The sequence below is a fragment of the Pocillopora verrucosa genome, chromosome 11 (genome assembly GCF_036669915.1).
Source record: "Pocillopora verrucosa isolate sample1 chromosome 11, ASM3666991v2, whole genome shotgun sequence".
NCBI classification, from domain to species: Eukaryota; Metazoa; Cnidaria; class Anthozoa; order Scleractinia; family Pocilloporidae; genus Pocillopora; species Pocillopora verrucosa.
The window spans coordinates 16,306,819-16,371,189 of NC_089322.1; the positions used below are offsets into that span (position 1 = coordinate 16,306,819).

At 37.9% G+C, this 64,371-nt stretch overlaps 3 protein-coding genes, 3 long non-coding RNA genes and 1 pseudogene across 7 annotated transcripts; 5 read left to right on the forward strand and 2 right to left on the reverse strand.

Annotated features, from left to right (window-relative positions):
- Positions 1–4,313: 4,313 nt before the first annotated feature.
- Positions 4,314–9,640, forward strand: LOC136284328 (uncharacterized). Of its 2 annotated transcripts, XR_010719163.1 has the most exons (4): positions 4,314–4,686; positions 5,970–6,071; positions 6,857–6,944; positions 7,484–9,640. It is a non-coding gene; the product is annotated as an uncharacterized lncRNA (long non-coding RNA). The 2 variants fall into 2 exon arrangements; XR_010719164.1 differs by lacking the exon at positions 5,970–6,071.
- Positions 9,641–11,938: 2,298 nt separating this feature from the next.
- On the forward strand, positions 11,939–15,517 carry LOC136277077 (E3 ubiquitin-protein ligase TRIM71-like). The gene has a single exon (XM_066158725.1). The coding sequence runs from the start codon at positions 11,951–11,953 to the stop codon at positions 14,153–14,155; it is 2,205 nt and encodes a 734-aa protein (XP_066014822.1). The 5' UTR covers positions 11,939–11,950; the 3' UTR covers positions 14,156–15,517.
- Positions 15,518–16,777: 1,260 nt separating this feature from the next.
- Positions 16,778–24,694, forward strand: LOC136284216 (uncharacterized; annotated as a pseudogene).
- A 3,344-nt stretch (positions 24,695–28,038) lies between these two features.
- On the forward strand, positions 28,039–31,456 carry LOC136277027 (E3 ubiquitin-protein ligase TRIM71-like). Its single transcript, XM_066158634.1, has one exon. It carries the CDS (start codon positions 28,073–28,075, stop codon positions 30,278–30,280), a length of 2,208 nt encoding a protein of 735 aa, XP_066014731.1. The 5' UTR covers positions 28,039–28,072; the 3' UTR covers positions 30,281–31,456.
- An 11,252-nt stretch (positions 31,457–42,708) lies between these two features.
- Positions 42,709–46,294, forward strand: LOC136277058 (E3 ubiquitin-protein ligase TRIM71-like). Its single transcript, XM_066158703.1, has one exon. It carries the CDS (start codon positions 43,754–43,756, stop codon positions 45,956–45,958), a length of 2,205 nt encoding a protein of 734 aa, XP_066014800.1. The 5' UTR covers positions 42,709–43,753; the 3' UTR covers positions 45,959–46,294.
- A 245-nt stretch (positions 46,295–46,539) lies between these two features.
- LOC136277060 (uncharacterized) lies at positions 46,540–52,950 on the reverse strand. The gene is made up of 3 exons (XR_010715767.1): positions 52,713–52,950; positions 49,194–49,294; positions 46,540–46,670 (listed from the first exon to the last, which is right to left on the reverse strand). It is a non-coding gene; the product is annotated as an uncharacterized lncRNA (long non-coding RNA).
- Positions 52,951–53,418: 468 nt separating this feature from the next.
- On the reverse strand, positions 53,419–55,698 carry LOC131794972 (uncharacterized). Its single transcript, XR_009341012.2, has 4 exons — positions 55,529–55,698; positions 55,056–55,126; positions 54,052–54,076; positions 53,419–53,715 (listed from the first exon to the last, which is right to left on the reverse strand). It is a non-coding gene; the product is annotated as an uncharacterized lncRNA (long non-coding RNA).
- Between the last annotated feature and the right edge of the window lie 8,673 nt (positions 55,699–64,371).

Genomic DNA, 64,371 nt, shown 5'->3' on the forward strand with positions numbered 1-64,371 from the left:
CATGACACTGAAGTACATTGTGGGCCAGCTGGATTTGCTTACACAGTCTTTTGTCGTGGAAACGTTTCTGAACAGGGAATTATTTTAGAAACCAAGAACCTTGGGGGTGGGCACGGGGGATACACTCCTGTTAATGACCCCATCACACTGTTCTTTATTGGGGAGAATACTAGGGGTTGAAGGGGCACCCATGTTAGGGAGAAAGAAGCAAAAGGGTGTGGCCTGACGAAAAGTTTACTCATATCAGCTGTTAATCAATATCCATTTTAAAACACCCTTCCTTAAACAAGACACAAGACTTAGAAACGGGGGCCACGGCTTTCCTGTACTCAATTTTTATTAATTCCTTTTTATCAGTATTTAAGAAGCATAGATTTATTTAGCTTGAATCAGGTGCGTGGAGGGGGGGAGGGAAGATGGGAGGGAAAGACTACAGTTGCTCATTCTCTCTCCCCCCTTCCCCTAGAAAAAAGAATACCTGATCGCAAGATGGGTTCATTTCTGAAACAGCAATTAGCTATCAAGTCCATGGCTCCCGTCATGAAAAAGGTCATGAACAGTCATGTGAGTTTTTTGTTGTACAGAGATGAGGCAAAGATTTCGTGCAACATGGAGATGTATTAGCTTACGCTTAAACTCAATGATATTTGACTTTTTTACGACATTTTTTGGTGTTGGGGAGAGATTTTCATATTCATTGAGCCATTTTTTGTCGCAGACGGTTTCAATTTTGGGACAAAGGCTGACGAGGACTGAGAATAAACTACGAGAATGCCTGGATAACCAAAGGAAAATAACTCTCCAGATCAGACCTAACGAGTAGTGCAATACAGCGTCAGTATCTAGAGCCTTATGCATTAGTCGTGTTCAGAATTCTTTTAGGACCAGTCTTCGTATGGTAATATTGTAGACTATAAAAGAAATTTTCAATTGAGTGTCGAAAGTAGTCATGGATATAGTCATGGGCATTGGTTTAGCTTGACTTCAGTCTCTTATTGGTTTAGAGAGCCTATGCCGCCCTCCTGACCAATCAGGTACGAGCCTTATCATGATCGAGTGTTAGAGTTGGGTCATTCGTATATTTCCAGCTCTTCAGGCTTTTTGCCAGCTTTTTTTCTTTGAGTTATCTTTGACATTTTGTTGTATTTCCTTTATTAAATAAAAGCAGTTTCCAACTGAGTATCGAAAGTGATGCTGGATTACTTTGGTTTTGCTTTACTTTGTTGTGTGATTGGTCCAGAAAACCTATGTCACAATCTTAACAAATCAGATGTAAAACTAAAACCAAACACAATTTGGTCGCCCGCGTTTTCCCGCGCTTCAAGAAGGTTGCCAGTTTCTACTCTGAGTCCTCATTGGCTAATGATGATGGTAACCTTTTGTTCTGATTGTCACTTTTAACCACTTTTGTTCAGGTTTTTCTGTACTTAATTAGAAAGTGCTTGATGATCAGCAGTTGTGATCACTTTGGATTTGGTTTTAGGACTCTTAGTTGAATTGTGCTCTTTGAGAATACAGTGTTTTATATCCGTGTGTACATACCATAGAAAGTTACAACGGCAACACAAGAACCGAAATTAGATGAATTAACTAATTTATTAACTATTTATACCGACATTTGCTGTATATTCAAACTTTCAAAATGCTGCACAACGACATTCCTCACTTCCGTTTTCCTTTTCCTTATTCCTGATTTTGCTAAGGAGAAGTTACACCCGAGCTTGTCCGATCTTGTGCAAACGATTTCCGAATATCGTGCTGTACTGTTAAAATGGCCGCCTGGAGAGTACAAGAATGATGTCTGCCAGAATGCTTCTGAAGACGTGGGCTCCCTTGGGGAAGGAACAAGCGATGGAAGCGTGCGAAGGCGAAGCAAACGGAAAAAGCCCGCATCACTAAGTGAAGGAGTGAGGTATGGGTACATAACACTTTGAAGTAGGGGTAGTAATGATGGAGAGTAGGGTCACTTGACCTAGAAAAGGAGTGTAGGGTACTAGACAGAGAGATAAATACTCTGGAAAAAAATTTCAAGGGGGTGATGTGGGTTGAGATCATAGAAATTACAACAACCTCTTGCCTCTTTCGCTTCCTTAGCAGATACTATTTTGTCTGTAACTCTTAAGCGGGATCAAGATCATATCCCAGTTTTTTATTATTATATGATTTTGCATGAAGACTATCATCTTTCTTCCAAGGGTCAAATACACATTTTCCCCAAAGGTGTAGGGGCATCTTCATATCTTAAGTTGGGGGGCCTGTTTCTTGAATTACTGTCCTAGTGACTTAACAGGCCTCAAACCATATTTTAAAGTCAATATTTAAAGCCAATAGAGAAGCAGATTCTAACAACCCTAAGCAGTTCATTTTTAATATTTTGTAGATAGTTGTTTTATATAATTTCATAACTTCTGAAACCCTCATCTTGAATGAAAACAGACAGCTGTACAGGCCTCTTAAGTTACCAGGATCTCCCGAAACAGGTTCCCACTCATTACACCTCCTTAACATAACCATTTTGTTGTATGTGTTCCTAAAATCAAGTTCCAGTCTGCTACAAGTAAGACCAAGTGTCAAGACCTAATCTGAACGTCCTATTGAATGCTGATAGGCCTGTCAAACTTCTAATATTTTTGTAATTTCCAGCTCTCCATGTGAAAAGAAGACTAAAGGCAGCATGGAAGAGAAGCAGGTAGATAAACTTGGGCTTCTGATTTAATGATTATCAAGTGGCAAATTATTATTTTTTTTATATCATTTTAAAGAAAAGGCAAAGAGAAACTGACTTTTAATCCTTAGCATAGTTATACACAAATTTGCCCAATATCTTTATCACTAAAAATAAATCTATAGGGTTATGACCCTAAGGACAGGTTATTTTTAGAGATCTTAAACCCAAACCATGGTTTTACACATTCAGTGGATCCAAGGCTTTCTCTATAACAGGGTTGTTAATTTTATTAAATTGTCATCTCCATCTACTGTTAGCTTTTGGCCCTCTTGACAATGTTCACAAAAACAAATGCTCAGATGAAAGTTCCAGCTAAATTGAAGATTATTTAGGATGAGGTCTTGTGAAATAATGGCTAAACTTTGTTTAAATAATCAGATCAAGAAAGCAGCTTCTATAGATAAGTTTTAGTACTGTGTATTCTAATATTTACTGGGTAGCATATGGACATTATTAAGTTACAGACTAATAATCACTTCTGAAAATCCAAGAGTTAAAAGAGATGAATTTTACATTTTATCAGGATTATCAATTTCTCAGGGTATCATTCAGTGTAGTACACTGTGTTCTTTGGCATGTATCAAAACCATTAATATTATTTTCCAATCCCAGGTTTTTGAAGTTGATCAAAAAGCTGATCCACAGGAAGAAGTAAACATCAGTGAAGGTACATTTAACTCCAAGAAGTGAATTAAACTGAACTTTATCTTATGTAATGTTACAAATGTAGGATGCAACTCTCCACTGAAGGCATCTGTCTATTGAAGGGATGTGAAGAAAAAAGCCCTTAATGCCACTTTTGATAAAAAAAGAGTAAATAAAGTCTGTTTGCAAGCAAAGTGACCCAACTAGTGGGAGATTATTCTGGCTTCCTTAGCATGAAGCAACTAGGAGTTTCACCACTCCCCCCCTAGATGGGATATCAGCTCATCACAAGGTTACCCCCCCCAGCATTTCATCAGGCTTCCCTGAAAATTATCTGTTACCCAGTTATACTCCTCTTACTTCCGATGTAATGCTACATGACTTTGTATATTCTCCATCAAAATTGCAAGTATTCCTCCAACTGAAGTCTGGGAGAAAATTATTATCAATTGCATTAATGGTTACATAGCCAGGGCTCATGTTAAATTTTTACTTCATTTAATAGATGAAAGCAGATCAAAGAAGTGCTTGAAAGATTTAAATGAGGAGCTACTTTGTTGTATCTGTCGTGAACTGATAGTATTGGCGCACACTTTGCCTTGCTCACACACTTTCTGTTTTGGTTGTATCAGGGACTGGCTTTGGTAAGACATATCACAGAGCATTTTTTTAGTTCTAAAGTCATCTTAAACCCGTAACCTTTTAACCCCTAAGGGTGATTAGCATCTAATTTCTCCTTACAATATCACCCTTAAATCACACATTAAAGTTGTGAGAATAAAAGAAACAATCAGCAACTTAAGAAGTCCTTGATTGTGAAACAAATTCTCCTTGTCAGCACCTTTGGGAATGTATAGAGAACAGTATGGAGAATATACATACTGATGTTTGGGTGTAAAGGTTTAAGGTAAATCTGTTTGGTCATGTGAAATAATTTGACTGCACATTATTCAACCACACACAATAGTAGAATGTTTTGATTCAGAAATAACAAAATAGTCATAGGTCAAACAGAGTCATTATTTCATAAAAACTTGTGTAATCTTGAATTGCAAAGGCATAATGTGTGGACTCTATCCTATTGGTTCTTAAATCGAGCTTCTAACCAATAACATTTGAGAATTTTATTTCAGTTTGATTTACTAATGTGATTGTATTGATTGATTAATAATTGAAAGAGTGCTAAGAATAAAATGACATGTTAATGAAGCAAAAAGTATTAAAGTTATTTTTCTCATTTTCTACTTAGTCATTCAAAAGACTGTCCAAACTGTAGAGCAAAGGCTCAACTCAAGTCTGCTGTACCAGTGAAGGTGAGTGAATCCTTTACACCCTAACATCAGTATGCATATTCTCCATACTGTTTGCTCTACATTTCCTAAAGTGCTGACAAGGAGAAATTGTTGAACAATCAAGAGCTTCTTTAGTCAGTGATTATTTCCTGTATTTTCATGACCTTAATGTGTGATTCAGGGATGATATTGTAAGGAGAAATTAGATGCTTGTTACTCTTAGGGTTCTAAGGGTTATCAGTTGAAGGGGTGATTAGAAAAGAGCCTTAAGGTTATTTTTTATGGAACACCAACTTCTTTCTTTTTTGCAACGTAATACAGAACAATGTGGAAGGAGAATCTTGTAGTTCATCACAAGTCATTTAAGGCTTTTTTTTCTCTCCACTTCTTCAATTTTGCTTGTGCAGTTAGTGAAAGTTAAGGTGAATTGTATTCTATAAGACATTCTCATGTTATTTAAGGGTCATGTTTTGTCAGATTGTAGCATCGTAGAATAGGGGTGGATTTTAAACACTGTACTTGAGATGCATTTCCTTGTCTGTCGAGACCAGTCTCTGTCTGGTCTAGATGCATTCTCTGCAAGTTTAACATGCATATTTTGTGGCTCAGTTAATATCCACCAATATTTACCAACACTTTGGTGAATAATTGTTTTGATATATACCATACAGAAACCAAAAAAAATTAGTTCATTTCTGTCAATATGACGAAAAATGGTTGAAATTAATTTTGTCTCTTCACCTGCTTGGCAGTGAATAGTACTTGCTGATCTCTTCTGAACAAAGGAATCAGTGTACATGAAAAGCACTATTCACCTCTGTGATATTTTCTGACAAGTGATGTTTGCATGTGTAAGATTCTTTGTGAACTGCTGTGTACAAAAGATTAAAAAAGCAAAATCAGTATTGCTTTTTCATGTCATTTCACTTTTGTTTATAGAAAATTGCATGTAATATTTTTTTTGTCAATTCTCTGAAACATATCAGATATTTTTGTCTTCAAGATTGTTCTTGTTTGTTTGTTTTTAATTTTTAGCTGCTTAACCCTTTCACTCCCAAGATCTAATTAGTAATTCTCCTTACTATACGCCATACAATTCTTATGATGTTAGTTCAGAGAATTTGGTATTGGATCAACTAATAATCCCATGATTGACATTCTTCTCTATTCTTGTCACTTCCCTGCTTGATATTGTATTGATATTGTAAGGAGAAATTCTGTCTTGGTCACTTGTGGGAGTGAAAGGGTTAAGCCTCCTACATGTGACTGGTAGTGTGTTAAATAGCTTTTTGTGATGCTTTCAGTGCTACTGACTCCCACAGAAAAAGAGCAGCATCCCCATCTGTACCCACACCCCATACTCATGACCCCCTCTAAGGACTGCACCTGAAGAGGCTGCTCCCAAGGTAAGTCTGGACAAGCTGTGAATTCATCAAATAGGAAATTATAAGATTAAATAAGAAGATTAAATATGAGATGGCAGCTTAACCTGTTCTCTTAAGAGTGATTAGCATCTAATTTCTCCTTTCAATATCACCCCTGAATCAAACATTAAGGTCATGAGAAAGTAGGAAATGATCACAAACTAAAAAACCCTCTTGATTGTTAATCAAATTCTCCTTGTCAGCACCTAAGGAAATATGTAGAGAACAGTAGGGAGAATATGTATGCTAATGTCAGGGAGTGAGGGGTAAATGTCTAGAGCTCTGAGTTAAAGACTTGGACATGTTGCTGTGTTCTTGGGTGATACACTTTACTTTCACAGCACCCCTCTCCACCCAGGATTATAAATGGGTACTGCTGTCAAGGAAACCTGACAAAATGTGGGAGGGGGGGGGACTTCCAATGGACTGACATCCAATCTGGGGAGGGGGGGAGGTGTAAAACCAAAACCTAAAAATCTCCTGGACCAACCAGATGAAAAGAAAATAACATGAGCAGCTAATGAGAACTAACAGTGAAAACAAACAAACTGACTGAGGAGTGAGAAAACATGAGTTATCAGGCCACACCTGATTGGAGTTTTGAGTCTGATTGGTCCAGAAAGTGACGTAAATTTTCTTGACCAATCACAGAGTGAAGTGAATTAAAACCAAAACAATCTTGTATCACCTTTACATTCAATTCATTATTGCTTGAAAATGCTGAATATGTTTAAAAAGGTTCTTAATTAATTTGTTTGATTTTACAGGTCAGGGCTGCAGCAGAGCCCAGAAATCTTGCTATTATGAACCCAGAAGTGGTGGAAGTTGGGCCTGGCATGTTTTCAATTCCCTCAGGTACCCTTTTAACACTTGTTCCTCTGGGGCTGGTCATCATTTATTGTGGGGGGAGGGGTTGGGGGTGAGGGCAAAGGGAGGGATGGAGGATTTTGGTTGTGTTACCTGATCTCTCCATAAGGCTTTGCTATATTTTTTGATCCCTCTTCTCATAAGCAGTCAATTGTTCTATAGTCCCCTTAATCATCATCAGCAGTCCATTGCAGGTGATGTTGACTAAGAAACAGTTAAGTGCTGCAGGCACATTGATGCACTGCAAGTCCAGCGTGTGAGCAGCACAATCTACTGCAATGGTTGCATTTAAGACTATCAGTTGTTGGTGTGTGCCTCCTTTCGTGAGCTGCTTGATACTCCATTTGTGACAGCTGATTCCCCTCCACTATATCCAACCCCATCAATAAATAATGACTGTCACCTTGATAAGATTTTTCAATGATTTTTACTTTCCCAAACTTAATCTCACTGGATGCACTGCTTTTATTAGTTTCTGTTTAAGGAGATAATAGTATAGCACCTACCTAACTTAGTTGCTTTTGCAGGAATTGCATTTGAAATGTATTGAGAAACTGTCTTTAGACTGAGGGGTATTTTGAATGCATCAAGTTGGCATTGCTATTGAGGTATTTTATGCATGCAGGAGTTTTCATGAACAAGTTCCTTTAAGTATTATGAAAATGTAAATTGAAAGAATGAATTACTGATATTATAGGATACTTTTCACTGTACTCATGAACTGAGTACAGTTCTCCTTTAGGTTCAGATAGTGTTGACCATTGTTAAAGTGATATCTTGCTGAATGCATTGTGGATGGAGATGCATTAGCTTACGCTTAAACTCAATGATATTTGAATTTTTTCATGACATTTTTTATTGTTAGGGAGAGATTGTCATATTCATTGAGCCCCTTTTTCTTGCAGACAGTTTCAATTTTGGAACAAAGGCTGACGATGACTGAGAATAAACTACGAGAAAGCCTGGATAACCAACAGAAAATAACCCTACAGATCAGACCTGACGAGTGGCGCAATACTGTGTCAGTATAAAGCGACTTAATCATTAGTGAAGACTAGCCCCTGTATGGTAATATTGTAAAATATGAGAGAAATTTTCAACAAGTATCGAAAATAGTCATGGGCATTGGTTTAGCTTGACTATAGTCTGTTATTGGTTTAGAAAGCCTATGCCGCCCTCCCGACCAATCGGGCACGAGCCTAATCAAGATCGAGTGTAGAGTAGGGCCATTCGCATATTTCCAGCTCTTCAGTCTCTTTGCCAGTTTTTTTCTTTGAGTTATCTTTGGCATTTTGTTATATTTCCTTTGTTAGAGCAGTTTCCAATTGAGTATCAAAAGTGATGCTGGATTGCTTTGGTTTTGCTTTACTTTGTTGTGTGATTGGTCCAGAAAACTCGCGTCACAATCTTAACCAATCAAATGTAAAACTAAAACCAATGATTACATGGTCACTCGCGTTTTCCCGCGCTTTAAGGAGGTTGCCTGTTTCTACTCTGTGTTCTCATTGGCTAATAATCACGATAACCTTTTTTTCTGATTGGCAGTTGTCATCACTTTGGATTTGTTTTTTCGATACTCAATTGAAAAGAGCTCGATGATTGGCAGTTGTGATCACTTTGGATTGGGTTGTAGGACACTCAGTTGAAATGCGCTTTTTGAGAATACAGTGGTTTATATCTATGTGTAAATATCATAAAAAGTTACTAAAGCAATATCAGAACTACAAGGAGGTAAATAAACTATTTATACCAACCTTTGCTGTATGTTTGGAATGAAAACTTGTTTTACATTTAGTCAGAGGTTGGAGTAGCTTTTTTGTGAGCTGATTTTATGTGCTGGTGTTCTCTACATTCGATGTTCTTTTGTGTTTTAAATTGTTTTAAGTTCAAATACGTATTCAGTAACTATAGATCTAGACTAAACAGAACATTATATGTCCGCTGGTGGATGCAAGTCAATAATATTTCTCACGAGTGAGAGATATTGTCGACACTCGAGGATAAATTTGTATCAACCCGCGGCTAAATGATACAAAGCGACTGTGATACAAAGAAAGCAGCATTAAAAAGTTTTATTCCACCATTGTCATGCTTCCTTACCAGTTACTGGCTTAATGTAACAAACCTGCCCTCAGTGTAGAAAGGGCTTATCTAGAGTTGTGACGTATAGGTTTTACATCAAACTGAATGATTCTGCAAAGTAAATGATTCTGAATGAGGTGGGTTCCGTTAGGGAAGGAACAAGCGATGAAAGCTAGTATCACCAAGTGAAGTACTAAGGTATGGGTACATGACATAGAGATAAGGGCAGTAAAGATGGAGATAGTGCTATTGGACTCAGAAAAAGGAGTGCAGGGTGCTAGACAGTGAGGTCAGTACTCGGGAAAAATTTTTTAAGGGGGTCGTGTGGGTTTGGATCACATTCTTAGCGGATACTTATTTGGCTCTAAGTCCTAAGCAGGACCAGGAACAAACCCCAGTTTTTCATTACTGATTTTGCATCAAGACTATCATCTTTCTGCCAAGGGTCCAAAAGAAATCTTCGCCAAAGTTGTGGGGCCATCTTCATATATTAAATTCAGGTGCTTGTTTCTTAAAAGTACCGGTAACTTAACGGGCCACAAAACCTGTTTTATAGTTAATATTTAAAGGATAGAGAAGCGGGTTTGGATACCCTGACCAGTCCATTTGTAATGTTTTGCTGATAGCCGGTTAAACTGTATAATTTTCAAACTTCTTTATAGCCCATCTTGATCAAGTACCAGACTGCAACAATCGAGACCGAGTGTCAAAGACTTTATTAAACTTCCTACTGAATGCTGATAGACCTGTCAATCTTGTGATATTTTTCAAATTTTTAGTTCACCCAGAAGTGGTGGAAGTTGCGTCAGTAATGTTTTTATGCCCCCCCCTCCCCATCGATTAATAACAACTGCTCCCTTAGTCAGATTGATTTCCCCTTTCCCAAACTTAACCTCTTTGAATGCGCTGCTTCTGTTACTTTCCGTTTAAGGAGGTAAAAGTGTAGCGTTTACCTTTCAGCCTTCCTTAGTTTGTTATCGGAGCTTAGTTAAGTGGGCGACTCCTCCATCTCTTGTCCCTCTTTTTTGACCCATTATTCCCATTAATTTTTTTCTTCACTGATATTTTTCGACTCGCTGGACGGACTTTGCCGAAAATGAGGGACTGCCCGTAGTCTAGTGCTGTTATCGCCGGTTACACTAAATAAAATGCTGTAGTTTGGTGTGAAATGTTCATAAAGATTTGAACTAGTTTAAGTTCTCTGAACTCAAATATAAAAGAACATAAACCAATGTTAAAAAAAAAAGTTAATCGTTAACACAGTGACCGAACACAAATCAACGTGATATTCGTTGCGTTTTGTTTACCTTTTTCGTCACGAGACAAAATCATTTTCCAGATTTTAGCCATTTAAAATGTTTAGAGTATCAATCGATGTATTCTAAAAGCTCTGTCCTACTATCTTTTTTTTTTAAAATGGTTCAAATCTAAGATTTATAAAGCAACCAGTATAAAACGGTCGGCGTTTGCTCGACAGATAATTTGCACAATTTACTGTCACGCTAGCAAAATCACCAAAAGTTTGAAGTCCCTACGGCGGAGGAAATTAGGAAGGAACATGCAAGATGTTTTTGTATTTCTATGCTTTCGAACCTCTTACTAATGGAATCAGCCGGAGTTTTTAATGGTCTGATCTGCACTTGAGAAATATCACCCAAGTAAGAAAGAGTACCTTTAACCAATTTCAGAAAGCTTTCTAACAGGTGCTTTAAATAAATTATGGCGAACCTCTGAATAAACACCTATCAAAATTGAAATCCTTTCCCAACCCTTTAGATATCACACAAGTTAGGAATACAAACGATTTCTTGCAGCATGCAGTGTGTTACGAGGAGCAAGCTTGTCACCTATTAAAATTTTCGATGTCGCAAGAGGTCAAAAAGAGGAATTCTATAGCATTGAATATTGAGATGTCTCAATTATTTTTTAAGGTATTTCCAGAAACCAATGTGGTTTTATTTACTTACTTAAAAAGATAGTAAATGGGCAAGGTTTGAGGCAAAACTCTTTTCCGATGCAAAATGCCCTGGACCGCTGTTACAGAGACTGCCACTTATTGAAAATAGTGTGGCAGAGGAGAATCGCAACCGAGCGTTTTTTTTTCCCTTAATTCAACTTTCACCTAAATTTACTTGACACAATAACTGCAACTATTGGTTGTCTATATGACCAACTGTGCACCTACCCCTCCCCTTACCCAACATTAACCCCAACTTGTTATTAGTTGAGTGTTTTTGGGTTAGGGGAAGGGTAAGGGCGCAATTCCTTTAACATTGATCTTGGTCCACGAGCCGCACCAAATGCGACACGCAAACGAATCAAAATAGGTTACAACCTTTAGAAAGCTAGTTTCCCTTAATATAGGAAAGCAGATTTTACCTTTTCATTAGTCTCTCGTCACAGCACATGAAAACCAAACATCCGTTAATTGTTTCTCTCACGCTTCCTTAGAAACATTGAAATCCAGAGCTGAAGCTATTAAATGCCGCTCTAGAGAACACAAGATCTCTTCTGAAGAGATCCGATTCGCTTCTTTTCATAGAATCCTGGTTATTTCTCGTGTGGTGTCAAAGACGTTTCTCGGAATCCCGAACTCACTAAACGGTGGTAAATGTAGCGATGATAAAATGAGGTAGATGGTTTATTTCCAAACCTTCGTAGCATGTTGTTTTTCATGATACAGCGGGTAGAGCGACATATTCCGTTACGCTATGAAATCGATTTCACTACGCAGTGGCAGAGAAAGCAGACAATAGGTGGATAAAATTCCAATGTAAAACTGTCAATCTCTGCGCAAAGATCACGCGATCCTACAGAGATCTGATTCGCTGCTTTAAATAGAATGCTAATACAAGTTCAGTTTCTCGGAATCTCAAACAAAACAGGGCTTTTTTTTTTCTCAGCAATTCGTGATGGAGTCGCTTCTAAAAAACCTCAAAGAGCACGTAACATGTTCGATTTGTTTGGATACTTACACCAAACCCAAGACCATTGCTTGTCTTCATACGTTCTGTTGTGAATGCCTGGAGAGACATGCACTAGCGAGACAAAAACAAGGGTTTTATCCATGCCCCGAGTGTCAGGCACAAATTCGCATCCCTGAAGGAAAGCGTTTTGATAATCTGCCGAGCAGTTTTCTGCACAACAGTTTGTTGAGTCTTCTTGCAGTTCGACGCAGTGGCGAAGGAAATGAGATCAGCTGTAGTACATGCCAGAAGAAGAGCGCTGAGATCAACTACTGCTTTGATTGCGAGAAGTTTATGTGCCCTGACTGTGTGAAAGCACACGAAGTGTTTCGAGAAACTATGTTTGAGGGACACAAAGTCACACCAGTGCAACAGTTTCAAGCCTCAGAATACGAGGCCTTGTTGAAAAGGCAGTCATTTTGCTCAGAGAATTACCACAAAAAAGATGTGATTCGTTTTTTTTGCGTTGACTGTCAAAGGTGTGTATGTCAAGTTTGCATCGCCACTGATCACAAAAGCCACGATGTTGTTCCGCTTGAAAAGGCAGCGGACGATGAAAAAGCAAACATTATTGCCCGAGCTGAGCTCGTAAAAGAGAAGAAAGAGGTCTGCCGAGGTGTCATTCGTGAATTTGAGAACACGGAACATGAGTTGGAAACAAATATTACCACAGCTAAACGCCAAGTCTCTCAAGCAACCGAACAGATGATGGGAAAGCTTCGCCAACTGGAGCGTGAAGCCATTACTGTCCTCGAGAAGAGTCGCGTGTCAAGGATTGAGAAATTACATTCTGGAAAAGCATCGGTTGTCTCTTTGGAAAAGCAACTTGACCAAGCATTTGAGTTCAGTAACAACCTGGTTGAAAGTAGCTCAAGTTCAGACATAATGCAAAACAAGAAAAATGTAGAAGAACGAATCAAAGACCTCATCAAGACCACAATGCCAGCACTTCCGGTTAGCTCGTTTGTAGAATTTGTGACGACATGTGAACCAGAGAGTTTGAGTCTGGGGTTTACGAAATTCAGCGACACAGATGTACAAGGATCGACCGTGGAAGGACTGGATCAGAATTTCCAAGCTGGTAGAGAAGCAGAGCTACTAATTTGTCCCAAAACAAGCGAAGGAGAAATCAGAAACACTCAGCACACAGATCGTGTTGAAATACGCATGGACCCTGCGGATCAGGTGACGAGTTTGGAGACGAGTGAAAGAGAAGATGGAAATTTCCAGGCAAAATTTGTAGCGAAAGTACCAGGTACTTATAAAATGGAAATAAAGATAAATGGACAGAAATTTGCCAAGAGTCCATTTTCTATTCCAGTAAAAGTACGACAGCTAAATGTTGTAGGCAAGTTGGACGTTCAGGGAATGCTGCAAGGTCCAGCCGGCATTGCAGTGAACAGTAAAGGTGTAATTGCTGTGGCTGATTTTGAAGGTCACTGTATCCTGGTATTTGATGAGACAGGAAAGTTTATGCGAAAACTTGGTTCTTATGGAGACAAGGATGGACAATTAAACAAACCAGACGACCTCACGTTCCTAAACGATGACGAGATTCTGGTGGCGGATCAATCTAATCACCGAATACAGCAATTGAATGTACAGACAGGGAACTTTGTGAAAAGCTTTGGCAAAGAGGGAAGTGGAGATGGAGAGTTTGTGTCTCCTGTAGGTGTTTGTATTACAGGTGATGGACGTTTTATCGTTGTAACGGAGTATGCTAACAGCAGAATTCAGGTGTTTACAATGGATGGTGAACCTGTGTTTAAGTTTGGAGACAATGACCCAGAAAGGCTGGATCATCCCACCAGCTGCGTTTGTTACAAGGAAAAGTTCTTTGTAACTGACCTTAATAATAACTGTGTGAAAGTGTTTGATGAGAGAGGAAAATTTTTGTACAAGTTTGGAGAAAAAGGAAACGGTGATGGACAGATGAATAAGCCGTATGGCTTATGTGTTGACAAACATAATAACGTTTTCTTATGTGATGGGACAAATAATCGAGTTCAACAGTTTACATTGGAAGGAACTTTCACTGGAAAGGCAAGTACTAATATTCAATTTGGATGGCCCTGGGGTGTTACCACAATGCTAGATGATCGGATTTTGGTCACAGGCTTCCGCGGGAAAGAAGTTTACATTCTGAAATGAACGTCCATTTCTGAAAGCAAAAATCAATTTTTCAAAAGCAAACCTTTAGCAAATATCTTTGAGTTTGACACGTCATTTGTCGTAAGAGAATTGGAAAGAAAATGGCTAGAATCAGCAACCTGCCTTCTAATTTTCTTTGGAGAGTTCAAAGAACTGTTGATTCATCATTTCAGTTATGTGATTGTTTGTGTCGTATATTGATAATAATAATAGGATTGAGTGGACTCCAATCTGATCTCTAATCGTACTAGTGATTGACAAAATCAGACGGCCGCAAAGTGGGAGTCAGATTTGTCAATCAATAGTTTAGAAAGCAACCACTCATTGGTTATATGTTTTGTATTTCCGATCCCATTGGCCCGAGGGCGCTTGCGATTACTTGTTTATCACATAAAGGGAAAAATTTTTGAGGGAATTGCATTTGCATACAATGTCTACATGATTTAGCCCTTTCAATACTGCTACTAATGTCAAAACAGATGTAACTGACCAATAGATTCAATGAACATTTTATTCTGAAAGTACAGTTACCAACATCACACGGCTTTATTCAGTTAAATTGCAATCAATAACTGGTTGCCACCAACAGCAAAAAGATTCAATCAGCATCAAGTGATTTAAGAAAAAATGCATTCTGTCTTATCCAATCAGTATTCAGTAATTTTGCCTCACTTTTGATAATACAAAAAAATCAACAGAGCATGCATATGATGAGAACTGTTTACTTACATCGGCATGACATGTCAACTGTTCTATTCAATTGTCCAATCGCAAGCATAATGCATACACAGTCCTATTGGTGTTCAAATTGGGCTGGTAATAACCAATCACGTGCAAGAATATAGTTTTGATAAAGCATGAAATCAATTTCAAACGAGAATAAGCTCTATAACCACTTAAAGACATAAGAGTATTTTAAAGGCAAAATAAACATTTATGCAAAGTAACTGTACAGTGGTACTGAGTAGTGTTAATTGTTGCTGATAATTTTTACTTATTTACTTTATGTATTTTCAGCAGGTTTAAGTAGACTCTTCCGTGAGCATATTTTGGGAGACTGATAGTTGAGCTCGATAATATTAATTGACTTGTCAGATGGAGCATGCTTTTACATCCAATTCTTTAATGGCCACTCATGGACAGTGGCTTGCATGATTAAGCTGATTGACAATTTCGTAGTACTTAGTTGCTTTTGGAGGAATTACATTTAAAATGTGATTAGAAATCATCTTAAGACTGAGAAGTGTTTTGAATGTATGAAGGTAGCATTTCTATTTAGGTTTTTCATACATGGAGGAATTTTTAAGAATAAGTTCCTTTAAGTATTATAAAAATGTAAATTGATCGAATGAATTACTGATATTATAGGATATTTTTCACCATATTCAGGAACTGTTCAACTTGCTTATCCTTTAGGTTTGTATAGCGTTGACCACTGTTTAAACAAATATCTTACTGAATGCATTTTGAATAAATTTACTTGTTTGATTTGCAAAAGTGTGTTACTGTGCAACAAGAATGGTCGCATAAGTAATAGGTAAATTATCTTTTTTTGTTGTACTAAAAACTCTCCATTGGATGAAGTAGGCTATTGAGAATTATTATTTGACTTTGCCAGATAGCATCAAATGAAAGCTAAGATTTGAAGTTCACGAGAAACCCTTCCACCTTACTTGGTTTAGTTGAAGAGCAAAGTTAACCAAGATGTTGTCTTGCAAGTTTTCATTCTTCAGAGACAGAGCAAATTAGATGAAGTGACAGGGAGGACTGGGGAGGCTGATGATTTGGGAGGTATTCCAGCTACATAGCCTCCCCTCAACACACCCCTGGAAAGAAGAGATATTCCTCCACAACTGAGCATGACACTAGAGCTCATTGTGGGCTAGCTGGATGTGCTAACACGTTTGGTGTGCAAACATTTCTGAACAGGGAAGTATTTTAGAAAACCAAGCGCCTTGGGGGTGGGGTGGGATGCACTCCTGTTAATGACCCCATCATGCTAACACACATTGAGGATAATACCAGGGGTTGAAGAGGGACCCATGTCAGGGGGAAAGAAGCAAAAGAGTTTGGTCCAATGAAAAGTTTACACATATCAACCACGGATCAATATCCATTTTAAAACATCCTCCCTTCAACAAGACACGAGTCTTAGAAACGGGGGGCATGGCTTTTGGGTACCCAGTTTAAGAATACAGTGTTTTATATATGTGTGTGCATATCATATAAAGTTACTATGGCAATATAAGAACCACAATCAGATTAATTAATTAATTAATTAACTATTATTACCGACCTTTGCTGTATATTCAAACTTTCACGATGCCACACAACGACAGCATCAAGGGGAAAAATTCCCTATTTTGTGCATACACTGTCCAAACAGACTGGGTTTGGAAACATCTAAATTCAATTAAAAGTACAAAACTTTGCATGATGATCAACGCAGTTCGCGTGTTTCGAGCCTACGAGCGATGTGAGCGTGACAGAGATCCGCGAGAAAACAAAACATCACTTTCACATTCATTCCTCATACCCGTTATCCCTATTCCTGATTTTGCTAACGAGAAGTTACACCCGAGCTTGTCCGGTCTTGTCCGAACGATTTCCGAATATCGTGTCGTACTGTTAAAATGGCCGCTTGGAGAGTACTTCAAGAACACAGTCAAGAAGAATCTTGAAGTGGTATGAGAGGCTTTTGCACACTGAAACAGAGGAGAAAAATGCTCCGTCTGCAGAGGGTCGAAGGGAATTGCTATGATCCATCTCTACAACCAGAAAAAATTTTGCCGAAAACCGACTGTCACTCGTCTCGGACGCGGTGATGAATATTCAGATGTTGTTATTGACAGTGTGATATCTCCTTTAATGATCAGTCGTGTTCACGCTGAAATTCATTTCAGCAATGGAAAATTCAGAATTGATTGTAAAGGACTGAACGGGCTGCTAGTCAACAAAACAAAGCGTAGCTCTGCTGTCCTATGCGATGGTGATGTTGTTGTCTTTGGAGGTGCTGGCGTTAAAACGAAAGAAGGACAGAGTTTGTCAGCTTACGATTCGGAGCTTGTGTATGTTTTTAATGAGGTCTGCCAGAATGATTCTGAAGAAGTGGGCTCCCTTGGGGAAGGAACAAGCGATGGAAGCGTGCGAAGGCGAAGCAAACGGAAAAAGCCCGCATCACTAAGTGAAGGAGTGAGGTATGGGTACATGACACTCAGAAGTAGGGGTAGTAATGATGGAGAGTAGGGTCACTTGACCTAGAAAAGGAGTGTAGGGTACTAGACAGAGAAATAAATATTCTGGAAAATAAATTCAAGGGGGTGGTGTGGGTTGAGATCATAGAAATTACAACAACCTCTTGCCTCTTTCGCCTCCTTAGCAGATACTATTTTGTCTGTAACTCTTAAGCAGGATCAAGGTCATACCCCAGTTTTTTATTATTTTGTGATTTTGCATGAAGACTATCATCTAGCAGATACTATTTTGTCTGTAACTCTTAAGCAGGATCAAGGTCATACCCCAGTTTTTTATTATTTTGTGATTTTGCATGAAGACTATCATCTTTCTTCCAAGGGTCAAAGATACATTTTCCCCAAAGGTGTAGGGGCATCTTCATATCTTAAGTTGGGGGGCCTGTTTCTTGAATTACTGTCCCAGTAACTTAACAGGCCCCAAAGCATATTTTAAAGTCAATATTTAAAGCCAATAGAGAAGCAGATTCTAACAACCCTAAGCAGTTCATTTTTAATATTTTGTTGATAGTTGTATTGTATAATTTCATAACTTCTGAAACCCTCATCTTGAATGAAAACAGACAGCTTTACAGGCCTCTTAAGTTACCAGGATCTCCCGAAACAGGTTCCCACTCATTACACCTCCTTAACATAACCATTTTGTTGTATGTGTTCCTAAAATCAAGTTCCAGACTGCTAAAAATAAGACCAAGTGTCAAGACCTAATCTGAACTTCCTATTGAATGCTGATAGGCCTGTCAAACTTCTAATATTTTTGTAATTTTCAGCTCTCCATGTGAAAAGAAGACTAAAGGCAGCATGGACGATAAGCAGGTAGATAAACTTGGGCTTCTGATTTAATGATTATCAAGCGCCAAATTACTATCTTTTTATATCATTTTTAAAGAAAAGGCAAAGAGAAAACAAATTTACCTTATATCTTTACCACTGAAATTAAATTTATGGGGTTATGACCCTAAGGACAGGTTATTTTCAGAGATCTAACCCAAACCATGGTTTTACACATTCAGTGGATCCAAGGCTTTCTCTATAACAGGGTTGTTGATTTTATTAAATTGTCATCTCCAATTCTACTGTTAGCTTTTGGCCCTCTTGACAATGTTCACAAAAGCAAATGCTCAAATGAAAGTTCCAGCTAAATTGAAGATTATTTAGGATGAGGTCTTGTGAAATAATGGCTAAACTTTGTTTAAATAATCAGATCAAGAAAGCAGCTTCTATAGATAAGTTTTAGTACCATGTATTCTAATATTTACCGGGTAGAATATGGACATTATTAAGTTACAGACTTAATCACTTCTGAAAATCCAAGAGTTAAAAGAGATGAATTTTACATTTTATCAGGATAATCAATTTCTCAGGGTATCATTCAGTGTAGTGCACTGTGTTCTGTGGCATGTATCAAAACCATTAATGTTATTTTCCAATCCCAGGTTTTTGAAGTTGATCAAAAAGCTGATCCACAAGAAGAAGTAAACATCACTGAAGGTACATTTAACTCCAAGAAGTGAATTAAACTGGACTTTATCTTATGTAATGTTACAAATGAAGGATGCAACTCTCCGCTGAAGGCATCTGTCTATTGTTGAAGGGATGTGAAGAAAAAAAGCCCTTAATGCCACTTTTGGTAAAAAAGAGTAAATTTATTTCATTTAGTAGATGAAAGCAGATCAAAGAAGTGCTTGAAAGATTTAAATGAGGAGCTACTTTGTTGTATCTGTCGTGAACTGATAGTATTGGCACACACTTTGCCTTGCTCACACACTTTCTGTTTTGGTTGTATCAGGGACTGGCTTTGGTAAGACATATCACAGAGCATTTTCTTAGTTCTAAAGTCATCTTAACTTGTAACCTTTTAACCCCTAAGGGTGATTAGCATCTAATTTCTCCTTACAATATCACCCTTAAATCACACATTAAAGTTGTGAGAATAAAGGAAACAACCAGCAACATAAGAAGTATTTGATTGTGAAACAAATTCTCCTTGTCAGCACCTTTGGGAATGTATAGAGAACAGTATGGAGAATATGCACAGTGATGTTAGGGTGTAAAGGTTTAAGGTAACTCTGTTTGGTCATTTGAAATGATTTGACAGCACATTATTCAACCACACACAATAGTAGAATGTTTTGATTCAGAAACAACAAAATAGTCATAGGTCAAACAGAGTCATTATTTCATAAAAACTTGTGTAATCTTGAATTGCAAAGGCATAATGTGTGGACTCTATCTTATTGGTTCTCAAATTGAACTTCTAACCAATCACATTTGAGAATTTTATTTCATTTTGATTCACTAATGTGATTGTATTGATTTATATAATTGAAAGAGTGCTAAGAATAAAATGGAATGTTAATGGAGCAAAAAGTATTGAAGTTATTTTTCTTGTTTCTACTTAGTCATTCAAAAGACTGTCCAAACTGTAGAGCAAAGGCTCAACTCAAGTCTGCTGTACCAGTGAAGGTGAGTGAATCCTTTACACCCTAACATCAGTTTGCATATTCTCCTTACTGTTTGCTCTACATTTCCTAAGGTGCTGACAAGGAGAAATTGTTGAACAATGAAGAGCTTCTTTAGTCAGTGATTATTTCCTGTATTTTCATGACCTTAATGTGTGATTCAGAGGTGATATTGTAAGGAGAAATTAGATGCTTGTTACTCTTAGGGTTCTAAGGGTTATCAGTTGGAGGGGTGATTAGAAAAGAGCCTTAAGGTTATTTTTTATGGAACACCAACTTCTTTCTTTTTTGTGAGGTAATACAAAACAATGTGGAAGGAGAATCTTGTAGTTCATCACAAGTCATTTAAGGCTTTTTTCCTCTCTCCACTTCTTCAATTTTGCTTGTGCAGTTAGTGAAAGTTAAGGTGAATTGTATTCTATAGGACTTTCTCACATTATTTAAGGGTCATGTTTTGACAGATTGTGACATCCTAGAATAGGGGTGGATTTTAAACACTGTACTTGAGATGTATTTGCTTGTCTGTCAAGACCAGTCTGTGTCAGGTCTAGATGCATTCTCTACAAGTTTAACATGCATATTTTTGTGCTCTTATCAGTGAACTGCTCTATAAACTTTTTCAATGACTCAATTCTTATTCACATGTAAACAATTTTTTTTTTCATTTCTGTGACATGTCCTGTATTTTGCATATCAGAGACAAGGATTTAATTGTAATGATAATGAGTAAGTGCTAAGCTTTCTGTTTGACCTTCCAGGTGCTAGACAATACAATAAACAAAGTAGCAGAAGAAGTTCTTTCTCCAGAGGAACTAGAAGAAAGGCAGCTGAAAATTCAGGTGAGCAGTGATTTGAAAAAAAACCTTCCACTTTTGTTGTTGCAGTTAAGTTTTGTATTTGATCTTTTAATAAACAAATTCTTATGAACTGAACATATCATTCCTATAACATTTTTCTTGTCTTTCTAACATAATTAAAACAAATAATTAACAATTTTATTTCACCTCAGTGGAGGTAAACAATGGTGGATATTTACCTTGCCATTTTGTGGCTCAGTTAATATCCACCAATATTCACCAACACTTTGGTGAATAATTGTTTTGATATATACCATACAGAAACCAAAAAAAATTAGTTCATTTCTGTCAATGTAACAAAAAATGGTTGAAATTAATTTTGTCTCTTCACCTGCTTGGCAGTGAATATTACTTGCTGATCTCTTCTGAACAAAGGAATCAGTGCACATGAAAAGCACTATTCACCTGTGTGATATTTTCTGACAAGTGATGTTTGCATGTGTAAGATTCTTTGTGAACTGCTGTGTACAAAAGATTAAAAAAGCAAAATCAAATTTACCAGTATTGCTTTTTCATGTCATTTCACTTTTGTTTATAGAAAATTGCATGTAATATTTTTTTTGTCAATTCTCTGAAACATATCAGATATTTTTGTCTTCAAGATTGTTCTTGTTTGTTTGTTTTTAATTTTTTAGCTGCTTAACCCTTTCACTCCCAAGATCTAATTAGTAATTCTCCTTACTATACGCCATACAATTCTTATGATGTTAGTTCAGAGAATTTGGTATTGGATCAACTAATAATCCCATGATTGACATTCTTCTCTATTCTCATCACTTCCCTGCTTGATATTGTATTGATATTGTAAGGAGAAATTCTGTCTTGGTCACTTGTGGGAGTGAAAGGGTTAAGCCTCCTACATGTGACTGGTAGTGTGTTAAATAGCTTTTTGTGATGCTTTCAGTGCTACTGACTCCCACAGAAAAAGAGCAGCATCCCCATCTGTACTTACACCCCATACTCATGACCCCCTCTAAGGACTGCACCTGAAGAGGCGGCTCCCAAGGTAAGTCTGGACAAGCTGTGAATTCATCAAATAGGAAATTATAAGATTAAATAAGAAAATGAGATGGCAGCTTAACCTGTTCTCTTAAGAGTGACTAGCATCTAATTTCTCCTTTCAATATCACTCCTGAATCAAACATTAAGGTCATGAGAAAATAGGAAATGATCACAAACTAAAAAACCCTCTTGATTGTTAATCAAATTCTCCTTGTCAGCACCTAAGGAAATGTTTAGAGAACAGTAGGGAGAATATGTATGCTAATGTCAGGGAGTGAGGGGTAAATGTCTAGAGCTCTGAGTTCAAGACTTGGACATGTTGCTGTGTTGTGTTCTTGGGTGAGACACTCTACTTTTACAGGGTTCTCTTCACCCAGGATTATATATGGATACTGCTGTCAAGGAAACCTGATGAAATGCTGGGGGGTAACCTGCAATGGACTGACATCCCATCTGGGAAGGGGGGGGGGGTGTAAAACCAAAACCTAAAAAATCTCATAGACCAACCAGATGAAAAGAAAATAACACGAGCAGGTGATAAGAACTGACAGTGAAAACAAACAAACTGGCTGAGGGGCAAGAAAACGAGAGTGATCAAGATGAGAGCGATATTTTTTTATCCCTCTTCTCATTAGCAGTCAATTTACTATAGTCCACTTTAATCATCATCGGCAGTCCATTGCAGGTGATGTTGACTGAGAAACAGTTAACTGCTTTAGGGGCATTGATGCACTGCAAGTTCAGCATGTGAGCAGCACAGTCTACTGCAATGGTTGCATTTAAGACTGTCAGTTGTTGGTGTGCCTCCTTTTGTGAGCTGCTTGAAACTCTGTTGGCGACAGCTGATTTCCCCCCCCCCCCCTCTATATCCAACCCCATTGATAAATAACGATTGTCACCTTAGTAAGATTTTTCAGTGATTTTTACTTTCCCAAACTTCAATTTCCCTGAATGCACCGCTTTTATTAGTTTCCGTTTAAGGAGATAAAAGTATAGCATCTACCCACCTTATTTGCTTTTGCAGGAATTGCATTTGAGATGTATTTAGAAACCGTCTATAGACTGAGGAGTGTTTTGATTGCATCAAGTTGCAATTGCTATTTAGGTATTCCATGCAGACAGGAGATCTGAAATCTCATCTTTGGCTGAAGTAGGCTATTTAGGATTATTTTTTGACTTTGCCAGATTGCATCAGTTGATAGCTAAGATGTAAAGTTCATGAGAAACCCTTCCAACTTACTTGGTTTAGTTTAAGAGCCAAGTTAACCAAGATGTTGTCTTGCAAATTCTCATTCTTCAGAGACAGAGCAAATTAGACAAAGTAGCAAGGAGGAATGGGGAGACTGATGGTTTGGGAGGCATTCCAGCTACACAGCCTCCCCTCACTACACCCCTGGAAAGAAGAGATATTTCTCCACAGTTGAGCATACTCTGGAGCACATTATTGGCCAACTAGGGGAGAATACCAGGGGTTGAAGAGGGACCCATGTTAGGGGGAAAGGGGCAAAAGGTGTGGCCCGATGAAAAGCTTACTCGTATCAACATTAATCAATATCCATTTTAAAACACCCTTCCTTTAACAAGACACAAGACTTAGAAACGAAGGGCACAGCTTTCATGTACTTAATTTTTGCTAGTTCCTTTTACTAGCCTTCGAGAAGCATAGATTCATTTAGCCTGAATCAGGCAGTCTTCTTCTTTGTTTGGGGAGGGGGGGAGGGAGGGAGGGGGATGGTATGGAAGCACCACAGTTGCTCTTTCTCTCTCCCCCCTCCCCCTGGAAAAAGGAATACCTGATCGCAAGATGGAACTCATTTCTAAAACAGCGACTGGTGATCAAGTACGTGGCCCTCGTCGGGAAAAAGGCCATGAACAGTCTAATATGAGGTTTTTGTTGTACAGAGACGAGGCAAAGATTTCATGCAACATGAAGATGTATTAGCTTATGCTGAAACGCAAGACATTTTTTTAGTGTAAGGGAGAGACTCTTATATTCGTTACGCGACCTTTTGTTGCAGACGGTTTCAATTTTGGAACAAAGGCTGACGATGACTGAGAATAAACTACGAGAATGGCTGGATAAACAACAGAAAATAACTCTACATGTCAGACCTAACAAGTAGCGCAATGCAGCGTCAGTATAAAGAGACTTGATCATTAGACATGTTCGGAATTCTTTTAAAACTAATCTTTGTAAGGTAATATTGTAAACTACGAAAGAAACTTTCAATTGAGTGTCGAAAATAGTCATGGATATAGTCATGGGCATTGGTTTAGCTTGACTGTAGTTTGTTATTGGTTTAGAGAGCCTATGCCGCCCTCTTGACCAATCAGGTACGAGCCTCATCAAGATCGAGTGTGCAGTAGGGCCATTCGCATATTTCCAGCACTTCAGGCTTTTCTTTGAGTTATCTTTTGCATTTTGTTATATTTCCTTTATTGGAGCAGTTTCCAGCTGAGTATCAAAAGTGATGCTGGATAGCTTTGGTTTTGCTTTACTTCGTTATGTGATTGGTCCAGGAAACTCGCGTCACAATCTTAACCAATCAAATGTAAAACTAAAACCAACTACGACTTGGTCACTCGCGTTTTCCCGCGCTTTAAGGAGGTTGCCTGTTTCTACTCTGTGTTCTCATTGGCTAATAATCATGGTAACCTTTTTTCTGATTGGCAGTTGTCATCACTTTGGATTTGGTTTTTTGGTTTTTTTAATTGAAAAGTGCTCGACGATTGGCAATTGTGATAAATTTGGATTTTTTGTAGGACACTCAGTTGAAATTCGCTTTTTAGAATACAGTGTTTTATATATGTGTGTACATATCATATAAAGTTACTAAGGCAATATCAGAACTACAAGTAGGTAAATAAACTATTTATACCTACCTTTGCTGTATGTGTGGAATGAGAATTTGTTTTACATTTAATCGGAGGTTGAAGTAGCTTTTTGGTGACCTGATTTTATGTGCTGGTGTTCTCTGTATTTAATGTTCTTATGTGTTTTATAATTGTTTTTGGCTTAAATACGTATTCAGTAACTATAGATCTAGACCAAACAGAACATTATTTGTCTGCTAGTGGATACGAGTTTCTAATATCTCTCACAAAAGAGAGGTATTGTCGACACTCGAGGATAAATTTGTATTAACCCACGGCCAAGTAATGTCTCCTCAGGGTTGTCAAAAAGATTTTTTGTAGCAGCCGTCAATTCAGTGTTAATTCCACGTTTTATTCGATCCGATCAACTACGCTCAGCACACTGTTCGAATACAATACTGTATGATAAATCATTTCAAACAAGTAAGTGTCCTTTTCCGTAACCTTAAAAAGTGCTACAATATCCGTAATGGTTCCGTAATGTTCTTTTTCTTCGATGTAAGTCTAGTTAAACGATCCTCATCCGAAAATAAAGGCGAAAATAACATGCCATGAAAACACATGTGCGCCGAGGTTTAACGTAGTGTCGAATGGCAAAACCTCGGTAGAGACTGGGCCTAGTGCTCAGGGAACCTACCATTTACATTTAGAGTAACTGAACTGTGATACAAATAAGGCCGCAAAAAATTTTTTATTTACACCATTGTCATGCTTCCATGCCTGTTACCGGCTTTATTTAATAAACCTGCCTTCTATATAGAAAGGGCTTATCTGGAAATGTTAAGTGCCCCCTTAATACTCTGTTGGCGAGAGCTGATTCCCATCACTATATTCCCCCCACCTCCCCCCACCATCGATTAATAACGACCACACCCTTAGTTAGATTTTTCATTGATTTTCCCTTTCCCAAAAATAATTTCCCAGAATGCTCTGCTTCTATTACTTTCCGTTTAAGGAGGTATAAGTATAGCGCCTACCTTTCAAGTAGCCTTCCTAAGTTTGCTATGGGAGGAGATGGTAAGGGGAAGAAATTGCGTATGGGTGGTTTATGTTGCACAAAACCTTGTAGGCTGCAAGAAAAAATCAAATTGTCCATAGAAATAATGGGCTTTCAGATTCTATGCCATTTTCAGACTTTGTATTTTATCTTTAAGCACCGTTCAGAGCGTTGGAAAAGGAAAGAGCCGCGGGGTATTTAAAGAACATGAACTCTAGTCAAACAGCTATGAACAGAGGGCGAGACCACACCAGCTTCACCCTCTGTTAGGCTGTCACCGTCACTCTTGAAAAGAGAAAAGCTTAGTTATTATCCCTTCCCCTTATTCTCTCACTCCGTTCACATTTGTTGAAACCGGAAGGCAGATGTTTGACAGTTGCATGGTGACAAGAATGAAAGTGAAAATAGTGTGGCTGAGGAGAATTGCAGCCGAGCGTTTTTTTTCCTTTTGGGCGAAGTTCGTCGCGCAAGTCGAAAAAAAAAATAGTTAGAGCTGGAAAAAAAAAAGATAAAGATGTTCACGCGCCGCTCTGAGCCCTCGGAGTGAGCACTAACATTAATTTTTTCTTCACTGATGTTTTTCGACTCGCGCGACGGATTTTGCCGAAAAGTGGGGACTGCCCGTAATCTAGTGCTGTATCGCCGGTTACGCTAAATAAAATTCTGTAGTTTGGTTTAAAATGTTCATACAGGTTTGAACTAGTTTGAACTCTGTTAACTCAAATATAAAAGAGCAGAGACCAATTTTTAAAAAAGAGTTAATTATTCACACGTTGACCGAACGCTAACAATGTGATATTCGTTATGTTTTGTTCACCTTTTTCGTCACGAGACAGAATCATTTGCTAGATTTTAGCAGTTTAAACTGTTTAGAGTATCAATCTGTGTATTCTAAAAGTTCTGTCCGACTATCTTTTCTTTTCAAATGGTTAAAATCTAAGATTTTTGACGCTACTAACTGAGAACAGTTGGGGTCAGTCAAGGTCGGAGTTTGCTCAACAGACTAATTTGCATAATCTGCTGTCACGCTAGGAAAACAAAAATTTGAAGTCACTACGGTGAAGGAAATTAGGAAGGAAAGTGCAGGATGTTTTTATATTTCTATCTTTTATATTTTGTTTTTATTGGTCTAGTCTGGAATTGAGAAATATCACCTAAGAAAGAAAGAGTACTACTTCAGAAAGCTTTCTAAAGGCCCGTTTAAACGGTTTCAACATTTGACAAACATTCGTTCAACAAAAGGGCCTTCTGCAGCTTTGAATATTGAGAGCTCTCAATAATCCTCAGTCCTCAATCCTCAATCCTCGAGAACGAGGTATCGAGGTACCGAGGACCTCAGTTTTAGTGTTTACTTATGCTAATCAGAAAATCAGCCACGAAACTGCTGTGTTCAGAGTGTACAGAGAAGGTTTACGAAGAGAGTGGATTGAAAATACCTTTCCACAAGTTCCCAGAAGACAGAGATCTGTTCACAAAATGGATAGTCGCGATACGGAGAGATGTTGGATGAGATGGAAATATCTGCTTCCACGCAGTCCTTCACTCTGAGAGAGAACAAACCCCATGAGCTGCAAGGCCATGACAATCATTGTTTTCAAACCATAAATCCGAAAGATTTCTTACCGTTTGCAAAGTTGCGCTTTTGTGGAGGATCCTTTGCAGTTATCATCTCGACATTGCAGCCAAAACTTCAACTCTGAATTTTTTAATTGACTGGGATCTTAGTTTTTAAGTGAAGACGATATTCTTGGAAGTTCTATAAGTGGAAGAGATTCCAGCAGTTCTGAGGGATGATTTTCTTATTAGCATAACTAAAAACTAAAATCGTGGCCCTCAATGCCTACGCTACCCTCCCTAATCCACGATCCACACCAAATGCGACACACAAACGAATTAAAATAGGTTATAACCATTAAGCTAGGTTCCGTTCTCAGAAGAAAGCAGATTTTACCTTTCCGTGACAGCACATGATAACCAGACATTTGTTTATTGTTACTTTCTCACGCTTTCTTAGAAACATTGAAATCCAAAACTGAAGCTATCAAATGGCGCTCTGGAGACCACGAGATCTCTTCTGAAGAGATCCGATTCGCTGCTTTTAAAAGAATACTGCCTATTACTCGTGTGGTGTCAAACAAGTTTCTCGGAATCCCAAACTCACTAAACGGCGGTAAATGTAGCGACGATAAAATGAGGTTGATGGTTTATTTCCAAGCCATCGTAGCATGTTGTTTTTCGTGATACAGTGGCTACAGCGACGCATTCGGTCACGCTATGAAATCGATTTTACTACGCAGTGATAGAGAAAGTACAGAATAGGTGGATAAAATTACAATGTAAAACTGTCAAACTCCGCGCGAAGATCACGCAATCCCACAGAGATCTGATTCGCTGCTTTAAATAGAATGCTAAGCCAAGTTCAGTTTCTCAGAATCTCAAACAAAACAGAGCTGTGTTACTCTCAACAATTCGTGATGGAGTCGCTTCTAAAAAACCTCAAAGAGCATGTAACATGTTCGATTTGTTTGGATACTTACACTAAACCGAAGACCATCGCTTGCCTTCATACGTTCTGCTGTGAATGCCTGGAGAGACATGCATTGACGAGACAAAAACAAGGGTTGTATCCATGCCCCGAGTGTCAGGCACAAGTTCGCATCCCTGAAGGAAATCGCTTTGATAATCTGCCGAGCAGTTTTTTGCACAACAGTTTGTTGAGTCTTCTTGCTGTTCGACGCAGTGGCGAAGGAAGCGAGATTAGCTGTAGTACATGCCAGAAGAGGAGCGCTGAGATCAACTACTGCTTTGACTGCGAGAAGTTTATGTGCCCAGACTGTGTGAAAGCACACGAAGTCTTTCGAGAAAGTATGTTTGAGGGACACAAAGTCACACCAGTGCAACAGTTTCAAGCCGCAGACTACGAGGCCTTGTTGAAAAGGCAGTCATTTTGCTCAGAGAATTACCACAAAAAAGATGTGATTCGTTTTTTTTGCGTGGACTGTCAAAGTTGTGTATGTCAAGTTTGCATCGCCACAGATCACAAAAGCCACGATATTGTTCTGCTTGAAAAGGCAGCTGACGATGAAAAAGTAAACATCATTGCCAGAGCGCAGCTGGTCAAAGGGAAGAAAGAGGCTTGCCGAGGTGTTATTCGTGAATTTGAGAAGACGGAACTTGAGTTAGAAACGAACATTACTACCGCTAAACGCCAAGTCTCTCAAGCAACCGAACAGATGATGGGAAAGCTTCGCCAACTGGAGCGCGAAGCCATTTCTGCCCTCGAGAAGACTCGCGTGTCAAGGATTGAGAAATTACATTCTGGAAAAGCATCGGTTGTGTCTTTTGAAAAGCAACTTGACCAAGCATTTGAGTTCAGTAACAACCTGGTTAACAGAAGCTCAAGTTCAGACATAATGCAAAACAAGAAAAATGTAGAAGAACGAATCGAAGACCTCATCAAGACCACAATGCCAGCACTTCCGGCTAGCTCGTGTGTAGAATTTGTGACGACATGTAAACCAGAGAGTTTGAGTCTGGGATTTACGAAGTTCAGCAAGACAGATGTGCAAGGATCGACCGTTGAAGGACTGGATCAGAATTTCCAAGCTGGTGTAGAGGCAGAGCTACTAATTTGTCCCAAATCAAGCGAAGGAGAAATCAGAAACACTCAGCACACAGATCGTATTGAAATACACGTAAATCCTGCTGATCAGGTGAGGAGCTTGGTGACGAGTGAAAAAGAAGATGGAAATTTCCAAGCAAAATTTGTAGCGAAAGTACCAGGTACTTATAAAATAGAAGTAAAGATAAATGGACAGAAACTTGCCAAGAGTCCATTTTCTATTCTGGTCAATGCACGAGAGTTAAATGTTGTAGGCAAATTGGACTTACATGGAGAAATGTTCCAAATTCCTGCCGGCATTGCAGTGAACAGTAAAGGTGTTATTGCTGTGGCTGATCGTGACGGTCATTGTATCCTGGTATTTGATGAGACAGGAAAGTTTGTGCGAAAAATTGGTTCTCGTGGAGAGGAGAATGGACAATTAAAGTATCCAGTCGAAGTCACATTCCTCAACGATGACGAGATTCTGGTGGCGGATCAATTTAATCACCGAATACAGCAGTTGAATGTACAGACAGGGAACTTTGTGAAAAGCTTTGGAAAAGAGGGAAGTGGAGATGGAGAGTTTAAGTTTCCTATAAGTGTTTGTACTACAAGTGATGGACGTTTTATCCTTGTAGCGGATTTTAATAACAGCAGAATTCAGGTTTTTACAATGGATGGTGAACCTGTGTTTAAGTTTGGAGACAGTGGCCCAGAAAGGCTGGATCATCCCACCAGCTGCGTTTGTTACGAGGAAAAGTTCATTGTAACTGACAAGAATAATAACTGTGTGAAAGTGTTTGATGAGAGAGGACAGTTTTTGTACAAGTTTGGAGAAAAAGGAAACGGTGATGGACAATTAAATCAGCCGCATGGCTTATGTGTTGACAAACATAATAACGTTTTCTTATGTGATTGGGGAAATAATCGAGTTCAACAGTTTACATTGGAAGGAACTTTCACTGTAAAGACAAGTTCAAATATTCAGTTTGGACGGCCGTGGAGTGTCACCCCAATGCTAGATGATCGGATTGTGGTCACAGACTGCATAAAGAAAGAAGTTTACATTCTGAAATGAATGCCCATTTTTGAAAGTAACTATCAATTCTTCGTAAGCAAACCTTTTGCGAATATCTGTAAGTTTTATTGTTTTATTAATTACGGAAAACTGTGACATGTCACGTGTCACAAGAGAACTTGAAAGAAAATGGCTAGAATCAGCAACTTGCCTTCTAATTTTTCAAGGACAGTTTCAAAGAATTGTTGATTCATCACTTCAGAAATGTGATTGTGTGAGCTTTTATTAAATTATAGTAATAGGACTGAGTGGAGTCCAATTCGGTCTATAATCATACGAGTGATTGACGAAATCGGACGACTACGAACGGGGAGTCCCATTTGTCAATCACTAGTTTAAAAAAGAAACTAGACATCGGTTATACGTTTTCACGAAAAGACAACGGTTCAGTCGCCGAAATGCGCGACAACAGCGCTTGCATATGACACGCATTGTCCATTTACACAGGCATGACATGTCAACTGTTCTATTCAATTGTCCAGTTACAAGCATGACATCTGCACTGTCCAATTGGTGCTCAAATCGAGCTGGTGATAACCAATCACATGCAGGAATTTTGTTATAGTTTTGACAGACCACAAAATCGATTTCAAACGAGATTAAGCTTTGTAACCGCTCAAAGATTTAGGAGTATTATTAGGGCAAAAAAAGAAAACACATTTCTGCAAAATAAATGTACAGTGGCATTGATTAATGTAAATTGTTGATGATATATTTTACTTATCAACTTTGCATTTTTCCAGCATGTAGTAGACTTTTCCCTGAGCATATTTTGGTAGAGTTTTGGTTAAGTTAAATAATAGTAATTCTCTCATCAAATGAAGCATGCCTTTGTATCAAATTTTTAAATTAACACATTGACAGCAGCTTGCATGATTAAGCTGTAAACAATTCAACAATTTCGTAGTGCTTCGTTACTTTTGGAGGAATAACATTTAATTGTTATTAGAAACCGCCTAAAGACTGAGGAGTGTTTTGAATGCATCAAGTTTGCATTTCTATTTAGGTATTTTATGCATGCAGGAGTTTTCATTAATAAGTTCCTTTAAGTATTATAAAAGTGTTGATTGATTGAATGAATTACAGATATTACAGGATATTTTCCACTGTATTCATGAACTGTTCTAAAGTGCTTATCCTTTAAGTTTCTATAGCATTGACCATCGATAAAACAAATATCTTATTGACAGCATTGTGAATAAATTTACTTTTTTGATTTTCAAACGTGTTTTACTGTGCAACAAGAATGGCTGCATGATAAATAGATGAATTATCTTTTTGCTGTCCTAAAAACTCTTCTTTGGATGAAGAAGGGTATTTAGGATTATTTTTGACTTTGCCTGATTGCATCAGTTGAAAGCTAAGATGTAAAGTTCACAAGAACCCCTTCTGCCTTACTAGGTTCAGTTTAAGAGCCAAGTTAACCAAGATGTTGTATTGCACATTTTGATTGTTCAGAGACAGAGAAAATCAGATGAAGTAACAGGGAGGACTGGGGAGGCTGATGGTTTGGGAGGCATTCCAGCTACACAGCCTCCCCTCACCACACCCCTAGAAAGAAGACATATTCCTCTACAACTGAGCATGACACTGGAGTAAATTGTGGGCCAGCTGGGTGTGCTTACACATTCACACAATACCCTTCCTTTAGCCTGGATCAGGTGCCGGGGGTGGGGGGGGGGGGAGGGAAAAGATGGTGGGGAAGCACTATAGTTGCTCTTTCTCTCTTCCCCCTCCCCCTAAAGAAAGGAATACCTGGTCGCGAGATGAGGTTCATTTCTGAAACAGCAATGAGCTATCAAGTCCATGGCTCCCGTCGGGAAAAAGGTCATGAACAGTCTTATATGAGTTTTTTGTTGTACAGAGACGAGTCAAAGATTTCGTGCAACGTGGAGATTTATTAGCTTACGCCTAAACTCAATGATATTTGATTTTTTTACGATATTTTTTGGTGTAGGGGAGAGATTGTCATATTCAATGAGCCACTTTTTTGTTTGGAACAAAGTTTGACTAGGACTGAGAATAAACTACGAGAGTGCCTGGATAACCAACAGAAAATAACTCTACAGATCAGACCTAACGAGTAGTGCAATACAGCATCAGTATCTAGAGACTCAATCATTAGTCATGTTCAGAATTATTTTAAGACTAATTTTTGTATGGTAATATTGTAAACTATGAAAGAAATTTTCAATTGAGTGTCGAAAGTAGTCATGGATATAGTCATGGGTATTAGTTTACCTTGACTGTAGTCTGTTATTGGTTTAGAGAGCCTATGCTGCCCTCTTGACCAATCAAGTACGTGCCTCATCATGATCGAGTGTTGGAATAGGGCCATTCGTATATTTCCAGCGCTTCAGGCTCTTTGCTAGTTTTTCTTTTGAGTTATCTCTGGCCTTTGGCTATATTTCCTTTTTTAGAGCAGTTTCCAACTGAGTATCGAAAGTGATGCTGTATTGCTTTGGTTCTGCTTTACTTCTTTGTGTGGTTGGTCCACAGAAACTCAGAAAGACTCGCGTCACAATCTTAACCAATCATATGTAAAACTAAGACCAAATACGACCTGATCACTCGCGTTTTCCCGCGCTTTAAGGAGGTTGGCTGTTTCTACTCTGAGTTCTCATTGGCTAATAATCATGGAAACCTTTTTTCTGATTGGCAGTTGTGATTACCTTGGTTTTGGTTTTTCGATACTGAATTGAAAAGTGCTCGATGATTGGCAGTTGTAATCACTTTGGATTGGGTTGCAGGACACTCATTTGAAATGCGCTTTTTGAGAGTACAGTGTTTTATATCTGTGAGTAAATATCACATAAAGTTACTAAGTCAATGGCAGAACTACAAGTAGATTAATAAAATATTTTTACCTACCTTTGCTGTATGTTTGGAATGAGAACTTGTTTTACATTTAGTCGGAGGTTGAAGTAGCTTTTCTATTAGCTGATTTTATTTGCTGGCGTTCTCTGTATTCAATGTTCGTATGTGTTTTAAAATTGTTTTTTTTCGTTTAAATACGTATTCAGTAACTTTAGACCTAGACTAAACAGAACGTTATTTGTCCGCTGGTGGATACGAGTTTATAATATCTCTCACAAAAGAGAGATGTTGTCGACACTCGAGGATAAATTTGTATCAACCCACGACCATGTAATGCCTTCTCAGGGTTGTCAAAAAGATTTTGTGTAACAGCCGTCAATTCAGTGTCAATACCACGTTTTATTCGATCCGATCAACTACGCTCTGCACACTGTTCGAATACAATGCTGTATGATAAATCCTTTCAAACAAGTAAGTGTCCTTTTCCGTAACCTTGAAAAGTGCTGCAATATCCGTAATGGTTCCGTAGTGTTCTTTTTCTTCGATGTAAGTCTAGTTAAACGATCCTCATCCGAAAAATAAAAGCGAAAATAACAAGCGATGAAAACACACGTGCGCTGAGATTTAACGTAGTGTCGAATGGCAAAATCTCGGCAGAGACTGGGCCTAGTGCTCAGAGAACCTACCATTTACATTTAGAGTAACTGAACTGTGATACAAAGAAGGCCGCATAAAAAAGTTTTATTTACACCATTGTCATGCTTCCATGCCTGTTACCGGATTAATGTAACAAATCTGCCCTCTATGTAGAAAGGGCTTATCTAGAAATGTTACATATTATCTTTTTCAAACTTTCAAATGCCGAACAACAATCGCATCAGGGGGCAAAATGTCTTGTTTGGTGCATACACTGTCCGAACTGACTGGTTTCCGAAACGCAGAATGATTCCGAATGAATTGGGTTCCTTTGGGGAAGGAACAAGCGATGGGAGCCTGTATCACCGAGTGAAGTACTATAGTATGGGTACATGATAGAGAGGTAGGGGTAGTAAAGATGGAGATAGGGCCACTTGACCCAGAAAAAGGGGTGCAGGGTACTAGACAGAGAGGTAAATACTCTGGGAAAATTTTTAAGGGGGCGGTGTGGGTTTAGATCATAGAAATATGCAGAAATAAACAACAACAACAACACCTGATGCCTCTTTCACCTCATTAGCAGATAATAGTTTGTCTGTAACTCTGAAGTAGGATCAAGATCAAAGCCCAATCTTGTTTAACTGATTTTGCATGAAGATCATCATCCTTCTGCCAAGGGTTAAAAAGAAATTTTCGCCGTAGGGGTAAGGCCATCTTCATAGATTAAGTTCAGGGACCTGTTTCTTGAAAGTACCGGTAACCAGGAGCCCATAAGTAATGAGCTCCGAATACAGCAATTGAATGTACAGACAGGGAACTTTGTGAAAAGCTTCGGCAAAGAGGGAAGTGGAGATGGAGAGTTTGTGTTTTACTTATTTACTTTATATATTTTCAGCAGGTTTAAGTAGACTCTTCCGTGAGTATATTTTGGGAGACTGATAGTTGAGCTCGATAATATTAATTGACTCGTCAGATGGAGCATGCTTTTACATCCAATTCTTTAATGACCACTCATGGACAGTGTCTTGCATGATTAAGCTGTAAACAATTTGACAATTTCGTAGTACTTAGTTGCTTTTGGAGGAATTACATCTAAAATGTGATTAGAATTCATCTTAAGACTGAGAAGTGTTTTGAATGCATCAAGTTAGATATTCCTCCACAACTGAGCATGACACTGGAGCTCATTGTGGGCTAGCTTGATGTGCTAACACATTAGGTGTGCAAACATTTCTGAACAGGGAAGTATTTTAGAAACCAAGCGCCTTGGGGGTGGGGTGGGATGCACTCCTGTTAATGACTCCATCATGCTACCACACATTGAGGAGAATACCAGGGGTTGAAGAGGGACCCATGTCAGGGGGAAAGAAGCAAAAGAGTTTGGCCCAATGAAAAGTTTACACATATCAACCACGGATCATTATCCATTTTAAAACATCCTCCCTTCAACAAAACACGAGTCTTAGAAACGGGGGCCACGGCTTTTGGGTACCCAGTTTAAGAATACAGTGTTTTATATCTGTGTGTACATATCATATAAAGTTACTATGGCAATATAAGAACCGCAATCAGATTAATTAATTAATTAATTAATGAACTATTATTACCGACCTTTGCTGTATATTCAAACTTTCACGACGCCACACAACGACAGCATCAAGGAGCAAAATTCCCTATTTTGTGCATACACCGTCCGAACAGACTGGGTTCGGAAACATCTAAATTCAATTAAAAGTACAAAACTTTGCATGCTGATCAACACAGTTCACGTGTTTCGAGCCTACGAGCGATGTGAGCGTGACAGAGATCCGCGAGAAAACAAAACATCACTTTCACATTCATTCCTCATATCCGTTACCTTTTCCCTATTCCTGATTTTTCTAACGAGAAGTTACACCCGAGCTTGTCCGATCTTGTCCGAACGATTTCCGAATATCGTGTCGTACTGTTAAAATGGCCGCTTGGAGAGTACTTCAAGAACACAGTCAAGAAGAATCTTGAAGTGGTATGAGAGGCTTTTGCACATTGAAACAGAGGAGAAAAATGCTCCGTCTGCAGAGGATCGAAGGGAATTGCTATGATCCATCTCTACAACCAGAAAAAATTTTGCTAAAACCGACTGTCACTCGTCTCGGACGCAGTGATGAATATTCAGATGTTGTTATTGACAGTGTGATATCTCCTTTAATGATCAGTCGTGTTCACGCTGAAATTCATTTCAGCAATGGAAAATTCAGAATTGATTGTAAAGGACTGAACGGGCTGCTAGTCAACAAAACAAAGCGTAGCTCTGCTGTCCTATGCGATGGTGATGTTGTTGTCTTTGGAGGTGCTGGCGTTAAAACGAAAGAGGGACAGAGTTTGTCAGCTTACGATTCGGAGCTTGTGTATGTTTTTAATGAGGTCTGCCAGAATGATTCTGAAGAAGTGGGCTCCCTTGGGGAAGGAACAAGCGACGGAAGCGTGCGAAGGCGAAGCAAACGGAAAAAGCCCGCATCACTAAGTGAAGGAGTGAGGTATGGGTACATGACACTCAGAAGTAGGGGTAGTAATGATGGAGAGTAGGGTCACTTGACCTAGAAAAGGAGTGTAGGGTACTAGACAGAGAAATAAATATTCTGGAAAATAAATTCAAGGGGGTGGTGTGGGTTGAGATCATAGAAACTACAACAACCTCTTGCCTCTTTCGCCTCCTTAGCAGATACTATTTTGTCTGTAACTCTTAAGCGGGATCAAGATCATACCCCAGTTTTTTATTATTTTGTGATTTTGCATGAAGACTATCATCTTTCTTCCAAGGGTCAAATACACATTTCCCCCAAAGGTGTAGGGGCATCTTCATATCTTAAGTTGGGGGGCCTGTTTCTTGAATTACTGTCCCAGTAACTTAATAGGCCCCAAACCATATTTTAAAGTCAATATTTTAAGCCAATAGAGAAGCAGATTCTGACACCCTAAGCAGTTCATTTTTAATATTTTGTTGATAGTTGTATTGTATAATTTTCACAACTTTTGAAACCCTCATCTTGAATGAAAGCAGACAGCTGTTCAGGCCTCTTAAGTTACCAGGATCTTCCAGAAACAGGTCCCCACTCATTACACCTCCTTAACATAACCATTTTGTTGTATGTGTTCATAAAATAAAGTTCCAGTCTGCTAAAAATAAGACCAAGTGTCAAGACCTAATCTGAACTTCCTATTGAATGCTGATAGGCCTGTCAAACTTCTAATATTTTTGTAATTTCCAGCTCTCCGTGTGAAAAGAAGACTAAAGGCAGCATGGACGATAAGCAGGTAGATAAACTTGGGCTTCTCATTTAATGATTATCAAGTGGCAAATTATTATTTTTTTTTATATCATTTTAAAGAAAAGGCAAAGAGGAACTGACTTTTAATCCTTAGCATAGTTACAAAGCATAGTACAAATTTGCCTAATATCTTTATCACTAAAAATAAATTTATAGGGTTATGACCCTAAGGACAGGTTATTTTTAGAGACCTAACCTAAACCATGGTTTTACACATTCAGTGGATCCAAGGCTTTCTCTATAACAGGGTTGTTGATTTTATTAAATTGTCATCTCCATCTACTGTCAGCTTTTGGCCCTCTTGACAATGTTCACAAAAACAAATGCTCAGATGAAAGTTCCAGCTAAATTGAAGATTATTTAGGATGAGGTCTTGTGAAATAATGGCTAAACTTTGTTTAAATAATCAGATCAAGAAAGCAGCTTCTATAGATAAGTTTTAGTACCATGTATTCTAATATTTACTGGGTAGCATATGGACATTATTAAGTTACAGACTTAATCACTTCTGAAAATCCAAGAGTTAAAAGAGATGAATTTTACATTTTATCAGGATTATCAATTTCTCAGGGTATCATTCAGTGTAGTACACTGTGTTCTGTGGCATGTATCAAAACCATTAATATTATTTTCCGATCCCAGGTTTTTGAAGTTGATCAAAAAGCTGATCCACAGGAAGAAGTAAACATCACTGAAGGTATATTTAACTCCAAGAAGTGAATTAAACGAACTTTATCTTATGTAATGTTACAAATGTAGGATGCAACTCTCCACTGAAGGCATCTGTCTATTGTAGGGATGTGAAGAAAAAAGCCCTGAATGCCTCTTTTGATAAAAAAAGAGTAAATAAAGTCTGTTTGCAAGCAAAGTGACCCAACTAGTGGGAGATTATTCTGGCTTCCTTAGCATGAAGCAACTAGGAGTTTCACCACTCCCCCCCCTAGATGGGATATCAGCTCATCACAAGGTTACCCCCCCAGCATTTCATCAGGCTTCCCTGAAGATTGTCTGGTACCCAGTTATACTCCTCTTACTTTCGATTTAATGCTACATGACTTTGTATATTCTCCATCAAAATTGCAAGTATTCCTCCAACTGAAGTCTGGGAGAAAATTATTATCAATTGCATTAATGGTTACATAGCTGGGGCTCATGTTAAATTTTTACTTCATTTAGTAGATGACAGCAGATCAAAGAGATGCCTAAAAGATTTAAATGAGGAGCTTCTTTGCTGTATCTGTCGTGAACTGATAGTGTTGGCGCACACTTTGCCTTGCTCACACACTTTCTGTTTTGGTTGTATCAGGGACTGGCTTTGGTGAGACATATCACAGAGCATTTTTTTAGTTCTAAAGTCATCTTAACCCGTAACCTTTTAACCCCTAAGGGTGATTAGCATCTAATTTCTCCTTACAATATCATCCTTAAATCACACATTAAAGTTGTGAGAATAAAGGAAACAACCAGCAACGTAAGAAGTATTTGATTGTGAAACAAATTCTCCTTGTCAACACCTTTGGGAATGTATAGAGAACAGTATGGAGAATATGCACAGTGATGTAAGGGTGTAAAGGTTTAAGGTAACTGTGTTTGGTCATTTGAAATGATTTGACAGCACATTATTCAACCACACACAATAGTAGAATGTTTTGATTCAGAAATAACAAAATATTCATAGGTCAAACAGAGTCATTATTTCATAAAAACTTATTAGTTCACTTGTTTTTGTGAAGAAAAGAACCTTCATACAATTGATGTGTTATCTTCAATTACAAAGGCATAATGTGTGGACTCTATCCTATTGGTTCTTAAATTGAGCTTCTAACCAATCACATTTGAGAATTTTATTTCAGTTTGATTCACAAATGTGATTGTATTGATTGATATACCGTAATTTCCGGTCGATTACCCGCGGGTAATCTGTTGATTTTGCATTAAATCCGCGCCACTGCGGGTAATAGGGAGGTGCGGGTTATGTGACAATTTTAAATTCTTCTGGAAGTTGAATTGAAAAAATTTCTCACCTACCTGCGTTTCCACCTCTCAAATGAATTTTATTGTATCAAAAGTGCCACAAAGCGGCACGAAAAAATGATGCCAACTCGAGTTTATTTCACGCATAATTAGTTGCGTGACAAACAAATTTTTATCGGCACGCGTGAAAACAAAACCTTGATGGTGACAAAAATAATCCAAGGATATCCGGCGCATCAGTAACAAATTTCCAGTTTTCACTAGCTTGAGCTAAAGAGAATTTTCCCGTTTTAAGGGACTTGTTAGGCCCAGTAGAACAGGAGATATCGACTTTTTTGAGAAATTGCCGACAGTAATTTTAAATCCCAAATGCATCACCAGAATGTTGAAAATAATAGGTGCGAAACTTAACTAATTTCGCGCTGAAAAAGTATTTTAACGACAAATGAACAATGGATATTGCTCATTACGCTCCTACATGCTATAAAAAGGTAACTGACTGAATAAGAATTATAAACCTCGATCATTCGCGATAAGTGTATCCACGAGTCACCAATTAAGTTAAAACGCCCACGTCACAGTTTTACGTTTGATTATAAGCTTAGAGTAATAACTCTTGCCGATGAAATCGGTAATAGAGCAGCAGCAATAATCAATCAATAAAGTATAAGCTAATATTGACACAGAATTGTGCACATGTCTGAATCGAAAGACTGAAATGTATCGCCTTAATGTCACGTTTTCGCCACCGAAAAAGTTGAATAACAACGTGCGGGTTATCCACCGGTGCGGGTAATCCGTTGACTTATTTTTTCGCCGTATGCAATAATCGGCCGGTGCGGGTAATCGGCCGTGCGGGTAATCGACCGGAAATTACGGTAATTGAAAGAGTGCTAAGAATAAAATGACATGTTAATGAAGCAAAAAGTAAATAAGTTATTTTTCTTGTTTCTACTTAGTCATTCAAAAGACTGTCGAGCAAAGGCTCAACTCAAGTCTGCTGTACTAGTTAAGGTGAGTGAATCCTTTACACCCTAACATCAGTATGCATATTCTCCATACTGTTTGCTCTACATTTCCTAAAGTGCTGACAAGGAGAAATTGTTGAACAATCGGAAGGGCTTCTTTAGTCAGTGCCTATTTCCTACAGGTATTCTCATGACCTTAATGTGTGATTCAGGGGTGAAATTAGGAGAAGAAATTAGATGCTTGTCACTCTTAGGGTTGTAAGGGTTAACAGTTGAAGGGGTGATAAGAGAAAAGCCTCAAGGCTATTTTTGGGCGGAACACCAACTTCCCTTTTTTTTGTGAGGTAATACAAAACAATTTGGAAGGAGAATCTTGAAGTTCATCACAAGTCACTTAAGGCTTTTTTTCCCTCCACCTCTTCAATTTTGCTTGTGCAGTTAGTGAAGGTTAAGGTGAATTGTATCCTATAAGACATTCTCACATTATTTTAGGGTAATGTTTGACAGATTGTGACATCCCAGAATAAGGGTGGATTTTTAACACTGTTCAAGACATATTTGCTTGTCTGTCAAGACCAGTCTGTGTCAGGTCTAGATGTGTTCTATACATATTTAACATAGTTACATATTTTGGGGCTCTTATCTGTGAACTGCACCTAAACCTACTCAATGACTCAATTCTTATTCAGTGCCACATGTAAACAATCTTTTTTTAATTTCTGTGACATGTCCTGTATTTTGTGTATCAGAAAGAAGAATTTAATTGTAATGATAGTGGGTAAGTGCTGTTGTTTGTTTTTAATTTTTTAGCTGCTTAAGCCTCCTACATGTGACTGGTGGTGCGTTAAATAGCTTTTTGTGATGCTTTCAGTGCTACACTCCCACAAAAAAAGGGCAGCATCTCCATCTGTACCAACACCCCATACTCATGACCCCCTCCAAGGACTCTGCCTAAAGAAGCTGCACCCGAGGTAAGTCTGGACAAGCTGTGAATTCATCAGATAGGAAATTTTAGGAACAAACAAGAAAGTTAAGTATAAGATGGCTGCTTAACCTGTTGTTCCTTTAAGAGTGACTAGCATGTAATTTCTCCTTTCAATATCACCCCAGAATCAAACATTAAGGCTATGAGAAAAAAAGGAAATTATTATAAACTAAATAACCTCTCTTGATTGTTAATCAAATTCTCCTTGTCAGCTCCTTGGGAAACGTTTAAAGAACAGTTGGGGGAATATGCATACTGATGTTAGGGAGTAAGGGGTTAAAGGTCTAGAGCTCTGCGTTCAAGACCTGGACAAGTCATTGTGTCGTGTTCTAGGGTGAGACAGTTAACTATCAGAGTGCTCCTCTTCACCCGCGATTATAAATGGGTACTGCTGTCAAGGAAACCTGATGAAATGCAAGGATGGTAACCTGCAATGGACTGATATCCCACCAAGGGGGTAGGGTTGTAAAACCAAACCCAAGAAATCTCAAAGACCAACCAGATGAAAAGAAAATAACATGAGCAGCTAATGAAAACTGATAGTGAAAGCAAACAAACTGGCTGAAGCATGGGAAAATGCAAGTAATCAAGTCACACTTGGTTGGAATTTTGAGTCTGATTGGTTCAGAAAGAGACGCAAGTTTTCTTGACCAATCACAGAGCAAAGTGAGTTAAAACCAAAGCAATCTCAGATTACCTTCAACATTCCATTAATAATTGCTTGAAAACAATGAACATGTTGAAAAGGTTGTTAATTAATTTGTTACATTTTACAGGTCAGAGCTGGAGCAGAGCCTGGGAATCTTGCTGTTGGTGACCCAGAAGTGGTTGAAGTGGGGCTTGCTCAGGTACCCTTCTAACACTTTTTCCTCTGGGGCTAGTGATTATTTATCATGGTGGGGGTAGATAGGGTTGGAGGATTTTGGTTGTGTCTCAACGAAATTTACCTGATCCCTCCATAAGGTTTTGCAGTATTTTTATGATCCTCCTTCTCATTCACAGGCAATTTTCTATAGTCCCCTTTAATACTCTGTTGGTGACAGTAGATTTCCCCCACTATAACCCCCCGGCCTCCCCCCTGATATTTTTATGATCCTCCTTCTCATTCACAGTCAATTTTCTATAGTCCCCTTTAATACTCTGTTGGTGACAGTAGATTTCCCCCACTATAACCCCCTGCCTCCCCTCTGTGATATTTTTATGATCCCCCTTCTCATTTGCAGTCAATTTTCTATAGTCCCCTTTAATACTCTGTTGGTGACAGTAGATTTCCCCCACTATAACCCCCTGCCTCCCCTCTGTGATATTTTTATGATCCCCCTTCTCATTTGCAGTCAATTTTCTATAGTCCCCTTTAATACTCTGTTGGTGACAGTAGATTTCCCCCACTATAACCCCTGGCCTCCCCCCATGCAATATTTTTATGATCCCCCTTCTCACTAGTAGTCAATTTTCTATAGTCCCCCTCGATACTCTGTCGGCGAATGCTGATTCCCCCCTCTTTTTCCTCTGGGGCTGGTGATTATTTATCATGGTGGGGGTAGATAGGGTTGGAGGATTTTGGTTGTGTCTCAATGAAATTTACATTTGTTGAACCGGAAGGCTGATGTTTGACAGTTGCATGGTCACAAGAATGAACTGAAAATAGTGTGGCTGCGAATAACTGCAGCCAAGCGGTTTTTTCCCTTTTGGGCGAAGTCCGTTGCGCGAGTTAAAAGAAAAAAAATCAGAGCTGAAAAAAAAAAAGATGTTCACGCGCCGCTCTGAGCCCTGGGAGTGAGCATTAACAATTTTTTCTTCACTGACTTTTTTCGACTCGCGTAACGGACTTTGCCGAAAAGGAGGGACTGCCCGTAGACTTCGCTGGTTACGCTAAATAAAATGCTGTAGTTTGGTTTGAAATGTTCATACAGGTTTGAACTAGTTTAAGGTCTCTAAACTCAAATAAAACAGAGCCGGCGCCAATTTTTTAAAAAGAGTTAATCATTAACACTTTGACCGAACGCTAGTCAATGTGATATTTGTTACGTTTTGTTCACCTTTTTCGTCTCGAGACAGAATCATTTGCCAGATTTTAGCAGTTTAAAAAAGCAAGAATATAAATCAGTGTATTATTAAAACTTTGCCCTACTATCTTTAATTTTTAAAATGGTAGGGAAGCAGTTCCCCTGACATTGATCCTAGTCCACGATCCGCACCAAATGCAATACGGAAGCGATTCAAAATAAGTTACAACCTTTAGAAGCTAGTTTCCGTCCTCATAAGAATGCAGATTTTCCCTGTCCGTTAGTCTCTCGTGACAGCACATGAAAACTAGACAACTGTTTATGGTTACTCTCTCACGCTTCCTCAGAAACACTGAAATCCAAAACTGAAGCTATCAAATACCGCACTAGAGAACACGAGATCTCTTCTTAAGAAGTCCGATTCGCTGCCTTTAATAGAACACTGTTTTATTTTTCTTGTGGAGTAAAACAAGTTTTGCTTAATCCTAAACTCACTAAACGGCGCTAAATGTTGCAATGATAAAATGAGGTAGATGGTTTATTTCCAAACCTTCGTAGCATGTTGTTCTTCGTGATACAGTGGCTAGAGCGACACATTCGGTCTACAGAACGAAGACATTCGGTTAAAAAAATTGCAATGTCACTCCGTCAATCACTGCGCGAAGATCACGCAATCCTACAGAGATCTAATTCGCTGCTTTAAATAGAATTCTAATCCAAGTCAGTTTCTCGGAACCTCAAACAAAACAGGGCTGTGTTTCTCTGTACAATTCGTGATCATGGAGTCACTTCTGAAAAACCTCAAAGAGCATGTAACATGTTCGATTTGTTCGGATACTTACACGAAACCGAAGACCATTGCTTGTCTTCATACGTTCTGTTGTGAATGCCTAGAGAGACATGCACTAGCGAGACAAAACCAAGGTGTTTATCCATGCCCTGTGTGTCAGGCACAAATTCGCATCCCTGAAGGAAATCACTTTGATGATCTGCCAAGCAGTTTTCTGCACAACAGTTTGTTGAGTCTTCTTGCTGTTCGACGCGGTGGCGAAGGAAGCGAGATCAGCTGTAGTACATGCCAGAAGAAGAGCGCTGAGATCAACTACTGTTTTGATTGTGAGAAGTTTATGTGCCCCGACTGTGTGAAAGCACACGAAGTGTTTCGAGAAACTATGTTTGAGGGACACAAAGTCACACCAGTGCAAAAGTTTCAAGCTACAGACTACGAGGCTTTGTTCAAACGGCAGTCATTTTGCTCAGAGAATTACCACAAAAAAGATGTGATTCGTTTTTATTGCGTGGACTGTCAGAGGTGTATATGTCAAGTTTGCATTGTCACAGATCACAAAAGCCACGACGTTGTTCCGCTTGAAAAGGCAGCGGACGATGAAAAAGCAAACATCATTGCCAGAGCAAAGCTGGTCAAAGGGAAGAAAGAGGCTTGCCGAGGTGTTATTCGTGAATTTGAGAAGACGGAACTTGAGTTGGAAACGAACATTACCACAGCTAAACGCCAAGTCTCTCAAGTAACCGAACAGATGATGGGAAAGCTTCGTCAACTGGAGCGTGAAGCCATTTCTGCCCTCGAGAAGACTCGCGTGTCAAGGATGGAGAAATTACATTCTGGAAAAGCATTGGTTGTCTCTTTGGAAAAGCAACTTGACCAAGCATTTGAGTTCAGTAACAACCTGGTTGAAAGAGGCTCAAGTTCAGACATAATGCAAAACAAGAAAAATGTAGAAGAACGAACCGAAGACCTCATCGAGACCACAATGCCTGTACTTCTGGTTAACTCGAGTGTGGAGTTTGTGTCGACATGTGAACCAGAGAGTTTGAGTCTGGGATTTACGAAATTCGGCGAAACAGATGTGCAAGGATCGACCGTTGAAGGACTGGATCAGAATTTTCAAGCTGGTATAGAGGCAGAGCTACTAATTTGTCCCAAAACAAGCGAAGGAGAAATCAGAAACACTCGGCACACAGATCGTGTTGAAATACACTTGGACCCTGCGGATCAGGTGAGGAGTTTGGCGACGAGTGAGAAAGAAGATGGAAATTTCCAAGCAAAATTTGTAGCGAAAGTACCAGGTACTTATAAAATGAAAGTGAAGATAAATGGACAGAAACTTGCCAAGAGTCCATTTTCTATTCTGGTAAAAGTACGAGAGTTAAATGTTGTAGGCAAGTTGGACTTTCAGAGAGAAATGCTCCAAGGTCCTGCTGGCATTGCAGTGAACAGTTATGGTGTTACTGCTGTGGCTGATCTTAAAGGTCACTGTATCCTGGTATTTGATGATACAGGAAAATTTGTGCGAAAACTAGGTTCTTATGGAGACAAGGATGGACAACTAAACACACCAATAGGCGTCACATTCCTAAACGATGATGAGATTCTGGTGGCAGATGAATGTAATCACCGAATACAGCAGTTGAATGTACATACAGGGAACTTTGTGAAAAGCTTTGGAAAAAAGGGAAGTGGAGATGGAGAGTTAAAGAATCCTGCAAGTGTTTGTGTTACAAGTGATGGACGTTTCATCGTTGTAGCGGAGTACGAGAACAGCAGGATTAAGGTTTTTACAATGGACGGTGAACCTGTGTTTAAGTTTGGAGACAGCGGTCCTGAAAGACTAGATCATCCTCTCAGCTGCGTTTGTTATGAGGAAAAGTTCGTTGTAACTGATCTCTATAATAACTGCGTGGAAGTGTTTGATGAGAAAGGACAGTTTTTGTACAAGTTTGGAGAAAAAGGAAACGGTGATGGACAGTTGAATCAGCCGTTTGGCATATGTGTTGACAAACATAACGTTTTCTTATGTGAGAGGGGGAATAATCGCATTCAACAGTTTACGTTGGAAGGAACTTTCATTGGAAAGACAAATACTAATATTCAATTTAAAGCGCCGTGGAGTGTTACCCCAATGCTAGATGATCGGATTTTGGTCACAGACTTCAAAGGGAAAGAAGTTTACATTCTGAATTGAATGCCCAATTTTGAAAGTAAAAATTAATTCTTGACAGGCAAACCTTTTGTGGATATCTTCAAGTTTTATTATTTTGTTAATTCATTTTGTTAATCACAAGTTTAAGAAAGCAACTAATCATCGGTTATACATTATGTGTCTGTAATTGCATGGGCCCAAGGGCTCTTGCAATGACTTGCTTATCACTGAAAAGGCAATATTTTTTAGGAAATTGCAATTTCCCACAATGTCCTAGCATTTAAGCCCTTTCGTTGCTGTCACAAATGTCAAAACAAGCATAACTGACCAAAGGACTCAATGAACATTTTATTCTCAAAATACAGGTAACATTGTTACATGGCTTCATTTAGATAAATTACAATCAATAAATCATTGCAGCAAACAACAAAAAGGCTTAACCCTTTAACTCCCATGACTCACCAAGACAGAATTTCTCCTTACAATATCAATACAAAATCAAGAAGACATGTGATGAGAACCAAGAAAAGTATCAATTAGGCGATCATTAGTTGATCCAATATCAAATTCTCAGAAGTAACATCAGAAGAATTGTATAGCAGACAGTCAGGATAATTACTAATGACATATTGGGAGTTAAAGGGTTAATCAGCATCAAGTAATTGTGCCCTCTTAATTATTAAAAATGCTGTGGTGATTAAGAAAAAATGCCCTCTGTCTCAGCCAGTCAGCATTCAGTAATTTTGCCCCACATCTGATAACATAAAAAAAACATTAACTCTCCAAAATGCACCATAACTGCACATGCATATGATACACACTGTCCACTTTCACAAGCATGATGTGTCTACTCTACTATTCAATAATTTTTATGCAATTACAAGTATGTTGCCTGCACTGTCTTATTGGCACTCAAATAAGCTGGTGATAACCAAACATGTGGGAGAATTTGTTTTAGTTTTGATTAAATTGATTTCAAATGTGATTAAGCTTTTTAATTGTTAAAGACTTTGGAGTGTTGTAAAGGCAAAATATACATTTTTGCAAATAACTGTACAGTGGCACTGATTAGTGTTAATTGGTGTTGATAACTTTTACATGTCAACTTTACATTTTTTTAGCAAGAAGACTTTTTCATGAGCATATTTTGGAAGACTTTTAGTTAAGTTTGATAATAGCAACTTGGTCATCAGATGGATCATGCTTTTATTTAGAATTTTTAAATTATCACTTTTGGATAGTAGCTTGCATGATTACGCTGTAAACAATTAAACAATTTCATAGTGCTCGGTAGCTTTTGGAGGAATTGCATGTGAAATGTGATCAGAAACTGTTTATAGACTGAGGAGTCTTTTGGATGCATCAAGTTATTACTCTTTAGATATTTTATGCATGCAGGAGTTTTCATGAACAAGTTCCTTAAGTATTATGAAAATGTAAATTGATTGAATGAATTACTGATATTATAGGAATTTTTCCACTGTATTCATGAACTGTTCTACAGTGCTTATCCTTTAGGTTCGTATAGCATAGACCATTGTTAAAACAAATATCCTACTAAATACATTGTGAATAGATTTACTTGGTTGTTTTGCAAATGTGTGTTACTGTGCAACAAGAATGCTTGCATGAGTAATAGATCGATTCTTTTTTGTTGTACTAAAAACTCTTCTTTGGATGAAGTAGGCTAGTTAGGACTATTTTTTGACTTTGATTGTATCAGTTGATGGCTAGGATGTAATGTTTGCAAGACCCCCTTCCACCTTACTTGGTTCAGTTTAAATGCCAAGTTAACCAAGGTGTTTTCTTGTAAATTTTTCATTCTTCAGAGAAAGAGAAAATTAGATGAAGTAACAGGGAGGACTGGGGAGGCTGATGGCTTAGGAGGCATTCCGGCTACTCGGCTTCCCCTTACCACACCCCTGGAAAAAAGAGATATTCCTCTACAACTGAGCATGACACTGGAGTACATTGTTGGCCAGCTGGATGTGCTCACACAGGTTTGTTGTGGAAACATTTCTGAACAGGGAAGTATTTTAGAAATCAAGAGCCATGGGGTGGGGATGCACTTCTCCTAATGACCCCATCCACCTGGTAAAAGGAACACCTGATCACAAGATAAGGTTCATTTCTGAAACAGCAGTTTGAAAAAAGGTCATGAACAGTCTCATATGATTTCTTTTTGTTGTACAGTGACAAGGCAAACATTTTGTCCAATGTGGAGATGAATTAACTTGGGCTTGGACACAATAATATTTGATTTTTTAAAGACATTTTTCAGTGTAGGGGAAAGATTGTCATATTTATCGAGCCACTTTTTCTTGCAGACAGCTTCAATTTTGGAACAAAGGCTAATGATGACTGAGAATAAACTGTGAGAATGCTTGGATAACCAACAGAAAATCACTCTTCAGATCAGACCTAATGAGAAGCGCAATACAGCATCAGTATCTAGAGACCATCATTAGTCATGTTCAGAATCTGTTAAGAATATTCCTTGTATGGTAGTGTTGTAAACTGTAAAATAAATTTACAATTGAGTGTCAAAAGTGGTCATGGATTGCATTGGTTTATCTCAACTTTAGTCTGTTATTGGTTTAGAAAGCCTATGCTGCCCTCTTGACCAATTAGGTGGGCCATTTGTGTATTTCCAGCACTTCGGGCTCCGCCAGTTTTTCTTTGAGTTGTCTTTGGCCTTTTGTTATGTTTCTTTTGTTAGAACAGTTTCCAACTGAGTACCAAAAGTGATGCTGGATTGCTTTGGTTTTGCTTTACTTCATTGTGTGATTGGTCCAGAAAACTTGTGTTACAATCTCAACCAAGGAAATTTAAAACTAAAATCAATCATGACCTGGTCATTGGTGTTTTTCCATGTTTTTAAAGGAGGTTGTCTGTTTTTACTCTGAGTTCTCTTTGGCTAATAATTAAGGTAACCTTTTGTTCTGAATGGCAGTTGTGATTACTTTGGTTTGGGTTTTTTGATACTCAATTGAAAAGTGCTCGATGATTGGCAGTTGTGATCACTTTGGATTGGGTTGTAGGACACTCAGTTGAAATGCACCCTTTGAGAATAAAGTGTTTTATATCCAGATGTACATATCATATAAAGTTACTAGGGCAATATCAGAACTAGATGTAGATTAATAAACTACAGTATTTATTCACTTATAAGGTGCACTTGGTTACAAGACGCACCCTTAACTTTCAAAGACAATATTATTGTGACAAGCAAGCAAAATGAAAATTTCACATAAATACGGGAAATTACTGTACTTACTACAATTTTATCGGAATTGATGGTCTGTAAATGGAGAAACCAACAGCATGTCTTGTTCTCCAGCTTTCAAACAAACGGTTCCTTTCAGAGCCACCCTGGTTCTTTTTAGAACCAAAAATCAGTTAAGTCAATGATCAACATTGTTTGTCTTTTTTTTATTCATTTATTGGTATTTATTTACATACTCATTTCAGTTTATTAGGGAAATTTGGAAAAGTTATATTTTGTTACGCGAAAATACTCGGTTGTAAGATGCACCCCAAGTTTTGAGCAGATTTTGATCAAGCAAGCATATTTTCTTGTAAAAAATGGTGTGCCTTATAAGTGAATAAATACAGTATTTTAATTTATACCAACTTTTGCTGTATGTTTGGAATGAGAACTTGCTTTACATTTAGTTGGAGGCTGAAGTAGCTTTTCTGAGAGCTGATTTTATGTGTTGTTCTCTGCATTTGATGTTCTTTTGTGTTTTAAAGTTTTTGTTGGTTTAAATACATATTCAGTAACCATAGATCTAGACTAATCAGAACAATATTTGTCTTCTTGTGGATATGAGTTTATAATATCTCTTGCGAGTGAGATGTTGTTGACACTCAAGGATAAATCTGTATTAACCCATAGTCAATTAAGGCCTTCTCAGAGTTATCAAAAAGATTTATAGTAAGTACAGGTACAAAGGCAGCACTAAAAAGTTTTGTTTCCATCATTGTCATGCTTCCATGCCTGTTACCGCCTTAATGTAACAAACCTGCCTTCTGTGTAGAAAGGGCTTATCTAGAATTATTATGTATTATTTTTTACATCAAACTTTCAAAAGGCCAAACAATGACAGCATTAGGGGGCAAAATGTCTTATTTGGTGTGTACACTGTTTGAACAGACTGGGTTCCGAAACGGAGTGGGCTTAGATCATAGAAAGATGCAGAAATAAACAACAACCTTATGCACTTTTGCCTCCTCTGTGGATACTATTTTGTCTGTAACACTTAGGCAGGATCAAGATCAAACCCTAGTTTTGTATTACTGATTTTGCTTCAAGATTATCATCTTTCTGCCAAGGGTCAAAAAAAAAATTTCGCTTAAGGCGTAAGGCCATCTTTATACATTTAGTTCATGGACCTGTTTCCTGAAAGTACCAGTAACTTAAAGGGCCCCAAACCATATTTTAAAGTTAATATACTAAAATAGTGCCTATTTTATATCTATTTTTTAAACTATTTTTTCCTTATTTTCCAGACTATTTTAAAATTATTTTAAAACTATTTTAAACCTATTATTCTGAAACAAAAAATGGTAAAAAAATAGTCTGGTTGGCAAGGCATAACTACTGTATAGATAACTTTAAAATAGCTTTAAATGGAGAAAAAGGGGAATGCAATTTGATGATAAAATAGGATTAAAATAGCATTAATGAAACATTAGTTAGAAAAGAAAATAGAGAAAAAATACAAAAAATTGGGAAAAATAGGATATAAATACCTACATTTAAAATAGGTTTAACATATACATAAAATAGGAATAAAGGAGGAAAAAATAGGAATATATAAAATAGTTATAAGAGACATAAAATAGACATAAAACAGGGATAAAATAGGAAAAAAACTTGAAAAAATAGGATAAAAATACACTTATAATAGGTTTAAAGTAGAGCCTCATGTATATGCAATTCCAAGGAAAAAATGTAATTCTTAGGAATAGCAGGTGTGAATTTTCATGGTAAATTCAAAAAGGGAATTCCTAGGAATTCCGAACTGTAACAACACTGGTTCTAAAAACCTAGAAATTTCCAGAAATTCCAAGTTAATAGCCAACAGAGCACCAACGACTTTCCCTAAAAGGCTGTAAATCTAAAAACTTGCCAGAAATTCCTAGGAATTTTCAGGAATTTCTAGGAATGTTAAGAATTACTGGGAATTTTAAGCAAAAATTGAGGCAACTAACATGAAATAAATACTAAAAATTTAAAAATCCCAACTAAAAATTCAAGTATTCAATGAAATTTATTTACACACTTCACTTAGGTTTACATGTAAAATATTTTGACTGTATTTTAACATAAACAAGTAGTAATGTTAGGACAGAATTTGATTTCTTTTTCTTTTCTGGAAAACTTCATAAGAATTATCCTCAATTAAAATCTTGTTGTAACTGTAACAATAAATTAGAATGAAGTTATCCTAAGCTGGTGTTTGCCTTTTTTTCCTAGGCTTACAGCTTTCTCTGCAGGCCTTGAATGAGGTTGTCTACAAGAAGCCTTTCCATTTTGTATCTGGATTCCATGGCATAAAAAAAAAAATTATGAGCTCAGACAAAGCCTTAGATAGCTATAAGGAAAAGGGCATTCATTGGAATCCTAATTTAACAAAGTGCACTGGGATTGGAACTTCTACTATATTGAATGACTTTCATCTTGGAGTTAGCACATCTCTTCCATAGATTTTAATTTAAAAAAAAGGGCTGAATATATTATTTTGTTTTTTATCAAGGAGGGCTTCTTTATGTAATCAGGTTTGGTTAATCACAGTTTGTTTTATGAATCTAGAATGTTCCAAAACGTGACTAAAGTATGTAACCTTCAAAGGTTACTAGTGTAGCGGAGAAGACAATCCGAACGCACAATATAATTCACGGTTTAATCAAATGAAGTACGTAATCAAAATTACAAACGAAAATAAGGAGATCGGAGTGAAATCACAGATGAAGAGGGCGAGGTAAGATTGAAGATAGCGTAATTATGATTGATGGTAACGTTGTAGCTGAATTTGTGTGGTTCAAACTAAAAGAAAATGCAGCAGAAACCAAACTAAGAAAATATCCCTGAGAAATGTAACACTAGCCTAATTAACAATGAAGCGATTATAAAGTGAACTGAAAGCGAAAAATAAATCGATGTCCGTATCTAAAGAAAGGGAAATATCTTAAATGTGAAATAAAGAAAACATACTTTGGTCTAGCTCCTAATGATTGTAGATAAAATCGCCGATAGCGGATCGTACGTGAATAGCAGACAAAATGAAATATGAAACACAATATTTGGTACGTGTGCTTAAATGAAACTGATTGAAATAAAAAAAACTTATTAAGTAATAATCATTAACCAACGAAGAAATAATAGACCGGAACTAACATAACAGGAAAGTACACAAGTTACGCGCTTCGAAACTAACAAAGTAATCTTGAAACCTTACTGATAGATTTATGGTAAAATTTTCGCTCGGCCCCATACTACTGTATAAAAAAAAAATCTGTTTTCCCAAAGGCAATCTATTGTTTTTGTAATTGTTTTCTCTATCCAAGAACTGAATGCATAATTTAGTATGGGCTGTGCGAAAATTTTACCAGATTTATTTCATTGTAAAGTGTAAACTTAAGAAACTGTGGCATGCAAGTGACTGTTTCCATTCTCAGAATTATTTGAGTTTCAGTTGCGCTGAGCGTTGTGTAAGCTTAATTCAAGCCGTTATATCTATTTCTTTGGTAAGATTTTGATCACGTAACGAATATCGCAATTTTTACTCACCTCAACTTTCAAATTCGTAGCTTTATAAATGGCCATTCGACCTTTGTTCGTACCAGTCGATATGTCAACTGTTGTCCCTTCTTTTAACACCACGGCGCCAACGACTTCCTTTTCACCTACAAAACTCACGCTCTTCTCGTTTTCTCATTGAACCACGATAAAACCCATCTTTAGAAATGTCATATTAGGTAAAACAGTTAAGTAAAGAAATAACACGAAGCACGAGCTATCAACCGTTGAAAAGTGCATTCAAAGATGAGCGCGAAATGGAGTCTTCTTTGTTTCTGATTTCGGACGTGATCACGTGGATCTTTTGGGAATTGTCATTGGCTAGTAAAGAGAATCCACTGGCTTGCCCGATTGCAGTTTCAAGAGAAGCGCGTAAGTACATGCTGACTTCTACCTTGGATCCATGTTATGACGACGATATAAATAATGTGAACTCACTCTATGTAGCAATAATGGACAAGAATCGATCGTATTACAAATGCACGATTTGTGGCCGAAAGTTGTCGAGGAAATAAAGACTCAAAGCCCACTTCTGAGCAAGCTTGGTTGCTGTGCTGATCGATTTGTTGATCAGTTTCAGTTAAACATGACCCAAGCGACGATCCGGGCAATAAAAAGTGGAGATTCGACGCTAAAGGCAAGCCTTCGCGTTCAACTCTTTGGCAAAGAAAGAAACTTAAACCAACACCAGCAGTTACAAAAAACGCACAAATTTGTCCACATTCAGTTTTTAATTCATATCTCAACAAATATTTACAGGAATAACACCTACAATATGTCATTTTAAAGTGTATAGAATGGGCTTCTCAGGAAAAAAAAAATTCATTATTGAAACCCAGGACTTTCCTAAAAAGTAAAATTTAAAACACAAAATAAGTAAGACATAGTGTAAAACTTGAGGTCAAAAGTCACTTTTCCTCACAGGTATAGGTTACTCAAGATTAATTGACAACAGAAGTTAATTATTGACATGTCAGCAACATTTCCTGAAAATCTGAAAGAAAAAGAATAAATAATGAATTTTTTATGAATTTTTATGTGCACCCATGTCATTCCAAAAAAATTAGCAAAAATTTGTCCACATTCAGTTTTCAATTCATATCTTAACAAATATTTACAGGAATAACACCTACAATATGTCATTTTAAAGTGTATAAAATGGGCTTCTCAGGAAAAAAAAAAATTCATCATTGAAACCCAGGACTTTTCTAAAAAGTAAAATTTAAAACATAAAATAAGTAAGACATAGCATAAAACTTGAGGTCAAAGTCACTTTTCCTCACAGGTATAGGTTACTTAAGATTAATTGATAGCAGAAGTTAATTATTACCTTTTCAGCAACATTTCCTGAAAATCTGAAAGAAAAAGAATAAATAATGAATTTTTTATGAATTTTTATGTGCACCCATGTCATTCCAAAAAATTAGCAGGAAAAAAAAAATTTGTTGGGAAATTCGACTTTATAACAGGAGGATGGGTAGGCCCTGATGTGTTACTGGGTGAATGAATTTGCCTTTTAACATCCCTACTAACTAATGAGAGTCCTCCCTGAGAAAACAAGGACCAAATCACAACTATTCCCACTGACAAAGATAAAAGCAACAAGGTGAAAAAAGTTTTTTTTTTTTTTTCTGATATTTTTGAGAAACACAACATCTGAAAACATTGGAATAAACATCAGCAAAATTTGCCTGTGGTACTTCTTAGAGTGAAACACTGCAAAACAATCCCAATCCTTACTAACATGCATACACTTTTGACATTGAGGGGCATTGCAATAAGATCGAACCCTGAAATCTCTCCTACCCTCTTTATAACATACCACACAGCGTCTCTGAGTATCAGAGAAAACTGGGATATGGACAGTTGTAAATTCCTCTGGGGTGGAAAGGGGTGATTTCAACATGGTATTCTCTGGTGGACTACCATAATCGGGTAAACCACAGAGTTGCCAACAATTTCTTCCCAGAAATCACCCAAAGAATACTGAGAGGGCCTTTTTAGAGCTTCATTGTCAGGAAACTGAGCCTGATGCTCTTTGAAAACGATAAAGCCATTGATTACAGCCATGTCAAATAGGTGGTAAACCATAGTTTTCCACCACTTCATGGACTTACGTAGTACACTATTTGTGGTTAGAATCTGGTAGCAGCAGAAGGAGCAGAGGGGCCACCAACAACACATTCAAACAAAAATATAATTTTCAATGAATAAATCAATTATCCTCAACATTTATAGAATAATATCCTAAACAAATTCAAGTTATTCTATGGTATACGCATTCGGAAATTATACTTGTTGTTAAATTTCGCAGGTTGGAAATATTTCACTCACCAGGAGCCATGGGTTCCTAAGTCGAAGCGCAAGCCTCCTCCGGCCGATCGTCATCTTCAACTTCTCCCTCGCTAAAAATATAAAATGTACACTGCTTATATTCCGTAAAATACTCAAAATTAACCGAATGAACAAGCGATACTAAACTAAATCGCCAAATCGCCAACGAATTCCAAGCATCCGACGCGTTCGAAAAATGCATTTCTCCATAGCAACAACTAGCAGCTGATCGAATTACGCGTCTAATATTTCGCTTGTGCAAATAGTTTGAATCGCATCACATCTCATCGCTAAAAACACACTCTTAGCGTAAATTATTGATTTTCAGAGTCGCAAAAATCAATTTGTAATCAAATTTCAAGAAGTACGCGAGAAATCAATCACAAAAGGGCTATCTGAGGCGAACAACTTCGCATTTCAAGACAACATGTGCGATGGCGACCATTTCGCGATGGCCGATATTGACTTCTCACCTCGATCTGCCGGTCTAAATCACTTTCTTCTCCACTGTCCATCCCATCAGCGGTGTCTTCATCATAAAATATTTTTTTCTAAAGCAATCTCTGCGGAGATAAAGCTCACCCGTGCACGCTTCGACGATGAGGCCATCTTCGACGGTGAAATTTTAGCACTCAAATGAACGTTGTGTAGCACACATTTAACTGTCGCCCTTCAAACTCGCTACATGATTTGTTTAAACGGAAACTTGAAAGCTACAACAAAGCAAATGAAAAACGTCGGCCTGACGTTTTCAATTTTGAACCCGTCTTTATCTTGTTAACACAGAATCAGTGTAACTTTTGAATTTCCATGAGTGTATGTAGTGAAGGTATGATTGGTGCAGGTGCCAAACAGCTGCCTTAAAATTCTATTTTGTAATATAGAACAACAATACATTGTTAGTCAAGCTTGAATTCACAAATAAAATAGGAATAAAATGTGACTGGTTATTGCACTACACGTCTCGGGGCGTGAAATTAATTTTTTTTTCTGATAGCCACTTGGCTCCTTAATTCTTCAAAGTGGTAGCCAAGTGAGAAAAAGTTGATCGCCATTTTCAAAGACAAACAAAACCTTTTTTAAGCTGTCAGCGTTCTAGATAGACCCTCCAAAATTAAGTTTGGGAAAAGATCTTTAGCGTACTACAAGGTGGACACTGGGATAGACGATATACAATATCGGAACTCACCCAACTGCACTCTAAACCGAGTTTTGGGATTCACTGCCAAGGGTTCAAGCATCACTCTAACGTCTGAGGAGGACAATAGGCTCTGCAGGCTTGCTAATGGTGACCCTGATGACGAAGATGGCGGGCCATCTGAAACCTTATAGAATCATTGCTCTGAAGGATTCATAGCCGACGTAATGCGATATGACTTGGCTAACCTTTTAAAGAAAAAAGGAAGTATAGAAAAGAGAATCTGTTATTCTTCAAAAATTACCGTGTAAATGAAGATCTTTCGCGATTTTTCAAAGGTTTAAGTATAGTTAAATTGGTTTAACACCGTTTTATGCGCAATCTCGTCGAACATCATCGCCAATTACATCTAGGAAAAAAAGCTTTTCTGTCCGCGATTTACTAGGAATGTTATTAAAATTATATTCCAGTTTACATTATTTCTTCAATACCACGGTTTTTGTTTAAAAGGAAAGTTTAAAAAGTAATTTGGGATGATAGGGAAATATTTTCGAGCTGTTTTCTTGCAGTTCTACGTCAATTTTATATTTAAAAAATGGCCATCTTTTCCCAGTCGGAACAATGTTATGCTGCACTAGAAAAACATTTTAGTCTAACAGTTATTTACAAATTTAAAATGGTAAGCAAAGATTTGAACTATTAGTTCTTTGTTACTGTTAAATCACTTGAAGAACCTCGAGGAACCTGTACAAAAGAAATGCGGCCTCGCCTCTTCAGAGTTGCTGAAAAGATGTGGAATGAATGGACATTGGACTTAAGTGACGGACAGTCAAAAATTTATCCCTTAATTTGCTGTTATACATTTCTCATAATTATCAAATGTTGTTATGGAAATATGAATAGACAAACATGCATTCACAAACATGTCCTTCAATAGCGAAATCCGCCATTGAAGTCATTCCTAGAAAGCGAAATGCGAAAATTAAGGGCAAATCAGAAACTAAAATCTGGAATCTTTTGTGTTTTGGAATCCGGAATCTGCAGTGGTAGAATCCGGAATCCAGCACCTGGAATCCGGAATCCACAGCGTGGAATCCAGAATCTAATACTGTCCTGGATTACCTTACATGGGGCGAAACATTAGAGCTCACCTAAATCCAAGACGGCGTCTAGTTATCGATCAAGATGCATGTGTTGCGTTTTGGAAACGAACTTAACGAGGAAGTTTGCCGCGGATTTATCTTTGCAAATCTTTTTAATTCACTATATCTCTTGTTAAGGTTATGATGAAACATTCTAGTCTCCAATTTGGCGACTAATTTCCAGGATTTGGTCGCCAAAGTGTAAAATTTAGTCGCATTGGCGCTTGTATTAGGCGCAATTTCACGCCCAGCGTCTAATTGCTGTTTTAAATATTGTGGGTCTGGGATACTTTGTAGAAAATAGAATTAAAATAGGCTATTTAATACATATTTTGCAGTGGAATAGAATCCACCTCAAAAAATAGAAATGAAACAGTCTATTTTAGACCTATTTTGTAATTACTCAACATTTTCTTTGATAACCTATTTTTTCATATTTTCCAAAGGAAATGGCCATAACATGTCCTATCAGCAGAAAATATATATAAAACAGCCTATTTTATCACTATTTTACTCATGTAGGAATTAAAAATAGGAGTAAAATAGTCTGTTGTGCTGGTTATCTTTCCACTTGTTTAGAGAAAATAGAAATAAATTACACCACCTTGTTCAATCTTGCTTTAAAATAGGTTTAAAATATAAGTAAAACACAATTAAAATAGTGGCTTTCCTTTCCCTATCAGGTAAAATAGCAATAAAATACAAGTCTGAGGGAATAAAATAGTATAAAATAGATGGGACCCTAACCAGTCCATTTTCTATCTTTTCCTGATAGTTTTGCTGTATAATTTTAAAACTTTTGAAAAGCCCATCTTGAATGAAAACAGAACTGCTTTACAGGCCTCTTAAGTTACCAGGATATTCCTTAAACTTGTCAATTAGACTGGCAAACCCATTTTGTAGTTCTTGTTCCTACAATCAAGTACCAGACTGCATCAAACAAGACCAAGTGTCAAGACTGAACTTCCCTCTGAATGCAGATAGACCTGTCAATCTTGTAAAATATTTTTTTTTATTTTTAGTTCACCCAGAAGTGTTGGAAGTTGGGCCTGCCATGTCTTCAATTCCTTAGGTACCTTTTACCCCATAACATCAGTATAAATATTCTCCATAATGGTCTTTGTAGTGTTTAGTGGGGAAATAATGACTCCGGAGGTACAAACTCAACTTGGATTTTTATGGCGGCGAAGTAACAACGGTACAAGGGTTAATCTTGACATGCACGAGGTGAGTCACGTGATAAAGAAAACATTACATCATAACAGTCTTCATAAATTTTTAAAGAGGCTGACAAGGAGAATTTGTGTTACAGTCAAGAGCTGCTTTAGTTGGTGATCATTTCCTTTGTTCTAACGACTTTCATGTCTGATTCAGGGGTGATACAGTAAGGGGAAATTAGATGCGAGTCACTCTTAAGGGCTAATTATAAAGGGTTAATAGTTATTCTCCTGGGGCCAGTCATCATCACCCGCAAAGACATGCACTGACGAGACAAAATCAAGGGCTGTATCCATGCCCCAAGTGTCAGGCACAACTTTGCATCCCTGAAAGAAAGCGTTTGGATGACCTACAAAGCAGTTTGCACAATAGTTTGTTGAGTCTTCTTGCCGTTCGACGCAATGGCGAAGGAAATGAGATCAGCTCTAGTACATGCCAGAAGAAGAGCGCTGAGATCAACTACTGCTTCGATTGCGAGAAGTTTATGTGCCTCGACAGTGTGAAAGCACGCGAAGTGTTTCGAGAAACTATGTTTGAGGGACACAAAGTCACGCCAGTGCATCACTTTCAAGCCGCAGGCTACAAGGCCTTGTTAAAATGGCAGTCGTTTTGCTCCGTTAAGTATCACGAGAATTACCACAAAAGAGATGTGACTCGGTTTTTTTGCGTGGACTGTCAAAGATGTGTATGTCAAGTTTGCATCACCACAGATCACAAAATCCACGACATTGTTCCGCTTGAAAAGGCAGCGAATGATAAAAAAGCAAAGATAATCGCACGAGCCGTGCTGTTGAAAGGGAAGAAAGAGGCTTGTCGAGGTGTTATTCGTAAATTTAGAAGACGGAAGCTCAGTTGGAAATGAACATTACCGCCGCTAAATGCCAAGTTTCCCAAGCAACTGAACAGATGATGGGAAAGCTTCGCTAATTGGAGCGTGGAGCCATTACTGCCCTCGAGAAGACTCGCGTGTCAAGGATTGAGAAATTACATTCTGGAAAAGCATCGGTTGTCTCTTTGGAAAAGCAACTTGACCAAGCATTTGAATTCAGTAACAACCTGGTTGAAAGAAGCTCCAGCTCAGACATAATGCAAAACAAGAAGAATGTGGAAGAGAGAATCTACTGAGGACCTCATCAAGACGACAATGCCAGCACTTCCGGTAAGCGCGTGTGTAGAATTTGTGTCGACATGCGAACCAGAGAGTTTGAGTCTGGGATTTACGAAATTCAGCGAAACAGATGTACAAGGATCGACCATGGAAGGACTGGATCAGAATTTTCAAGCTGGTGTAGAAGCAGAGCTACTAATTTGTCCCAAAATAAGTGAAGGATAAATCAGAAACATTTAGCACACAGATCGTGTGAAGTACATATAGATCCTGCGAATCAGGTGAGGAGTTTTGTTACAAGTGAAAAAGAATATGGAGGTTTCCAGGAAAAATTTGTAGCGAAAGCACCAGGTACATATGAAACAGAAACTTGCCAAGAATCCATTTTCTAATCAGGTTAAAGCACGAGAGTTAAATGTTGTGGGCAAGTTGGACTTTCAGAGAAGTAGGCAACAAGGTCTTGCCGGCATTGCAGTGAACAGCAAAGGTGTTCTTGCTGTGGCTGATATGAATAGTCACTGTATCCTGGTATTTGATGAGACAGGAAGTTTGTGGAAAAACTTGGTTCTTATGGAGACGAGGATGGACAACTAAACAAACCAGTCAACGTCACATTCCTAAACGATGACGAAATTCCGGTGGCGGAGGAATGATCAATGTAATCACCGAATACAGCAGCTAAATGTACAGACAGGGAACTTTGTGAAAAGCTTTGGAAAACTGGGAATTGTAGATGGAGAGTTTGAGAATCTCGCAAGTGTTTGTTTTACAAGTGATGAACGTTTTATTGTTGTAGCGGATTATAATAACAGCAGAATTGAGGTGTTTTCAATTGATGGTGAACCTGTGTTTAAGTTTGGAGACAGTGACCCAGAAAGGCTGAATCATCCACTCAGCTGCGTTTGTTACGAGGAAAAGTTCTTTGTAACTGACTGCAATAATAACTGTGTGAAAGTGTTTGATGGGAGAGGACGGTTCCTGTACAAGTTTGGAGGGAAAGGAAACGGTGCTGGACAGAGTAATGTGCCGTGTGGCTTATGTGTTGACAAACATAACATTATCCTATGAGAGAATAATCGCATTCAACAGTTGACATTGGAAGGAACTTTCATTAGAAAGACAAGTACTAATATTCAATTTGGATGGCCCTGGAGTGTTACCACAATGCTAGATGACCAGATTTTGGTCACAGACTTCAAAGGGAAAGAAATTTACATTCTAAAAATTTACGGAAGATTTTGACATGTCACGTGTCGCAATACAATTTGAAAGAAAATGGCTAGGATCAGAAACTTGCCTTCAAATTTTTCAAGGAGAGTTCAAAGAATTGTTGATTCATCACTTCAGCAATGTGATTGTTTGTGCTTTTAATTAATTATAGTAATAGTACTGAGTGGAGTCCAATCCAGTCTGTAATCATACAGGTGATTGACTAAATTGGACCACCGTGCGAAGCGGGAGTCGGTTTTGTCAATCACAAGTTTAAGAAAGCAACTAGATATTGGTTATACATTATGTGTATGTAATCGCATGGGCCAGAGGGCTAATGTGATTACTTGTTATCAGTTAAAGACAAAATTTTTGAGGGAATTGCATTCGCACATGATGTCCACGCACTTCAGCCCTTTCATTGCCTCCACAAATGACAAAACAAACGTAACTGACCAATGTATTCAGTGAAAATTTTATTCTAAAATACAGTTAACAGTGTTACATTTTTCAGTGTTAGAGAGAGATTGTCATATTCATTGAGCCACTTTTTCGTGCAGAAGGTTTCAATTTTGGAACAAATGCTGACGATGACTGAGAATAAACTACGAGAATGCCTGGATAACCAACAGAAAATCGCTTTACAGATCAGACCAAATGAGTAGCGTAATACAGCTTCAGTATCTAGAGACTTAATCGTTGGTCATGTTCAGAATTCCTTTTCAGACTAGTCCTTGTACATGGTAATGTTGTAAACTCTAAAATAAATTTTCAATTGAGTGTAAAAAGTTGTGATGGACTGCATTGGTTTAACTTGACTTTAGTCTGTTATTAGTTTAGAAAGCCTATGCCACCCTCTCGTCCAATTAGATAGGAGCTATATCAAGATTAATTGTGGAGTTGGGCCATTCATGTATTTCCAGTACTTCAGGCTCTTTGCCAGTTTTTTCTCTGAGTTATCTTTGGCCTTTTGTTATATTCCTTTGTTAGAGTAGTTTCCAGCTGAGTATCGAAAGTGGTGCCGGATTGCTTTGTTTTCTTTCACTTTGTTTTGTGATTGGTCCAGAAAACTCGCGTTACAATCTCAACCAATCAAATGTAAAACTAAAAACAGTGGTCACCCGCGTTTTCCCGCGCATTTGGGAGGTTGCCTGTTTCTACTTTGAGTTCTTCCTAGTTAATAATCATGGTAACCTTTTGTTCTGATTAACAGTTATGATTAATTTGGTTTTGATTTTTCGATACTCAGTTGAAAAGTGCTCGATTATTAGCAGTTGTGATCACTTTGGATTTGGTTGTAGGACACCCAGTTGAAATGCACTCTTTGAGAATACAGTATTTTATATCCGCGTGTGTGTACATATCATATAAAGTTACCAAGGGAATATCAGAAACTGCAAGTAGACCAATAAACTATTTATACCGAGCTTTGCTGTATGTTTGGAATGAGAACTTGTTTTACATTTAGTTGGAGGTTGAAGTAGCTTTTCTGCGAGCTGATTTTATGTGCTGGTGTTTTGTGCATTCGACGTTCTTATGTGTTTGAAAATTGTGTTTTGTTTTGATACATATTCAGTAACTATGGATCTAGACTGAACAGAACATTATTTGTCCACTAGTGGATACAAGTTCATAATATTTCTCAAGAGTGAGAAATATTGTTGATACTTGCGGATAAACACGTATTAATCTGCGGCCAAGTAATGCCTTTCCAGGGTTATAAAAAATATTTTGAGTAACTGGACTGTGATTCAAAGAAGGCGGCTTTTTTTCCCCATCATTGTCATGCTTCCATGCCTGTTACTGGCTTAGTAATGTAGAAAGGGCTTATCTAGAATTGTTATGCTTTAGGTTTTAGATCAAACGTTCAAAATTTCGAACAATGAAAGCATTAGGGGCAAAATCTGTTATTTGGTGCATACACTGTGTGAACAGACTGTGTTCCTAAATGTAGAATGATTCTGAATGAAGAGGGTTATCTTAGGGAAGGAATGGGCAATGAGAGCCTGTATCACCAAGTGAAGTACTGAGGTATGGGTAGTAAAGATGGAGATAGGGCTACTTGACTTAGAAGGGTACTATACAGAGAGGTCAGTTCTCTGGAAATTTTTTTCAAGGGGCGGTGTGGGTTTATGCAGAAATAAACAACAACAACATCTTATGCCTCTTTCGCCTCCTTAGTGGATACTATTTCAAGTTGTCTTTAACTTTAAAGCTGGATCAAGATTAAACCCCATTTTTTTTTTTCTGATTCTGCAGCAAGACTATTATCTTCCTACCAAGGTCAAAAAGAAATTTTCGCCAAAGGGGTAGGGCCATCTTCATGTATTACGTTCAGGGGCTTGTTTCTTGAAAGTACCAGTAACTTAACGGACCCCAAACCATATTTTATAGTTAATATTTAAAGAGCAGAGAAGTAGCCAGTCCATTTTCTATCTTTTGTGGATAGTTTTACTTTATAATTTTCAAACTTTTGAAAAGCCCATCTTGAATGTAAACAGAACATCTTCACAGGTCTCTTTAGACATTCGAGAAAAAGGCCCCCACTCATTATACTTCTTAAACTTGTCAATTAGACTAGCAAACCTATTTTGTAGTTCTTGTTCCAACAATGAAGTACCACACTGCAATAAACAAGACCAAGTGTCGAGACTTTATCTGAATTTCCTACTGAATGCTAAGAGACCTGTTTGTATCACGCGAAAACCGCGCCAGCTGCGAAAAAAAAAAGCGTGTGCCCATAGAAATAATGGGCTTGTAGATTCTATGCCATTCACAGGCTTCGTAAAAGGAGGGAAAAGGAGGGAGGAGTGTCCGAAGTCTAGTGCTGATATCGCCGGTTACGCTAAATAAAATTCTGTAGTTTGGTTTGAAATGTTCATACAGGTTTGAACTAGTTTAAGTTCTCTAAACTCAAATATAAAAGAACAGAAATCAATTTTTCAAAAAGAGTTAATCACTAACACGTTGACCGAACGCTAATCAATGTGGTATTCATTGCGTTTTGTTCACCTTTTCTCACTAGACAGAATCATTTACCAGATTTTAGCCGTTTAAAATGTTTAGAGTATCAATTAGTGTATTCTAAAAGCTCTGTCCTACGATCTTTTCTTTTTCGTTAGATAAATCGTTATACGGTGGACAACGCTATATGTTTTGCATTCACTTATCCGCCGGATAGCGATTTATCTGTTGGATAGCGTTATCCAACCTATATACAACTGGGCTCTGGTCTGGACTTGAGAAATATCACCCATTAAGAAAGAAAGAGTACTTTTTACCAATTTCAGAAAGCGTTCTTACGTGTGTTTTTAAATAAATTATGGCGAACCTCTGAATGAACACATATAAAAATTGAGATGCTTTCCCAACCCCTTAGATATCACACAATTTAGGAATACAAACGATTTCTTGCTACCGGAGTGTGTTACGAGGAGCGAGCTTGTCACTTTTATATTTTGGCTGTGACTAAATGCCCGGCAGCCGGGCACGGTCTCAAAT

What these genes read in the sequence shown, in the direction of transcription:
- LOC136277077 (XM_066158725.1), top strand. Translation starts at nt 11,951, where the DNA reads ATGGAGTCGCTTCTAAAAAACCTCAAAGAGCACGTAACATGTTCGATT.
- LOC136277027 (XM_066158634.1), top strand. Translation starts at nt 28,073, where the DNA reads ATGGAGTCGCTTCTAAAAAACCTCAAAGAGCATGTAACATGTTCGATT.
- LOC136277058 (XM_066158703.1), top strand. Translation starts at nt 43,754, where the DNA reads ATGGAGTCACTTCTGAAAAACCTCAAAGAGCATGTAACATGTTCGATT.